At 37.8% G+C, this 72,089-nt stretch overlaps 1 protein-coding gene and 1 pseudogene across 1 annotated transcript; both read right to left on the reverse strand.

Annotated features, from left to right (window-relative positions):
• Positions 1-3,376: 3,376 nt before the first annotated feature.
• LOC140502294 (C-reactive protein-like) lies at positions 3,377-53,318 on the reverse strand. The gene is made up of 3 exons (XM_072606556.1): positions 53,169-53,318; positions 4,405-4,471; positions 3,377-4,257 (listed from the first exon to the last, which is right to left on the reverse strand). The coding sequence occupies exons 1-3, from the start codon at positions 53,316-53,318 to the stop codon at positions 3,650-3,652; spliced, it is 825 nt and encodes a 274-aa protein (XP_072462657.1). The 3' UTR covers positions 3,377-3,649.
• A 12,463-nt stretch (positions 53,319-65,781) lies between these two features.
• Positions 65,782-67,568, reverse strand: LOC140498212 (PR domain zinc finger protein 14 pseudogene; annotated as a pseudogene).
• Positions 67,569-72,089: the final 4,521 nt, after the last annotated feature.

Here is a 72,089-nt window from a genome sequence, read left to right on the forward strand (position 1 = left end):
AATTTCTCTGAAAATTATTACTTTGTTGTGGAGTTTGAGATCTAGTACTAGCAGACCCACTTCATTTCCACTCCTTTCAATTATTACTTTTGAGATTCTTGACACTTTTGTATCCATATGAAATTCCTTATAATTTTTTTTATTCTATAAAATAAACTTCTGGTAGTTTGATATGACATTGAATAAGTAAATTAATTCAATTGATAAAAATTATTTTCATTGTATTGACCCAGCCCCCCCCCCATGAGAAATTAATATTTTCCCCTAACTACCTAGTTCTATAGCTCCTTAAATAGAAGTATATAGTTATATTGATATAGTTCTTGTCTCTCTCTTGGTAGGTAAACTCTCAAATATTTTATTCATTTGTAGTATATTTAAATGAAAATTTCTATCTCTTCCAACTGTTTTAGAAAAAAGAACAAACTGAAAACTCCTAATTAAATACCAAATTAGAAATACTGAAAAGCAAAGGAACAATTAATAGAATTGAAATTAAGAAAACTATTGAACTAATAAATAAAACTAAGAGTTGATTTTAAGGAAAACCCAATAAAATTGATAAACACTTGGTCAATTTCATTAAAAAAAGAAAGAAGATAACCAAATTACCAACATAAAAAATGAAAGAGGTAAACTCACCTGCAATGAGGAGGAAATTAAAACAACAATTAGAAATTATTTTGCCCAACTGTATGTCCATAAATTTGACATCTAAGTGAAATGGATGAGCATTTAAAAAAATATAAATTGTCCAGACTAACAGAAGTGGAGGTTAAATACTTAAAAATTCATCTCAGGAAAAGAAATTTAAGAAGACATCAAGGAATTCCCTAGGAAAAAATCTCCAGGGACAGATGGATTTGCAAATGAATTCTATCAAACATTTGAAGAAGAGCTAATTCCAATACTACATAGACTATTTGGAAAATTGGTGAAGAAGGCTTTCTACCAAATTCTTTTTATGATACAAATATGGTTATGATACCTAAACCAGGAAGAGCCAAAACAGAGAAAGAAAATTACAGACCAATTTCTGTAATGAATATAGATGGAAAAATTTTAAACAAGATATTTGCAAAAAGATTACAGCAACTTATCACAAGACAAATACAGTATGATCAGGTAGGATTTATACCAGGAATGCAGGGTTGGTTCAATATTAGGAAAACTATCAGCATTATTGATATCAACAGCAAAACTAACAAAAACCATATGATTATCTCAATAAATGCAGGTAAAGCTTTTAACAAAACACAACACCCATTCCTATTGAAAACACTTGAAAGCAAAGGAAAAAATGGAACCTTCTTTAAAATAATAAGTAGTATCTACCTAAAAGTAAGCATTATACATAATGGGGAAAAGCTAGATCCATTTCCAATAAGATCTGGGGTGAAACAAGGATGTCCATTCTCAACACTGTTATTAAATATGATATTAAATGTGAGCTATAGTAATAAGAGAAGAGAAAGAAATTGGAGGAATTAGAATAGGAAGAGAAGAAACTGTTATCACTCTTTGCAGATGAGATGATATACTTAGAGAATCCTATAGAATCAAGCAAAAAACTGCTTAAAATAATAAACAACTTTGGCAAAATTGCAGATTACAAAATAAACCCACATAAATCATCTCCATTTTTATGTGTTACTAACAAAGCCCAACAGCAAGAGATAGAAAGAGAAATCTCATTTAAAGTTATGGTAGATGCTACAAAATATCTGGGATTCTACCTACCAAACCAAACCTAAGAAATCTATGAACACAATTACAAAACACTTTTTGCACAAATTAAGTCAGATCTAAGTAAGTGGAAAAACATCAGTTGTTCATGGGTAGGATGAGTTAATATAATAAAAATGACAATTCTACCTAAATTAATTTACTCATTCAGTGCCATACCAATCAAACTACCAGAAAATTATTTTCTAAAGTGAGATAAAATAATATCAAAATTCATTTGAAAGAATAAAAGGCCCAGAATATCAAGGCAATTAATGAAAAGAGATTCTAGAGAAGGCGGCCTAGCCATCTCAGACTTGAAATTATCTTCCAAAACAGCAATCATCAAAACCACTTGGTACTGACTAAGTAATAGAGGATTAGATCAGTGGAATAGGTTAGGTACTCAAGACACAGTAGTCAATGAATATAGCAGTCTACTGTTTGATAAACCCAAGGACCCCAGCTTCTGGGATAAAAACTCACTGTTTGACAAAATCTGCTGGGAAAACTGGATAATAGTGGAGTGGAAACTGGGCATAGACCAATACACAAAAACAAAATCCAAATTGGTATGTGATCTAGACATAAAAGTTGATACTATAAACAAATTAGGAGAACAAGGGATAGTGTATTTATCATATTTATGGAGAGTGGAGAAATTTATGACCAAACAAGAGATAGAGAACATTAAGGAGTGTGAAATGGATAATTTTGATTACATTAAAATGATAAGTTTTTGCATAACAAACCCAATGCAACCAAGATTAGGAGGAAGGCAGAAAACTGGGAAAGAATTTTCACAACCAGTGTTTGTGATAAGAGCCTTATTTTTAAAATATATAGAAAACTGAGTCAAATTTATAAGAATACAAGTCATTCTCCAATTGACAAGTGATCAAAGGATAGGAACAGGCAGTTTTCACAGGAAAAAATTAAAGCTATTTATAGTCATATAAAAAAATGCTCTAAATCCCTATTGATTAGAGAGATGCAAATCAAAACAACTCTGAGGTACCACATCACACCTATCAGATTGGCTATCATGAAAAAACAGGAAGATGATAAATGTTGGAGAAGATGTGGGAGAGTTGGAACACTAATTCATCATTGGTGGAGCTGTGAGCTGATCCACCCATTCTGGAGAGCAATTTGGAACTATGCCCAAAGGGCTGTAAAAATGTGCATACCCTTTGAGCCAGCAATATTGCTTCATGTGGTATCCCAAAGAGATCATAAAAATGGGAAAATATTTATAGCACTTCTTTTTTTTTTTTTCCAAGCACAGGCATTTATTGAGCATTGATGTCCCTCAGAAGTAGAACCAGCAATTTAGTAAGATAACAAAAGCAAATTTATAGTGTAAAGATGCTGATTATATGACAGAAATTACTAACATTAAGAAAGTAGGAGGAATTTGTTAAAGTTTTAGGTAATGGAGAGGGATCCCTTCCATGGTTCAATGGTTAAACATCCTGGCCGTGCTGCTTTCTGATTGGGTAGATATTGTGGTCCTGTCTAGTCAAGATGGATAGTTAGGCATTGTGGTTCCATCTTGGGCTAAAGGGATGATGTGATCATGGTTAAGTACAAGGATACACCAGTTCAAATATGTGAACTGGATCTGGGGGCAGTGGCTAGCTAGAGGCAGTGGCTAGCTAGAGGCAGTGGCTATATTGAGTTCAGGGGCCTGTGATGTGGTGAAAGCCAGATTGTTTGGTCAAATCAGGGCATGCCTGTTGCTCAGTGGAGCCCATAAAAAAGTTAAAATATTGAGGCTGGGGGCAGCTTTATTAGGATTCCATCATAAGGAAGTAGTCATGCAAGCAAGAAAATAATAACATCAGGGTCTAAGATGGAATTTAATTTCTTAGCTGAGAAGTAGTCATCAGAAAAGACTACAATCTCAGAGAGTAGCAGTGGCTCACGCCCACAACTGAGGCTTGATGACCACATAGCCCTTTTTCTCAAAGTTCAGGTGCTTCCAATCTAGGACATTAGGACTAACAGTTCCACCAAGGTACACAGTATTAATTTCTTCTGGTAACAATACAAAGTCCCACATGAACACATCTCCAATGTCCCCGACCAGGGACTGAGTCTTTTCAAATCCTGCCCCAAAAGAATCCTGATCTTGCCCAAGGATAATCTTTGCCTTAATCCCCAGAGAGTATCCTTTTTGCAGGGACTTCCTCACCATGGGCTTCCCATTTACCCAGAGTTCAGCAATGCCTGACTGTGACTCCCAGGTGGCACAGAAGTGCATTGGAGCAGGAACAGTCTCAGGGACCTCAAAGAATAACTCTTTATTACCCACTTCAAAGATATATAACCCAACCTTTTTCTTATACAGGAGAAACTCATTAAAAATTGACTCAGTGGCATAGGAGAAAAGACTACAGCTTCTTTGCAGGTCAGTGTAGACTTTCAGGCACACAGTGAAGGCCTTTAGGGACTTCTCCAGGCGTGGTATCAGGGTCACATAGGAATCATCAGATTCAAGTGGGAATACAAAGGCTTTGCCACTCAGGTCTTTAGCATAAATGCTTTGTAGTATCTACTTTGTCTGCTTGTAAATAGGCCTGAAGTTCTTTTGGCTTCCTTCTTGATTCCTGGACCAGTTCAGGTGTCCCTGACTGAGCGCGGACCGCCCTACAGCGACACGTGCCCGGGCCTCACCGTGCACCGGCTTCGCATCCCCGACTTCTGCCCGCCGGCGCCTGAGCAGATCGACCGCTTTGTGAGCCTAGCACTTCTTTTTGTGGTGGCCAAGAACTGGAAATTGAGGGAATGCCCATCATTTGGGGAATGGCTGAACAAGTTGTAGTATATGAATTAAATGTTATACTATTGCACCATGATGAACAGTATGACTTCAGAAAAACCTGGAAAGGCTTACATGAACTGATGCTGAGTGAAATGAGCAGAACCAGGAGAACATTATATACAGTAACAGCCACAGTGTGTGAGGATTGTTTCTCATAGACTAAGCCCTTCACAGCAATGCAAGGACCTAAAACATTGCCAAAGTACTCCTGAGGCAAAATGCCATCCACATCCAGAGAAAGAACTATAAGGACCTAAAACATTGCCAAAGGATTCCTGAGGCAAAATGCCATCCATATCCAGAAAAAGAACTATAGAATTGGCAGGCGGAATGAAGCAGTCTCTTTTCTCGTGTTAGGTTATGTTTTGTTTTGTTTTTCTCATGGTTTCTCCCTTTCATTTTAATTCTTCTGTGCAACATGACTAATGTGAAAATGTTTAATAAGAATGTATGTGTACAACCCATATAAGATTTCATGCCATCTTCGGGGAGAGAAGAGAGAGGGAGGGAGGGAAAACTTAAGACTTATGGAAGTGATTGTTGAAAACTGAAAAAAAAGTAAGTTAATTAAATTTGTGAACATTTATTTTCTAGCCAGCAAATTTGTTGAAATTATTGTATTAAATAATTTTAGTTAATTATTTAGGTTTTTTTAACTATATCATCATACCATCTACAAAAGTGATAATTTTTTTTTCCATTCTTATTCCTTCAATGTCTCTTTTTCTATCATTACTATACCCAGCATTTCTAGTACTATGACAAATAGAAGTGTTGATAATGAACGTCTTTCTTTTTTTAAAATTTATTTATTTAACTTTTAACATTCATTTTCACAAAATTTTGTGTTCCAAATTTTCTCCCCATTTGTCCCCTCCCCCCACCCCAAAACACCGAGCATTCTGATTGCCCCTATCACCAATCTGCCCTCTCTTCTATCATCCCTCCCTTCCCTTGTCCCCATCTTCTCTTTTGTCCTGTAGGGCCAGGTAACTTTCTATACCCCATTACCTGTATTTTTTATTTCCTAGTGGCAAGAATAGCATTTGACAGTTGTTCCTAAAACTGCGAGTTCCAACTTCTCTTCATTCCTCCCTCCCCACCCATTCCCTTTGGGAAGGCAAGCAATTCAGTATAAGCCATATCTGTGTAGTTTTGCAAATGACTTCCATAATAGTCGTGTTGTGTAAGACTAACTATATTTCCCTCCATCCTATCCTGCCCCCCATTACATCTATTCTCTCCTTTGATCTTGTCCCTCCCCAAGAGTGGTGACTTCAGATTGCTCCTTCTTCCCATTGCCCTCCCTTCCATCATCCCCCCCACCCTGCTTATCCCCATCTCCCCCACTTTCCTGTATTGTAAGATAGGTTTTCATACCAAAATGAGTGTGCATTTTATTCCTTCCTTTAGTGGAATATGATGAGAGTAAACTTCATGTTTTTCTCTCACCTCCCCTCTTTTTCTCTCCACTAAAGTCTTTTGCTTGCCTCTTTTATGAGAGATAATTTGCCCCATTACATTTCTCCCTTTCTCCTCCCGATATATTTCTCTCTCATCGCTTAATTTCATTTTTTAAATATATGATCCCATCTTATTCAATTCACTCTGTGCTCTGTGCTCTCTGTGTGTGTGTATGTGTGTGTGTGTGTGTAATCCCATCAACTACCCAGATACTGAAAAGTTTCAAGAGTTACAAATATTGTCTTTCCATGTAGGAATGTAAACAGTTCAACCTTAGTAAGTCCCTTATGATTTCTCTTTGCTGTTTATCTTTTCATGCTTCTCTTCATTCTTGTGTTTCAAAGTCAAATTTGCTTTTCAGCTCTGGTCTTTTCATCAAGAATGCTTGAAAGTCCTCTATTTCATTGAAAGACCATTTTTTCCCCTGAAGTATTATACTCAGTTTTGCTGGGTAGGTGATTCTTGGTTTTAGTCCTAGTTCCTTTGACTTCTGGAATATCATATTCCATGCCCTTCAATCCCTTAATGTGGAAGCTGCTAGATCTTGTGTTATCCTGATTGTATTTCCACAATACTTGAATTGTTTCTTTCTAGCTGCTTGCAATATTTTCTCCTTGATCTGGGAACTCTGGAATTTGGCCACAATGTTCCTAGGAGTTTCTCTTTTTGGATCTCTTTCAGGAGGTGATTTGTGGATTCCTTGAATACTTATTTTGCCCTCTGGTTCTAGAAGCTCAGGGCAGTTTTCCTTTATAATTTCATGAAAGATGATGTCTAGGTTCTTTTTTTGATCATGGCTTTCAGGCAGTCCCATAATTTTTAAATTGTCTCTCCTGGAACTATTTTCCAGGTCAGTTGTTTTTCCAATGAGAAATTTCACATTATCTTCCATTTTTCATTCTTTTGGTTTTGTTTTGTGATTTCTTGGTTTCTCATAAAGTCATTAGCCTCCATCTGTTCCATTCTAATTTTGAAAGAACTATTTTCTTCAGTGAGCTTTTGGACCTCCTTTTCCAATTGGCTAATTCTGCTTTTGAAAGCATTCTTCTCCTCATTGGCTTTTTGAACCTCTTTTGCCAATTGAGTTAGCCTACTTTTCAAGGGTGTTATTTTCTTCAGCATTTTTTTGGGTCTTGTTTAGCAAGGTGTTGACCTGCTTTTCATACTTTTCTTGCATCTCTCTCATTTCTCTTCCCAATTTTTTCTCCACCTCTCTAACTTGATTTTCAAAATCTTTTTGAGCTCTTCCATGGCCTGAGCCCATTGAATATTTATTTTGGGTGTTTGGGATACAGAAGGCTTGATGTTTATGTCTTTCCCTGATGGTAAGCATTCTTCTTCCTCATCCAAAAGGATGGGAGGAGATACCTGTTCACCAAGAAAGTAACCTTCTATGATCTTATTTTTTTCCCCCTTTTCTGGGCATTTTCCCAGCCAGTTACTTGACTTCTGAGTTTCCTTTCCACAGCCATTTGGCCTCCAGATCCACCCAGCTAGTGCTTAGGGGCTGAGATTCAAATGCTGCTTCCCAGCCTCAGGGCTTTCGTGGTGATGGTGGTGGCTGCTATTCAGTATGAGATTAAGTTCAGATGCTCAGGTGGGGGCAGAGCCACCACACGGGGCTCAGTTCCTTCAAGGGGTTTATGCTGAGACCTTCAACAAGGGATCCGAGCTCCTGCCCTTGTCCACTGCTGCCTCTGCTGCTGCCTCCCGAGGGGGCCTGAGTTAAGGAGACACCCCACTTCCCTCTTGCTGAGCCAAAAAGACCCTCTCACTGACCTTTGATGCCTGTGGGTGGAGGGACCTGCACAGTAGATGGAGATTCTGTCCCTGAAGCCTGCTTGGATCTGCTCCTCTCAGTGCTGTGTGGTCAAGGCAGGGCTGGGCTCTGCTCCAGGTCTGGTGAGTGATGGACCTTTTGTGTCAGTTTTTCAGGGCTCTCTGAAACAGAAATCTCCTCCACTCCATTGTTCTGCTGCTCCAGAATTTATTGGGAGTTCTTCTTTACAGGTATTTTATGAGCTGTTGGTTTGGAGCTAGCATATGTGTATCTTTCTACTCTGCCATCTTGGCTCCTCCCCCCACATCTTTCTTTTTTACTTCTGATTTTATTAGAAAGGATTCTAGTTTCATTATACGTGGTGGAGTAATGGCAAGTAAAATAGAATCTTTTGCTGTTTTTGTGTAATCTATATAAGTATAATGCCTCTATTTGAATGTGACTGAAGAGGTTCTTTCTCACCTGTTGTCAGGCCTGGCAAGACTGGAAAGAAGGTTCATGCCTTTTGTTAATGAGGCACTGGTTCTCAAGGAATATGATGCCCTCTGGCTCTAAAGAAGTGTATAAAGACTCTAATGGCAAGTTTTAATTTGAGGCTTAGTTTTTTTAAGAGTGTTTGGCCAGATGAGGACTCTGGGAAGCTGCTAAGGAGCCCCTCATCTTTGAGAACCCAGATGTTGTGCTTCCCTCTCTGGTAACTATGGTCAGATAGTTGGGGTGCAACTGTCCATTAAATTCAGGCAGAGGAAGCCATGTTTATTGATCTTTAATTTCTCTATATTTTCTTTAAAGTTTGGGGTGCGGACTCTCCTGAAATAGGTGAATGATATATGTTCTTGGTTAAAGGACTGATACATGTGTTTGATTAAAGTGATTGTTAACTCCTCAAAAGTTGCCTTTCCTTTTATGAATGCAGATCTAAGAATCTGTGATAGCAGGATTTCCTTTGTATGTTGAGGTGCTTACTGATACAGATGGTAGCTTTGTTTTACATATTTACTATTTATCATTTTTAAGGAAAGACCCATTTACTTTTGTATTGTAGTTCTTAAAAAAACAAACAGAAATCTTTGTTGTAGTTTTTCAAAAGCTTTTTTTTCCCCTCAATTGATTTTTACTACTATTTCATCAGCCCTTTAATTTTTTGTGTGTAGGTTGTGATCTGTAAAGAATGCATATAATATTTCTACTTTTTGGTATCTGTGAGGTTTTTATTCTTAAGATATGATCAGGTTTTATGCAACTGCCATGCATAACCTAGAAATACATATACACATATCATTTCCATCCATTAATTGCTAGGGGTAAATCATCTTTAATTTTTCTCAAAATTCTATTCAGATCTTCGGGTTAAATTCCTCATAATTTCTGAGCCTTAACTTTTTATATTTTTGTATTTTATTTTTATTTATTCTGTTATTTTTCATTTCATAGGATTGTTGTTCACTTTTTAAATTTTTGTTGTTGGCTTTCTATTTTTTCTATATTTCTTTTGCATTCCTTTCTTTCTTTACCTTTTAAATTGTATTTCCCCATGTTTTACATTACACTACATTACATTAATTTAAAACTTATTTCCTCACACTTTCCTCCCCCTGCCTAAATAATTTGTCTACTCTAACCTGTTTTTAAAAAATTTTCTAAATGAATTACCTTTCTTTTGTTAATTTAGTTATCCATTTCTACCCCTTTTTTGCTCTTTATTTCCCCTGACTGGTTAAACAATAAGTTCAAAATTCTCCTCCCTCTTCTTCCCTCTAACTTCTCCTTTATAGCAATTCTTCATTATTGCAGCCTTTACTAAGAAGTTTTACTTTGTTTTATTCTCAGTATTTCTCTTTCTTTCCAGCCTATTTTGATTTTTGTTTTCTGATTCATATATTCTATTCTCTTTTCTCTTTTATAATTTATGATTCTCCTGGGTTAAAATTTTCTGAATTTCCAGTTTTGAGCTTCTTTCCTATTTATGTTATTGCTTCTGTAGTTCTTATGCCATCCTCTGTTTTTTCCTGCTGCATATCACTCTTTGAAATGTCAATTGATGATAGAAGGATTATTATATATGGAAGGAGTTATTCTCTTTCCTCATTTGAGAGGTCTGGCCCTCATCCTTCCTTTATCAACATTAGTCTCCTTTCCATAGGTCATACAATCTTTGCTTCCCTTTGTCTTTGTGTCTGCAATGACTACTCTTCATGCCAGCTATCTCTAGACACTTACATCCCTTCTCATGGGGTGGGATGCCTTCCATGGAGGTATAACACATAGTGAAGATGACTTCTCAATACACAAATGAGTAGTCTCCCATCACAGGCAAATGCTTCTTTCCCATTCTATTCCCCTCCTTTCTGCATCCTCTGTCCCATTATCCAGTAACTCTCCCTCTCATACCCCTCTTTTTGAAAGGCTATAGAAATCACTATCACTTCAGTGTTCAGTCGAGGACTTGAGATGAGTGTATCACTTATTCCCCTTTATCTTCTCACATCAAGTGTTCTAAGGTATCTTCTAGCACTAGTATCTGTATTTCTTTGGTTCTAGGGAATAATAGAAAAACATTGGGAGTATAACTAAATGGCTGCTGCTTTTCAAAGATAGAGGACAGACTAGAATTTCAACTCCTTGTTGGTGTTTCTTTTCTGCTTATTGGCAGTATTTAGTGGAATTAGACACTTATTGTAGTCTCAAATTCTTCAGCATTAGAGTGCTGCTGTTCAGGTGGTTAATAATACCTGTATTTTTGGAATGCCCTTTCCTCTATATAGGAGCTGCGAATAATTGACTTCACTGGAGTCTTGCCTTGTGGTAATATCCCTGCATGGCCATCTATAGAAACTCACTGAAAAACCCAAAGCCTTGTGTCTTTTCCCTGCGCTGGCTATCTTCCAGTTCTGCTGGTGAGACTTTCTCAAGGTAATGCCTTTAGCATTGTCTTGGAGTTTGTGCTTAAAAACACTGCATTGCCTCCTCTCCTCCTCCCCCAGAAAAAAAAAAATCCAATAACAAAACACCCAGCCCTTATTCTAGGAGTTGCACCTAGAAATTATCATGTTGCAGGTCTGTCTGTGTGACTCTGCCACAAGATTCCATGTGCTTTTTGTGTTGTGGTAATGGACTTTCCTCATGGGCATCTGCTTGCCTCTGTATATCTGTGCAGGGCTGAGGAGAAAAGACTTCTGAGTGTGTCAAGTTACCAGAGATAGGACCCATGGTGCTAACTGAATCCATGTTACATAGTAGAAAGTTGCAAGATACTGGGGTGCAAGTTTCCTCTTCTGACTTTTACCACTGGCATAGATCCATGCCCTATATGCTACCTCCTTTCTTATCCTTGAAACAGACAATCCAGAAGAAGATGTTGTAAAAGATTTTATGAGCAAGGGGAGGAGGGCTAAAAAAGGGGAAGGAAATAAACATTTATATAGTATCTACTAATAACTTAATAAAACCCCAAATATCTCATTTTATTCTCAAAACTACCCTGTGAGGTAGGTGCCACTATTGCCCCTATTTTACAGTTGGAGAAACTGAAGCAAACAGAGGTTAAATGACTTGCTACACATACAGCTAGCAAGTGTGTCAGGCTAGCTGCAAACTCAATTCTTTCTGATTCTAGACACAGTGCTCTATCCACAGTGCCACCAGCTGCCTCTAAAAAAATTGTTTTAAAGAATTAAAAATGTATAAAGATATGAAACAGCAGATAACCTGAACTCAGAGGACAGAATCATTTAATTAAAGGGACTAGAGATTTTAGCTTAAGATACTCTTAGTCTGGCCATTAAAACCACCAGTACAAACTTAATGAAATTTTGGCTTTCATCCTACTAGAATATGATTTTAGCTTCATGTGGAGCTGACATCTCTTCTGCAGAGCAGTTGCCTGCTAGTCTGGTCATCAGGCATACTTTCATCCCATTTTCATCCCATTGATGATTGCTGTGCTATTATGGTAAGCTGAAGCCCTGATCTTGGAAAGGTCATAATTCCTGATACTTTAGAGGTACTAATGATAACACATGTTCTCATATTGTTTTAAATTTTGCAAACTGCTTTATATGCATTATGTCATTTGATCCTCACATGGACATGAAGAGGTTATTTCCATTTTGAAGAAAAGGGAATTGAGACCTAAAGAGCTTGACTTAACCAGGATTACAGTGGGCCTTTGTGTTATAGGAGAAAGAATTTTGACTCAGAAATCAGAAGACTTGGTTTCAAATCCTGTCTCTGCCACTTATTATCTATAATCTCAGGCAAGTCATTGAATCTCCTCTTGGCCTTAGTTTCCTCATCTGCAAAATAAGGTGGTTGGATCAGACGACCTCAGAGGTCCTTTCTAGCTATACATTTTTTTGATGGCAGGGGCTATTTCATTTTTGTTTTTGTATGTGTAGAGCTAAGCACAGTGCCTAACACATAGTAAATGCATAATGAGCTGTTTCAGTCATGACCGACACTCGGGGTTTTATTGGCAAAAAATACAGGCGTCATTTCCCATTTCTTTCCCCAACTCATGTTCCAGATGGGAAAACTAGGCAGACAGGGTTAAGTGACTTGCCAAGGCTCATATAGCTTTTGTCTGAGACGAGATTTGAATTTGGTTCTGTCTGACTCCAGGCCTGGCACTCTATCCACTGTGTCATATAGCTTCCCTACTTAATGAGTACTTGATTGAATGATTAAATGAGTGACTTTTTCCTTCAGATCTTGAAATTATCTTTAAAAATCAGCTATTATCATAAATAATAAAAAGAATGGGGTAGAGAGGGAAGATGAGAATTCCAGATAAATGGAATAATTTGAGTCAATGACCAAAAGAAGGAATATGAATAAGAGAGCAAACCAAGAGAATATAAAAGTAGATTTTGTTTTTAAGTAAGGAAAAACTATCAATTAAAGATGACTGCAGATAGTTTGGGAGGGTGGGAGTTCCATATCAGTGGAGGTCTTCAGCTGGAGGCCATTCTTAGGAAAGTTCTAGGCAAGCTTTTCTATATGGTGGATTAGATGTTTTCCTGAAGTCCTTTCTGACACTTAGGTTTTGTGATTCCACAAATCAAGAAAAATTGCAAACTGTGGCAAAAAGAAAACAAGATATGGTAGGAAGAACATTTAATTTGGAGGTCCAGATACCTTAGGTTTCAATCCCAGCTCTGTTGCTTTCTACCCACGGGACCTTGGGAAAATTGCATCACCTCACCATACCTCACTTTTCTTTTTTATAATTAATTTATTTGTTTTGAGTTTTCAACAATGACTTCCATAAATTTTATATTTTCTCTCCCTCCTTCCCCCCTCCTTCCCCAAGACAACATGCATACTTATGTGGCATACTTCACTTTTTTTAGAAAATTGAGACATTGATCTAAATAATTTCTAATGTCCCTTCCAGGCCTAAATCTTAAAATCGTATGATCATCCCTATGGGAATTCAGAGAAAGGAAAGAAAAATATGGACTGGAGTTGTTGGACCTTGAAGAGCATGCAACATTTGTGTCAGGATAAAGGAAGAAAGTAGAGAGATGGATAGACAGAGAGGATGAACTAAAGCTCCAAAGCAGGAATGAGGATGGCTTTGGAGAAATGGCAAGAGGAGCTAGAGAGGAGCTTGGTTTAACTAGAACAGAGGTCCAGGCAGGTCTTTCTTCTGCAGATTTCCCAATGCAAACAATGTAGGATCAAGCAAGCCCAAGCTCTGCTTCCTCTCTAGGACTTTCTCTGTGATACAATAATCACTTGTCATTAGTTATTCCCCTATTTTACAAGGCACCATCAACCACAGAATGACTAATGCATCATAAAATACCAAATGAAAAAATAATTACATGTTCCTGAGTGTGCTCGCTGGTTATCCTTGAAAATATCAAATCATTCCAATGACTTGCTTGATAATGTGACTTTTTTCCTTTAATTTCATGATAATGTTCCAATTTCCTAGTCAGAAAGCTCCCCTACATTCCCACAGTCATGGCAGGGTGAATATTTTAGGCAGTTTTGACAGTATAATTGGGGTTATTAAGAGAATATTTGTTTCCTATCAGTTTAATAATAATACCTTGAACTTAAAATATAGGTTTCTTAGGAAAGCTCAAAGTGTTTCATCAGAAAGTATTATTCTTTCCAATGAGGGGGTCTAAGACACTGATGTTAATAACTAGAGGATTCAAAGTTAATACTGGATGACCAATTCTTGGGAGTGTTGTAAAAAGTGCAACTGCTTTAGGGGAGGGGAGGACTAAAGGACCTCTGAGAGTCTTGTCAGTTCAGAGATTATATGATTCTAACTTAGCCAAGGTAGGATGGTTTGATAGTAGTGGAGCCAATCGATCAGCCAATCATTTAACAATCATATATTAAGCATTTACCACATGCCAAGCACGTAGTATTTAAGCATTTCCTAAGTACCAAGAATACAAAGAAAAAGTGAAAACAGCTTTTTCCTCCTAGAAGTTTTCATTCTAAGTGGAGACTATCTATCTATCTATCTATCTATCTATCTATCTATCTATCTATCTATCTATCTATCTATCTATCTATCTGTCTATCTATCTAGATATACACATATTCATACATAGATATTTACATAGATATGTGCATATATACATGTACGTACATGTGCACACATATATTACATATGATTATATATGTATATATCTGTATATTTAAACATAAGATATATTTCAGACTAGATGGAAGGTCACCTTAGAAGGGAAGGTACTAGCAGCTGGGAGGAATGAGAAAGAGGCAATTACAAAAGATAAAATAGATCATTTCAATTACATGAAATTGACAAGCTTTTGTATGAATATAATTAATTCAACTAGGATTAGAAAGTAAATGTTTGCCTGGGTGGGGAGGAATTTTTAATCAAATATCTCTAATAAGGTACTAAGATATACAGCAAATTAACATAGTTTTAAAACAAACATGGAAGGGTGTTCTCTATAGTACGTTATATCCCACTCCTGGGTAATCCAGGCTTTCTAATGAGCTATGGAGATCAGGGCCAAGGACAGGGGAAGGGTTTACTCAGCCTTTATAGTAAATTATAAAGTGGCTTGGGAGCAAGAATATAATCTGGTGCCTAGAAACCAAATATGCAGCCAGCAACAAAATCAGAGAAGCTCAAAGCCAGAAGCAGGAGAAATGGGTTAGATGTTCCTTCTAGGTCTGGGAATCCATGCTAAGACACCTTCCAGCTCTGACTTAAAGCCTTATACATTTCTTTTTAATAACTTAATACCAAGTCTGTACAAAATATGACCAACCAACCTGTTTGAGGAAAGATGGGCAGAAGAAGAGTCCTCTGTGTAATAGTGCCTTGTCCTGTCATTAAGTGGTGGTGGGTCTGTCCAAGGCTAATGATGAGCTGCACAAGTTGGGGTCAAGGACAAGACAATGTGTTCACAAGTTTTACAGTGCTATCAGGTCCAAATATGCAACCAATAGCAAATTCTAAGAATCTCAAAGGTGATGCATTACCAGAGATTCATGCTAAGGGATCCAAAGGAGAGGAAATGGACTATATGTACTCTTCAGTTCCTTCTAGTTCTAATATTGTACTTTTTAAAACTTTCTTCTAGCTTTGAAATTCTGTATTCTGAGTTCCTTTCCATCTAAGCTCATCATTCTAACATTTGACTTTCTATTCTCTGTTTCCTTATATCTGTGACATTTTATATTCTAAGCTTCCTTCCAACTTGAACATCATCATTCGAACATTTAATTTTCTATGTGCTGTTTCCTTCCAGCTCTGACATTTTATATCCTACAGTTCCTTCCAGCTCTAACATTCTATGTTCCTAGTTCTAATATTTTGTGTTTTAAGTTTTCTTACAGCTGTTACATTCTCTGGTCTAAAGTCCCTTCTATCTCTTTTACTCTGTGGTTCAAGGTGTCTTCTTGCAATGATAATCTAGGAGTTTAGGATAACTCCGGGGTGTGCAAGAGACAGTTCATATTGACTGAGAGTTGATTATAAGATTTTTAGCATGAGCTTATTTACACCTCTGAAATCATCAAACACTACAAAGGAGAGGTTTACTGTTTTGTTGATTTTCTAGGCTTAGAAAAGGGATAAAAACATGTTTATAACACAGGTTAGGCTTAAAAATTGTGTTCTGGGTACATGCCCCCCCAAAAGAAACCTGTGGTAAAACATTTGCCAACATACTCCTGACCAGATAACCTTTGCAATTCTATAAATGTTACAATGATCCTGGGTTCTACTGATGGATATATGGACATAATATAAGCAAGAAGAGAATTCTGTGACTTATATAAATGCATCAACTCTCAATGGGCAAATTTGCTTACTGTTCCACTAGATAAGCTGTATTGACCACTTGAATAAATAACCCATAACTTCTTTCATTAATTAGGCTGTCCTGTTCCTTTAGATGTTGCTTGTTTCCTCTACCCCCATAATCATTTCCCACAATGAATTTGACTCCTTCATCATGCCAGACTTTCATTGCTCATGGTTTATTTCCTTTAGATTAGTTTTCTAAAGTAAATTCAATGCTAAAAAAAAGAGAGAGGGTGATAGAGACAAGGGAAGGAATCTTTTCTCTAAGTGTTACCAAAATTTCTATTTCAGTCAATCATCTGGTCAGTCAATAATCATTTGCTAGATGCAGCGGATGACCTTTGACTTCTTCGATGTCTAACCAGTCTTTAACTGCTTCACAGAGCCTGCTTCAACTGCCTTTGTGGCCACTGGAACAAACTGCTCTCATCCACCTATTTCACCAGAGGAAGTCTTTACATACTTGGGTAGAGATCCCTCTAACCCACTAGTGGGTTTGAGGCCCCTTTGCTACCCTCCAACTGGTTTAACCTGTCTACTGAAAAGGTTTACTGGGTGTAGCCATTGTGCATGCTGCAGCTTCTTGAAGTCACAGGATAGAGTTATATGGTTCAAGTGGACACCAAAGGTGGAAAACCACCCTGAAAAAGTCTTGGCAGCCCTCACACCAGAGATACTAGTCTTCCCTGAACACACCATATACCTTGAGCTATCACTAGTCATCTTGATTCTGTCTGTGAAAACTGTGATGACTAGAAGAGAAAATGAGACCAGTGAGTTCATGCAACCGTGCTTCACTTAAATCCAATTTACACATGAATCAAAAGACATCAAAATTCCCCTCCCCCAAATCATTTACTAAGTGCCTATGATGTGCCAGGTACTGTAGTAAGCTCTGAGGGTATAAGAAAGGCAAAAGACAATCGCAGCTTTCAAGGAGCTCACAGTCTAATGGGGAATATGACATACAAACAACTATATACAAGAAAATTGGAGATAATTAACAGAGAGGAGGTAGCCGAATTAAAGGGAATTGAGAAGAGTTCCTGTAGAAAGTAGGTTTTTATGATGAGCAGGCATATTTCAGAAGAAACCTGGAAATGTTTATGTGAACTGATGCTGAGTAAAGTGATCGGGATCAGTAGAACATGGTTCACAGTAACAGCAACATTGTGTGATGATCAGCTATGACTGACTTAACTCTTCCCAGTAATACAATAATCCAAGATAATTCCAAAAGAAAATGCTTTCCACATCCAGAGAAAACTATGGAGTCTGGATGCAGATTGAAGCAGGCTATTTTCACTTTTTTTGTTTTTCTTGTTTTTTTCCTCTTGTTCTGTTTCTTCTTTCGCAATGTTTAAAATGTCTAACATGATTGCACATGTATAAACTATTTCAGATTGCTATGGAGAGGAGGGATGGAAGAGAGGAAGAAAAGAGAGGGAGAAAATTTGGAAATCAGAATCTTATAGAAAATGAATGTTGAAAACTATCTTTACACATAATTGAAAAAAATACTGTTTACTAAATACAGGAAAAGAAAAGATTTTAGCTGAGACTTGAAGGAAACCAGGGAAGCCAGGAAGCAGAGATGAAGGAAAGAATTCCAGGCATGGATATAGATTAGATCTGTGAGTAAAATCCCAAATAAGACAACTAGTGGTGCATTCTGCTGAGACTGCAGTCAGAAAAACCTGAGTTCAAATCCGAAGTCAGATGCTTCCTAGTTGTATCACCCGGAGCATCACTTTCCTCATCTATAAAATGGGGAAAATAGTAGCACTTACCTTTAGGGTTATTGTGAGGATTAAATGATGCAATATTTTTAAATGTCTTTGGCAAAATACCAGTCACATATGTGCTATATAAATATTAACTATTGTTATGATATAATACAATAATGATATTTATATAGCATTTTAAGATTTGGCAAAATATTTTCCCCTCAAACCCTCTGTGAAGTCATCTGCACAGATGTTATTTTCCCCATGAAGGTAGTAGTTTACTCTGTGGCAGTCAATGAGATTTCTGATGGAGAGAGTGTAGTCAGAGAAGAAAAGCAGGTCAATAGTCATTGCATCTAAATATCAAGAAGAGCCAAAGAAGACAGAGATTTAAAAAATCATTGGGAGCAGAGGCAGCAACCAGGAAAATGCTGGATATCTTGAAGCCTGGGTAAGCAAGAAGGAATGGTCAACAGTATAAGGATATTTAAAAAGACTTTGAATTTGGCAATTAGGAGGTGATTTTTGAGTTAGTTTTAGTAGAGGCATGGAAGTAGAAGGCAGATTGTAAAGGCAATAAGAGTGAAAGATATTGACAAAGTGGATTAATCAAGGATAAACAACTTTTTTAAGAGGTTTAAGCAGAGAAGAGAAAGGGTTAAAGTTAACACAAATTCAGCTTTAGAAGAAGGGAGAGATCATAGATTTAGGCCTGGAAGGGAAATTAGAAGTCATTACGTCCAACTCCTTTATTTTATGATTAAGGAAACTGAAACTCAGAGTGGTTAAGAGATTTACCCAGATTCACATAATTTGCAAATATCTGAGGTGGGATTTGAATCCAGGTCTTCCTGACTTCAGCATTCATCTAATAAAGCATACTGCCTCTCAGAGAGTGATGGTTACAATTGTATCTGAATGAGGTAGAAGACAAGATTTGTCAGAAAGAGAAAAAGAAAGAGTGAGAGACAGAGATAGAGAGAGACAGAGAGAGAGACAGAGAGAGAGAAAGAGAGACAGAGAGAGACAGATAGAGTGAGCATGAAATGCTGGAAAGAAAGAGTGTTAGTCTTGGAAAAAAGAGAGACATAAGTTCAAATTCTACTTCTAGACTGTTGGAGAATCACACCTTCGAAACCTCCGTTTTTCCACCTTTTAAATAGGGATTATAACACCGGTAGTATTAACTCTAGAGGGTTGTTGTGAGAATAAAACAAAATAACATACTTAAAGCATAAATGCCAGTTTATGGTTATTAATAGTAAAGGGAAGAATTTAGATGATGTTTAAAGTTTGGGGAAACCTGGAATTCTTTGCAAATAAATGGAAAAGAGCTATTGGACACAGAATATATGTGTGTGTATGTATCCATATAACTATATGTCTATATGATTGCAGTAATAAGATTTTGTAGAAGTCCTGAGGGAATAGACTCAGAGATGCTTGTAGGCAGATTAGTCTTTTTAAGATGCATTTTCATTTATTTTGTTAAATATTTCTTAATTGCATGTAAAATTTAACACTTTTTTTAAAAATTGAGTTTCAAATTCACTCCCTTCCTCCCACCCCTCGCTTTGAAAAGGCAAGCAATATATTAATTTTACATGTGAAATCATGCAAAACATATTCCCATGTTATCTATGTTGCAAAAGAAAACACACACACACACAAACAAGAAGAATAAACAAAGTTTAAAGAAAGTACGTTTCAGTCTGCACTAAGAATTCATCAGTTCTTTTTCTAGAAGTAGATAGCATTTTTCATCAAGGGTCCTTTGGAAGTGTCTTGGATCATCATACAGAGTAGCTGAGTCTTCCACAGTTCATCATCATTACAATTGTTGCTATGCATGATGTTTTCCTGCTTCTGCTTGCTTCATTGTGTATCAGTTCACAGAAGACTTCCTAGTTTTTTCTGAAGCCATTCTGCTCATCATTTCTTACAGCACAATGACATCCTATCACAATCATATATTGTAACTTGTTCAGTCATTCCCCAACTGGAGGGCATGTGGCAGATTATGTTTGTGCTTCATTTTCAAAGAGGACCATGACATCAGGGAAATGGTGACATGACTTACAGTTGACTTTGATTTGAATGAGGGGGGATTGCACAAGGTTACCAGCCTTACTTTCCCTTCCAGAGCCATCTGAATCCAGTGGCCAGATATTCATCAGGATGACTGGAGATGGCCCAGGATACAATGGGAGACCCTGACCCTTTTAGGCTAAGGGCTTTTGAGGTTCTCATTTTCAACAAAGTAATGCCCATTCAGTGAAGGGGCTTCTTTAAGAAGTGAGTCCAGGGGTCACCCCTTTAGTTAGGAAAAAAAACAAACACATCAAGCTGAGAAGGGAAGATCAGGGTTCCATAGAGAAACAGTTACCATTAACATCCACTTTATGCCAGAAGGGCCCAAAATATTGGAGCTTCAGAGTGAGATGGCTTCAAGGTTTTAGTCTTAAGGGGAATAGGGATATCTCTTCAGTGACTAGAGGGAAGGAAGATGATACTGAGAAGTTGTGGGGGGTGAGTTTATACTTCAGATCCTCCAGTGAATACAAAGGTTAAATCACCACTCTAAATGTGTTCAGCAAAGAACAGATCTGTAGCTCACAAGAATTATCATCCTCATTTTACAGGTGAGAAAACTGAGAATCACAAAGTGATACTGCCTAGTTATATTTCAAGATAATACTTGGTACTTAACATATTTGTTTGTTACTATACTGCAGTCTTCTTATACTACCACTGGCACAGTGCCTGAGGCCTTTAGGCTTACATAGAACAGGTCTAGTCTTAACCACAGCCCTTAAAAATTATTTTGACTCTTTACGTCCTCACTCAGAGTTACTCTGAGGAACCTCCTAATATATGTTGTGTCTATGTCTCCCTAGATGTGAGTAAAAGGATCCTCCAGTTACCATGTAAGTACTCAAAGTAACATTACCCTCTCAGGATACAAGGCAAGCTTCATTCTCTAACACAAAAAGCAATAAATAAGGCAGAAAGCATGAAAACACTCACAATAGTCTGTAAACAATTAATATGATTTTCTTGTTTTTTTGTGTTTCACTTTTCCTCTAGTATCTTTTAGTTCTTTAGTTTCAGATCATTACTCTATTTTTTAGATTTCACTTAACAAAAGGGACTGCTAGTGGGTTAGCCCCATGGCATACTATTAAGTACCTTTTTTATTTTTTATTCAACAGTGACACACATGGGCATTGACTATTAGGACTTTATTCTAAGTGCTTGGTTATCCTCTGGGAGCCAAGCAAACAGAAGATTGCTAACAGGGCAGTCCCATTCTTCTTGGAACCACATTGTCTCAATAAGTCATGCTAATATCAGAAACAAAATTCAATTCTTTTTCTCCCCGGTATCCTGGTTTTTAGTTCCTCGGCCCTGCTCCCTCTAGCATAAGGGTCACATGCATGGTCCCCTTCTCTTACTAAGAGGCACGATGCTCAATGCACTCATTTTATTTTATTTATTAAAAGCCTAAATACATGAATTCTTGAATTTCATTCCCTAGAGAGAAAATCCTAAGATGTGCACTGCTCAGGAACCTTCCTGCCTTTTATAGAAATATTCATCTAGAACTCTCCAGCTTGGGATCATTGAAGAAGCAACCTCTAAGGAGGAGTTCTTGACATTCCTCTAGGAACTATCTCTATTTAGATAATATGGTTTCCGTCTCCATAGCTGTAACATGCTAGAGTTGCCAAGAGTTTCTTTAAGACTGGGGCCTTAATATTTTATTTTCCCCCAGTTACATGTAAAAGCAATTTTTAACGCTTGTTTTTAAAACATTAAATTCCAATAATAAAAAAATGAAAAAAACCATTAAGTTCCAAATTTTTCTCCCTTCCCCCTCCTCCCACTGAGAAGGCAAGCATTTTGATACAGGCTATTATTGTGTAGTCGTGCAAAATGTTTCCATAATAGTCGTGGCGTGAAAGAAAACATAAACAAATAAAAGGAAAAGTCTCAAGAAAAATAAAGAGAGTAAAAAAGAAAAAGTGTGTTTCAATCTGTACCCAGACAACACCAGTTCTTCTCTGGGGATGGATAGCATTTTTCAGCATAAGTCCTTCAGAGTTTTCTTGCTTCATTGTATTGTGGATGATAGCTAAATCATTCACAGTTGATCATCTCATAATGTTGTTGCTTTGTACATAGTATATTTCACTTTGTATCAACTCAGGTAAGTCTTTTCAGGTTTTTCTGAGAGCATCCTGCTCATCATTTCTTACAGCACAGTAGTATTCTGTCACAATCACATACTGCATTTGTTCAGCCATTCCCCAATTGATGGGCATCCACTCAATTTCCAATTCTTTGCCACAAGAAAAGAGTTATTATAAATATTTTTGTACACATAGGTCCATTTATTTTTTAGTATCTCTTTTGGGATACAGACTTAGTAGTGGTATTGCTAGGTTAAAACGTATGCATAGTTTTGTAGCCCTTTGGGCATAGTTTTATATTGATTCACAGAGTGGTTGAATCAGTTCATAACTCCACCAATGGTGCATTAATGTCTCATTTTTTTCACATGCCCTCCGACATTGACCATTTTCCCTTTCTGTCCTCATAGGTATGAGGTAGTACCTCAGAACTGTTTTAATTTGCAATTCTTCAATCAACAGTGAGTTAGAGCATTTTTTCTTATGGTTATAGATAGCTTTGATTACTTCATCTGAAAACTGTTCACATCTTTTGATCATTTATCTTTTGGAGGCACCATGAAGTTTTGATAATTCACTACTTTCCTAGTTATTGCCATTTCCTGGACAAAGAAGCTTCCATTGTTGGGCATTTTGTCATTAGGTTCTCCTTTTAACCACTGCCATATGGTTCAGAGTATATGGTTCCTATGTACTATGATCCAAGACAGCTATAGATGATTCCTGGGTGTCTATATATGGAGGAACTCCACCCAAAGAACCTTGGTCCAAGGCTAACTCCACTGAAATGAAAAAAAAAAGTATTATTGGACAGCAACAGAGGAAGGGAGAAATCTGCTGGCTTCCTTTTGGAGGCCAATAAAAAAGAATAGCTTCTACCACAGACAGTATTTACCCCTACATCTCTCTCATGTATCTATCATGTGATATGGTGCATTATAATTATCTGTGCTTTTATTTTAACATTTTCCTGGATTAGACATTTATAAGACTAGGAATCATGTGTCATTTAAATTTTGAACCTTCCCTGATGCTTAGGATACAATGTGTGTCAAGTAAATATTTATTTGATATTAAACACATCTATTTAATAAATAACCATACACATCTGTAACCTGATTTGAATACTTTGGAGAAATATTAGGTCAACCTTGTAATCAAATTTGTTGAAGTAGGGAATCTCAATTTCAGTACTGAGAAGGTAAAAGGTGGTCATTCTCTGTCTCTGTCTCTTTGTCTCTTTCTGTCTGTCTCTCTGTGTCTCTCTTTGTCTCTCTCTCAGTGTCTCTCTCTGTCTCTCTCTGTGTGTCTCTGTCTCTCTGTATCCCTCTATCTATCTGTCTGTCTGTCTGTCTCTCTCTCTCTGTCTCTGACATCCCCAAAAACCACCTGCCCAATTTCCTGCTAGAGAGAGAAGCACAGAATATTACTCCTAGTACGGATGTGGGGTTGCCATTGTCAGGGAAGAAAGAAAATTCCCAACATATGTTCCTGTTTTATTTTATTTTTTTCACAATTTTTAGTAGGTTCACCTTGGGGAGAACACTTGATGTTCTATGGCTTGCTCAATATTTCAGTTTCTTCTGACAACTGAGGAGTCAGGGCTTGACTCTTAGTGGTAGACTAGTTTTTTTGGGAGGGGGCATGGATGGCATGGGGTGGCGGAGGTCTTGAAAAGACCTCATAGCCCTCTTTGAGTGTCCAAAATTGTCCTATGGCAGCACAATCTACACAAGACCCACTGTGTTGCAATGTTTCTTGGATCCGTACTTGTCTAATGATTATCCTGACTGATCTTGGGCAATCCTCATCACCAGTATTCAAATATCTAACTGAATAAACATGGAATCGATTTGGTGAGCATTCACAGTCCATTTCTGTCTTGGTCCCTCTTTAGTCAGATTTGTGTGACTATCATCTCAGAATGATTTCCTGACTAAGAATCAGGTCCAGGACCCTCATCATTTCACCTCTCAAATCAGCTGGTAGAGATAAAGAAACTGAGAGTCAGATATTTGTTTCTAAGGTTAGATGTCTGAAACCAAGGTCAGCTTATTTCACAGTACAATTTAAGCTTACCAAGGCCAAATGAAAGCCAGAAGGAACCTGTTAAGTATTTGAAATGAAGGTCATTTTCCTGCTTTCTCTGTACTCTGGCCCACACTGGTGAGAGATTGGGTGGGTGAGAGTGCTCTGGGAATATAATACTCCCTTCCTTAATGACACCTTTCTAAACTGCTAAAATGCAACAGGGTGTGAATCACTAATTACAATGCTGCTACACTAAATGCATAAGCAGACAGACCTCCCATGATAAGAGATCACCGCAGTTTTTTGAGGGAAAGCGTCCTTAGCAATTAGTCAAAATATGATCCTAGCCATTCATTAACAGGTGCCAAAAAGATATACTGGGATGTTAACATTGTCTAAAGGTTGATGTGGGCAATGAAGCAAGTGTCAGAGGATCATGAAGAAGAGTCTGTGAAGTAAATGCCCTGGTCCTACCTAAATAAGTGAGTCCCGATGCCTAATATAAGTATAAACCTTCAATAAAGTTATAGTCATGAAACTGACAAATGTGATTGCTCAGGAATTCACATTTGCCTTCATTTGTGCTGCTTGAATTGCTGCATCTGTATTATATTGGGGGTGCAAACAGCAATATTAGGAAGGGGAGAATAGAAGAGTATTTGGAGAAGTCTGTAGAGGGATGGAACTTGAATTGCACCATGAAGGATGAATAGTGCAAGAATAAGTGAATGGAGTGAAAAGGTGAGAAAACATAATAACTACAGAGGTGCGAATGGAAAGAAAGGTTTTATTTAATAGAATATTAGCTCTGCAAGGAGAATTCACAATTATTCAATCACAGAATCACAAGATATTAGAATCTTAGAGTTAGAAAGGACTCCATAGCTTTCAACCCATATTGATGCATGAATCTACAAAATCCCTAACAAATGGTCATCCAGTCTTTGCTTGCAGATATCTGGTAGGAGGGAACTATTCATTAAGTCCTAAGGTAGCTTATTTCTCTTTTGGACAATTCATTCTTAATTTTTTTTCCCTTTCAAGTTTGTCTCTGTAACTTTTACCAATTTTCACTACTTATATATCTGTTTTCCAGAGTCAGTATAAGTCAAATTCCTCTTCTACATGAGAGTCCTTCAAATGCTTTGACATCCTTCATCACCTTTCCTAAGTTTCCTCTTCTCCAGGCTACAGAACCATAGTTCCTTCATTTGACTCTCATTCCCCCTTTATCATCCCAAGGTCTTCCACCATATCTCTTACTTTCTTTGGAGAGTTCTCCAGCTTGACAAAAATGTTCCTACTAAATTCTGGCATTCAGAACTGAATATAATACTCCAAATGTGGTCTGACCAGAAGACAGGACAGTGGGACTCACCTCTCTCTTGTACTGGAGTCTCTGGTAATGAAGCTTATGATTGTCTTACGTTTTGGACTGCCAAAGTACACCATTGACTCATATTGAAACTCTAGCACACCAAAATTCTAGCATCTTTTTCACTTGAATGGCTGCCTAAATACATTGTACATCCTACATCATGAAGCTGATTTTTAAAATCCAAGTATAAGATATATACACACATCAACACCTGTAATACATTTCATCTGGCTAAATTGTCCCAACTCAGATCAAAAGGCATGGGACTTTCAGATAAACCAATAAGGTATAAAACAAGATATAAAGAAGTGAACCTTTATAATGGTGTATATTAATTCACAAAAGTGGGGAGGTGGGTGGGACAACCGAAACACCTAGGAAGACAGGAGAGAACAGGGGGAATAAGAGGTATTTTTGTCAGAGGATATTACCAGGTCTCAGTTCACAGAGGTGTTTCACAAATGAGATTAGTTACCATGGACTTAACTGTGCTGATTTTTAGTCTATGGCAGAAAGAAGGACGGGGATAGGAGAGTCCCTGATGTTCCAGTCCTATTATTTCCACTCTTTATTTCTCATTGATGTGTGAATTGCCTGAGCTCTTCATCTCCTTCATAAAAGGACAACTAATTGAGACAGATGGAGTCCTGACCTTGAAATCAGGAAGACCTGAGTTCAAATCCAGCCTCTCACATTTTCTAGCTGGGTGACCCTAGAGAAATCACTTAACCCTTGCCTGCCTCAGTTTGCTCAACTGTCAAGTGGGGACACTTATAGCATCTATCTCTCAGGGTTGCTGTGAGGATCAAATGAGGTAAAATTTTTGTAAAGTGCTTAGTACAGTTCCTAGCACATAGTAGGTGCTATGCAAATATTACTACTATTATTATTTAGCCTGCTGTAATATTTTTGGACTATCATAAATCTAACTCACTGTTTTAGTTTGTTAATATATTATTCAGCTTTTACTCTGTTAATTGATGTCCTAGCTAGCTCTCCTAGCTTCATGCCTTTGAAAAACTTGGTATATTGTTAAGGTCTGCATCCAAGTTAGTGACTAAAAAAAAATACATTATGTCCAGCACAGGGCTAAGGATGAATCATTAGGGCACTCCATCAGAGACTTCCCTTTACATTGGCAATCCACATTCTTTGTCTTACAGGCAAGGAAACTAAAGCCCAGACTGTACAAAGCTAGTGAGTTGCAGAACTGACATTTGACAAAATTCAATGTAAGAATAGCCTTTATTAAGTTCCTACTATATATGAAACATTGTAGCAAGTGCTGGGGGAGATATAAAGTTTAGCTAAGACACCATTCCTTTCCTCACATTATTTACAGGCTAGTAGGAAAATTAGTAACACACAGCTATACTATACAGTGTATTACTACTGTGCATTACCTGGCAGCTTCAGGAATGAACTGTCAAACAGAAAGCATCACATTGCTAAAAAAAGACTATTAAGTGCTCCTCATAGCTTTATTATTCATCCGGTAGATACTGTTGTCCTTTCTCATCTTTACTTGTCTGGATTCTTCTCTTCCTTCAAGAATCAGTTTAGGTTTCACCATTCTTATGAAAAATTTGATAAGATCTCCCTAATAGACAGTAAGCTCCTTGAATTAAAGGACCAAATTAAAATTTACTGTGCATCAGGCACCGTACTAAGTGCTAGGAATATACGTATAAACAAACCAGTAGTACCTGCTCTTACTAAGCTTACATTCTATTTTAAACATAAAAGAGGGGAGGAGGAAAGTCCAAATGAGGAAGGATAACTGTTCTGGGTCTGTTCTCAAAATGGAGTTTCCAGGAGGAACTAACCAACAGGAGAACGGAGCTAGGAAGGTAGAGGGAGGAGGCAGCTGGGGCAGTATGGTGATGTTACAGAAAGAAAGATGCTACTCTGGCTCCTTTCTCCAAATGGATATTCACCTTTACATCACCAGTGGCATGTGCATAGTAATTGCTTGATAAACTCTTGTTGAATTCTCCCAGGCTCAGCATGTCCTCTCTCTCTCTCCTCAAAGTTCTGTCACTATGTGGTCTGGATCATTTCCTTATCCTTTATACCTCCACAATATCTTGCATTATCCTTTTTTTACATCCATAGTGTTTTTGGACTATCATAAATTTAGTCCACTGTTTTAGTTTTTCAATGGATTATTCAGTCCTTACCGAATTAATGTGTTAATTGATGATAATTAACGTGTCCTTCCTAGTAGTTTGTAACCTCTGTGAAGGCAGGAACTGTGTCATTTTCATTTTTGTATCTTTGGGGTCTTAGCACATGGAAGGCATTTGATGAATATTAGTTCAGTTGAATTGCTTACACCTCTTTGCTTCTCTCTTTCCCTCAGCTGTCATTTATTATTTATATCTATAGTATATAAAATAATGATTCTTCATTTGATTTTCTATGGCATGGCTTGGCAAATAAAATTCTCAAAATAATCAGAATGAATCGTATGACATCCTGAGAAAGTAAAACCTGAAATCTAGTCCTTTAAGGGTCCAATCCTGTATTTCTAAGGTCATACAACTGTTGCTTCTCACAGTTTTAAAGGTCCTCAGAGATCTTTGTGTTGCATCCATTCCTGAAGTAGGAATTCCCATTTTGACTTCTAGCTAATGGATTCAGTCTGAAATCACTGCCTTAGTTCTTCTCTGTCCTGCTCTTGTGGTCCATAGTTCAGAGAATAGGAATCCCAGACATTAGTTGTCACTCTTTATCTACAAACTTTACCCACTCTTGACTCTTAGCAAATTCTTCTACTTGTTCTCTGTGGGCCTAGGAGCTTTCAGTTAGTCAGTAAATAAACATTTACAGAGCACCTACTATGCACCAGTCACTGTGTGAGGCACTGGGGATAGAAATACAAATGAAAGGTCCCTGCCCTCAAGCAGCTTGAAATCTAATGGGAAAAAGACAACAGGCAAAAAGAAGCTAAAAAGGGGAAGGGGAAAGAAGGTACCTAGTATGGGAACATGATGGAGAAGTCCAGGGAAATCCCACAATAGACAACTGGTGAGAAATAGGGAGAAGACTGTGTCAACCTCCTCCTTAAATGGAGATTTTTGGAGCCCATGTCAGTCAGAAAATACAATCAGAAGGACACAGGAATCTGATGAGATGTAAGTGCCAAGGCTGATTCAATATTGCAGGATAATTAGATTTCCCAGTGATGAGTTTTCTGGGGCAGGAAGGCATGGTGGTGAAGGTCAAGGCAGTACAAGAACATTGTAATTGGTGGGACATGGGTCAAGCCCTTGTTTTCCCCCCCTGCATTGCACCCCTTCCAACTTGATTCAAAATAGCCCCTTTCCTTTTGGATATTGCTAAGGCTTATCTGTCTTATTTACAGATTGAAACAAGAAATCAATTACTTGCACTTTTCTGGGGTGCTGGAGTTTCCTCCTGGAAAGTGCTGTTCTGAAAGTGATTGTTCTACCAATATGTGTATCAGGCACTGAACTTATTTGTGAAGATGGCTTTTTCACCCCAGAATGATAAGCAAAATCTCATGTTTCTTCTAATACCTTTCTCATAACAACCTTCTAAGGAAGATAGTATAAATTGTTATTCCCATTTAGTGGATGTAATGATTGAGGCCCAATGAATAGAAGACACCAGAATGCTCATAAGTGTCAGAGCCGAGACTAAAAGTCATTTCTTCTGATTCCTAGTTCAGTGTTTTTTCTCTTACATGGTGCAGGAGGCCTTGTCACTCTGGGGTCATATAGCCAAAGTCACCATAACCACTCCCTTGAACCTGATGTTTTCATGTGCTACATCTCCGAAATTGGTCCCCCATGTGTTGATCTTCTCCTAAAGCATACATCCAGCTATTGTTTCAGAATGTTTGGTTGGATTTTATTTCAGAGTGAGATGTCCTCAGGATTTTACTGTAGCATTAGAAAGTAGGTGATTGTTAGGCAAATTCCTTGTTGAGATCTTAAAATGTAGTGGGAAGGGTGCTGGGCTTGGCAGCAGATCTGATTTCTAATTCTATTGTTTTTGAGTTATACAATTCTGGGCAAATCCCTTTCTTAGTTTCTTCATCTGTAATATAAAACTGTGAGATAGTATCATATCTGCTTCCATTAATATGAGGACCAAATGAGTTTAACAGCAGCAGCAGCAGCAACAACTTACCTTTATGTAGCATTTATGATGTTCCAGGCACTGAATCTTTTTATAATTATTATCTCATTTGATCCACACAACAACCCTGGGAGGAAGGTGCTATTATTATCTTTATTTTACAGATGAGGAAACTCAGGCAAACAAAGACTGAGGGACTTTTCTAAAGTCACGCCTCTAGTAAGAGTCTTGAGGTCAGTGATGTATCTGAAATGCTTTGGAACCATGACAAGTCAGACAAATAGGGGTTTTTCTTTGTGATTATCAACAAAACACTACTTGTTTTTGGAACAAAAACAAGGAGCCACAAAGCTAGAAGTTCCTGTAGAGATTGGTCCATTCAATTCCTCTTTTACAGATGTTAAAATTAAGTTCCAGAAATGGGAAATGACTTACCCAAGCTCAAACAGGTGGAAAAACACAGTGTTGGAAATACAATTCAAGTCTCTTGACCTCTAGTCCAATAATCTTTGTATTTTCCCACACAGCTTTTTATGTTATTCAGTTGTTTCAGTTGTGTCAGACTCTTTGTGACCCCATTGGATTTTTCTTGACAGAGATATCATAGTGAGTAGACATTTCCTTCTCTAGCTCATTTTTCAGATAAGGAAACTGAGGCAAACATGACTAAATGATTTGCCCAGGGTCACACAACTAGAAAGTATCTGTAGCCATATTTGAACTCATAAAGATGAGTCTTTCTCACTCCAGGCTTGGCATTCTATCCACTGTGCCCTCTGGCTGCCCACATTGCTTTTTAACTGGTTTATTATTTTTAAATCAATCATATGGCAAGTTTTCCAGTGCATTTTATATCCAGAGATTGTGAGTCAGCTTGTCTTAATACCAAGATGCCAAGAGAACATTTGCAGAGGATAAGAACGTGATCCATGAGGATAACATAAGAAAAATGCAAGAAAATGTTACATGAAAATGACAGTGGAGGAAACTGAGGCTTAGATGATGTATCAGAAGATTGAAAGCCATATCTCCTGATGCCAGGCAAGTCCACTATTCTTTCTCTTGTCCCTGCTACCTTTAATTACACATGGGCATTTCTTATCTCCTCAAGCAATTAACTCACGAGCATTTATTAAACACTTACTATGTGTCAGGCACTATGAAAAATGAAATGAACAATCTATACTCGCAAGGAGCACATCAGGGGAAGATACCATGTATATAATAAACATGTAAAATGTATATAAGACAAATACAAGGTAGTTTAATTAACAGAAATCTATTCTCTTCAACATCCACCCCATTAAAAGAGAATAAAAATACGTTTATTGTAATAAGCAGGTATAGTCTAGTAAAACAAATTCTCTCATTGGCTCTGTTCCAAAAGCTATGTTTCATTTGGAGCATGGATTGACCATTTCTCTCTAAGAAGCTGAATAGCATGTTTCATCATAAGGCCTCTGGAATCAAGGATGATTATCATATTTATCAGACTTCTTAAGTTTTATCAGTCATTTTTATAGTGTTTTATAAATTGTCCAGGTTCTGTTTATTTCATTCTTCATTAGTTTTTGCAGGTCTTCAATTTTTTTTTGTTATATTGATTCCCCAGCATAAATTGTTCTGCTAGGTCTGCTGACTTCATTCTGCATCAGTTCCTACAAGTTTTTCCAGGTATCTTTAAATCATCTCTTTCTTCATTTCTTACAGCACATTAGTATTCCATTATATTTTTATACTGCAGTTTGTTCAGCCATCCTCTAATCTATTTAGGTTCCTGCTTTATTTTTAACCACCACAAAAAGTGCTGCTATAAATATTTTTGTATGTATGTGTGTATGAGTGTGTGTATGTACACACACATAAATATATATGTAACCTTTCCTTCTCTCTCTGATGTCTTTTAAGCATAGGCATCTGGAGATGATAAATTGCTGGGCCTAGAGTCAGGAAAATCTGAATTCAAATCTGGTCTCAAATTTGTGTGATGCTGGATAAGTCACTTAACTCTGCTTTAGTTTCCTCACTTTTAAAATGAAGGAGCTGGACTAGATGGCTTCCAAGGATCATCCCAGCTGCAAATCTACATATAGTTCATTATGTTCCTTCTAGGTTTCACTCTGTGGTCTTGTCACCATTCTCCTGTCCATTTCAACCTCACATTGTCTTCCTCATACCTTAGATATCTCCATAGTGATTACAGAATGAAGATCACAAGATTGGGGAATGCTAGAGAAATAATATACCCAAATATTGTATGCTTCTTTGTGGACCAGAGGAGGGCTGTGAACTAGAAAATAAAAGTGCTATTCCAATTTGGGACAGATAGAAAGACCAAACTTAAAGAGTAGTGATGAAAGGATTACTGTTAACCTGGAGGAAAGGATTTACTGAAGTGCCCTAAGGAAATATCTTTTGATCTTTTCTTGTTTGACATTTAGATCATTACAGAAAAGCTTGGAAAGCATGGTTATGAAATGTATAGGTGACAGGAAGCTGGAAGGAGAGATAACCTGGGTAATGAAATGATGATGCAAAAAAATTAATAAGCTAGAACGAATGATAGGACAAATTTCATAAGACAATATACATCCAGAATGAACACAAAGTTCTCTACTTGGGCCAAAAACATCAAATGCATGTACAAGACAGATGAAGTGGCACTAAATAGCATTATTCATGTGAAAAACATCTAAAGATTTTAATGGATTTCTAGCAGATGAGTCAGTCTCCTATATCCTTGAAAAAATTGAGGCTGCCTGATGGGAGCTCCCTCAATTCCCCTCCTGAACCACTGAAAAGATCTCAAAACCATCACCTATTTTCTCCATCCCCCCATGTTGAAGAAGCATCATTGTGCCCGTGATCCTATCTGCTACTGCTTCCTCCAGTACCTTGCTCTTGCTTTCTCCTATTCTCTCTCATGCATCTTCAATTTCTGCTTCTTTCACAATCCCTGCCAAAAAATGTATAGCTCTCTTTGATTAAAACATCACCAGTAGCAGTAGTTCCAACAACAATCAAACCTTACCCTTAACTTTCTAGTCCACCTAAATATTAATCAGATTTCTTTGTTCAACTTCACTGCCAAACTTGCAAGGAAAGTTTTTTAAACTTGACACTTTCTTTTCCTAACCATGCTCTCTTTAAAGGCTGTCAATAAGGCTACTGACTCTACCCATTTCTCTACTGAAAATTTTTTCTCAAAGGACACCAGTGACTTCTTAATCCCAAATTCAATAGCATTATAAAAGTTTTTATCATTATTGATTTTTTGGACTTTTTACATAACTGATCACTTCTATGTTCTTGGTAATCTCTCCTTCCTTGCTTTCAGAGACATAACATTCTCTCGGTTCTGTACCTTTCTAATCACTCCTCTCTTTTCCCTTTATGGTTTCTTTGCTCTCTTCCCAAAGTCTTCAAGTGGGTGTTGCACAAATGTCTGTCCTTAGCACTCTTGTTTTCCCTCTACATTTTCCCTCTTGGCTAAACCCTTCACTCTTGAAAGTTTTAACAACCATTTCTATGCAGACAATTACCAGATCTAGATCTATAGCCCTGACCTCTCTAGAAACATATCTCTAGCAATCTGGGTGCCTTTTCTAAGTGTCATAAGAAACACCATGTCCAATATGCCTAAACTCATTTATTATATTTCCCTCCAAATCTGTTCCTCCTTCTAAATTCTCTATTTCTGTCATTGGCATCATGATTCACTGGTTCCCCCATGTTTGGTATGTGGTGTTATCTTTTGACTCATCCTTTTCCCTCACTTTTCATATCCAATCTGTTACCATGTCCTGTTGATTCTACCTCTGCAGTATCTCTTGAATGCATTCCCTCCCCTCTATTCCCACTGCCAATATCTACTAAAGGCCCTTCTAGCTATTTGCCTAACCTAGCTTTGAAACAAGTCCCCTACCTACCTCCATTCTCCTATCCCATTTCCAGTCTACCCTCCATACTGCTCCTGGATTAATCTTTCTTCTTTCTGTCAGCTTTAATTGTAGCATCACTTTACTCAAAAATCATTCTGTCCTTGTAAGCTACAAATCAAACGTTTAGGAACCTCTGCAATCTGTCACCTATTATCCCATTTAAATTTACAACAGCTGTATGCCCTTTGGCTAGAGCATTGGTTTTGGGTTGAGTAAAACCCAAGTTCAGTCCAGTCTCTCAGACAGTTACTAATTGTGTGATCCAGGTCAAGTTACTCAACTGATATCTACCTGAACTGTAAAATGTGTATAATAACATCTACCTCATGGAATTGTTTTGAGTATCAGATGAGATAATATAGTAAAGCATGTAGCATAATGCCTGGCATATAGTGGGTGCTTAATAAATGCTTGCTCTGAACCAGGAGGACTTTGTGCACAGCAACAACCACAGTGTGTGAGAGTTTTTTCTGATAGACTTGGATCTTCATAGCAAAACAATGACATTAAAAAAAAATCCCCAATGGTCTTCTAAGGCAAAATGCCTTCCATACTCAGAGAAAGAACTATGGGATTCAATTGCAGAATGTAGCAGATCATTTGTGTATGTGTGTGTGTGTGTGTGTGTGTGTGTGTATTATGTTTTGGTTTGTTATACAATTTCTCCCATTCATTTTAGTTCTTCTACACAGCATGACTATAATGAAAATGTATTCAATAGGAACATATGTGTAGATCCTATATAGAATTGTATGTTGTCTTGGAGAGTGAGGGGAGTAGTGGGAGGTAGGTAGGGGGAAAGAAATTTAAGTTTTATGGTAGTGATTGTAGAGCATTAAAAATAAAATAAAATGAAAAAAATGCTTGCTCCCTTCTATCATTCCTTTCTACACATTCTATGATTCAAAAAAGTTTGCCTTTTCTCAAGACACATTCTGTGCTTTTCTGAAGTCATGTTTTGCTCACAAGATTTCCCATGTCCGAATTATACTTCCTTTTGTCCCTTTCATCCTGTACAATTTCTATGTATCCTTTAAAGGACCAATCAGATGATATCTTTTCCAGGAAACCTTGACTGATCCCCACCCAATTATGAATGATATTTGCCCCTTCCTCTCACTTTGAACTTATCATGAAATTGCCTACATTGTCATTGCTCAGGTATATCTATTTTTTCTCATTATTAGACTATAGGTGAGTTCAGGGATTATATCTCATCAGGAATGTGTATATTCAGCAGCAGTGATCACAGTACTCAAGTTTGTCAACTTGAGGTGACTTGATTGACTCTCTGGCCAAACAAATCCATTAAAAAAAATCAGTCATTAAAATGATTGTGAAGGAGACCTATTGTGTGTGTGAGTATGTGTGTGTACATGTTTGTGTTTGTATATTCTATATACATAGTTCTTACATTCTGTCTTTCCTTTTAGAGTATGAATTTCTTGAGGGCAGAGACCACAATAGGAAGTTGAGAATTGATTACATACACTATATATGCAAATTCTCTTGAAGATTTTGCAGAAATGAGAAAGTAGATAGGGATTGTTGAACTTTTTTGAAGAGTAGGACTGTGGTTTTTGTTATATTATGTACTCTTAATTTATTGATTACATACTGGTTAAGGACCCAGCTGCAGTGCTTTCTAGGAGTGTGGTTTGTTTGTTTTTGAAGAAAGGAATTCTTTATTATATTGTTTGTTTCTTGGAAGGTATAAATAAGTACATACCATCACTGTAAACAAACCTGAACAGACTAACTAGTAAAGATCAGAAGCAAAAACAAAACAAAAAACTAATCTCATTCAAAATCCTCTGTGCTCTTTGTACTGTGCTGAACAATTTGTTCCATTTTGGGGACTATTTCTTCCATTGGCTTAGATTCTATGTTCTTCATCTGTTTAGATTTCCTCGATTGGTTTGGGGTTGGTGATTCTTAATGTCTTTTTAGTCACCTTTTCCTTGGGGTTAATATTATTCGTGATATTTTCCATTCTTTTAGAAACGTCTTTTTTTGTGATTTCAGATTAAGCTCCTGTTTCCTCAGTAAAGGAGAATAATCATTGGAGTGGGAAGGACCAAACAAAAATAGTAAATAGTGAATTTAAACCTAAGATAAATAAAAGGATAATAAGATAATACTTAGATGCCTTTCAAAAGTTTGAATCAACTGGTCCATATGAATTATATCCCAGGGTAATGAAAGAGTTCATTCGTATCATCACTGGATCATTGTTAGTGATATATGAAAGATTGCAAAGAATGGAAAGGAAACTGCAAAAATGGAGAAGAGAAAACGTTTTGTTTTTTAAAAGACAGGAGGGAACAGAGTTTTGACTCTAATTCTTATCAACATTTTATGCTATATTGTTAAAGAGACAGAGTATGAATAGGTAGAAAAGGAAGCAGTAATCACAGAAAGCCAGTATGGGTTCATCAAAAATAAGACTTGCCAGATTAACCTTATTTCCTTTTGTGATGAGTCTACTAGACTGGTAGATGAGAGGAATGCTGCAGATATTGTTTATCTGGACTTAAGAAAAATAAAATAAATTTTCTGAAGTTATCTCATGCTTTTTTTGCCATGTGGGCAGGATGATAGAAGAATTAGATGTGTTTGGCTTAACTAGACTCAAGGATTCAGTTGTGGGAATTGGAGATAATAGAGGTACAGGCCAAGTCTTGTCTCCACTGTCAATTTAGGAAGAGATATATAGTACAGCATTGGCAGTGGACCATCCATGGTCCTGTCCTGTTTAACATTTTTTCTTTCAGTGATCAGGATGAAGTCATAGATGGTGTGCTCATCAAATTTGTGGATGACCCTATACTGGAAAGGATAGTTAAGACATTTGAATGATAAAATCAGGACCTCAAAAGACCTCAAAAGGTTAATATGATAGATGATTATAAAATGGATAAATGTGATAGGAAGAAATGTGAAGTACTACACTTGGGTTAAAAAACAATCAGTTTCAAAAACACAAAATGGTGGAGATATAACTAGATGGCAGTTCATCTGAAAGAGATCTGCGAATTTTAGTGAACTGAAAGCTCGCTATGACTCAACAGTGGAACAGCAGCCAAAAAGCAAAACAGATTTAGGTTGTATTGAGAGGCACAGTGTTTAAAATGTGGAAGATAATCTCACTGTACTCTGCTATAGTCAGGTCACATCTAGAGGACTGTGTTTAGTTCTGTACACTATACTTAAGGAAATACATCACTAAGCCGAAGAATGTCCAAAAGAGAATGGTCATGATGGTGAGGATCCTTGAGGTGAGGCCACTTGGGGATGATCTGGAGGAACTAAGGATGTTTTGTCTGGAGAAGAGAGGACTTGGTGTGGGAGAGTACCATAACAGCTGCTGTCAAACCTTGGTGCCAAAGAGTAAACGATGAGTCATACGTATAAGTTGGATACAAAGAGAAACTCTCTGACAATTAAGACTGCCCCAAATCAATACCAGTCACCTGGAAATGTAATAGTTTGCCTTCCTGTGGATATTTCCAAGTGAAAGCTAGATGACCATATATTGGGATTGTGGTAGAGACATTTGCTATTCAGATATAATAGATAGATGACCTCTGAGACCCCTTCCTATTCCAAGATTCTGTGTGATTCTGGTGAGAAAAAATGTGGTTAACAATGAAATGGGGGTTGCATTTGTGCTGTTATACTCAGGACTGAGACCAGAGACTGTGTCTGGAAAGGTTCTATGGTTCTGACTAAAGTTTTACTTTGTTGGAGGTACAAGAGAAAGATTTAAGCTGGTATGTTCTGGTCCAGGCCACAGGCTGAGGATGGGACTAGAATCCCAATACGCACAGGTAAAGGATGGTACCTGAATCCAAGGATTCAGGCCCTGGAAGTGAAAGAGTTAGGTGGCAGCATTTCTGAAAAGGAAACTAAACCCAGTATCTGGGTTTATTGATTATGATACAAAATGGACCAGAGGGAACAGAAATGTCAGAAGAATTTGGGTCAAAATGTGGATCCCAAAAAGTTTCAGGGACTTAGTAAAAGCAACTGAGCCTTCAAGAACCAAGAGTCTGGTGTTACATGAACAATGATATTGAGCCAGATCAAGAGAAGTCTAATTTTTTGTACTCACAAGTCTATGGACAAATGTATCATATTGCATGGCCAAGCCTTGCTCTCCAGTATCCCCTAAGTTACCTTTTGCTGGAGAGCTCCTAATGCTTTTCACAGAATCATAAAATGAATGCTAGAAGAAACCTAAGAGATGATTTAGTCCAATTCCTTGATTTTATAGAGTAGGAAAAGGCCCAGGGAACTTAAATGATTTACTTGGACATCAAGGTCATACCGCCTCTCAATAAGTGGCAGAGCAAAGATTTGAATTAAATCATCTGTGCTAAACCCTGGTCTTTACAGTAAAGTCTTTCCCTTTTCCCACTAGACTGTCTTATCTTTTGTAGCAAACGTTCAGTTAACTGCAATCAATCAACAAACGTTTATTAAACTCTTACTCTGTGCTAAATGCTGAGGAAATAAAGATTGCTTCATATATTTGTTTACACATTGTCTCTCCCATTAGACTGTAAGCTCCTTGAGGGTAGAGACTGTCTTTTGCCTTTTTTTTTGTCACCTCAGAGCTTAGCACAGTGTTTGGCATATAGTTGGGGCTTAATAAATGTTATTTATTGATTGAAAAACAGTTCTTGCTTTCAATGAGGTTACACTGTAATCGAGTAGTCAGAGTGTAAACAAAAAGGTACGTAAATATATATATATATATATATATATATATATATATATATATATACATACACACATGGAGAGAGAGAGAGAAAGAGAAAGAGGGAGACGGAGAGGGAGAGGGAGAGGAAGAGGGAGAGGGAGAGGGAGAGGGAGAGAACGAGAGAGAACCAGAAAAAGCAGGTGAGTGAGGCAAGAGGATCAGATAAGTATGTCCTGCTTAGAGAAGATACATTTGGATTTGGAAACCACGAATACTCATTTATGAAACACACTGATGATGAAGTTAGGACAAAAATTCATAAGAACCAGATTAACAAAGGAACATGAAATTTTACAATGAATACATTAGTGACAGAAAAAGGACAGAGATAGAAAGAAGAGTCATACTAGGCATGGGCAGATGGAGACAAGGCTCTAGGACTGTTAATTGGTCTGGGACAACAGAAACAGGTCTTAAGAGATGAATCAAAAATTAAGTCTTAGGAAAAGAGAGAGAGAGAATCAAGTCGGTAAGTCAGAGATAGGCAAAGTAATGGCAGAAGAAGGTCCAGAGGGGTAGGATATCAGTAGGCAGATGGGCAAACAGAAAGCAGAAGGACAAACAGTGGAGGGCATAGCAGGTCAAAGGGGCCAACAGTGAGGGACTGGGAAGTCTGCTGTTAGTGAAGGTAAAGGGCAAAACAAGTAAGGGAATAGGTGGGAGGAAATGACAAGAAAGGAGAGTGACCTCAGGATGGGTACTGCTAATTATTCACTGTCTTCATTCATTCCATAAATATTTATTGGGTTCCTATTTATGCAAGATATGGTACTACGGATACAAAAATGAATAAGACACATCTGCTTTAAAGGAGGTTACAGACTAACTGGGAAGAGATTTGATAAATGTGGAAAAGCTACAATGGAAAGCAGATATTTCCAGGAGTTGCTGGTCCTCTTCTACGGAGTCTCTTTACACTTAGCTAAGCTGGTGCTTGGATCATTGACATATATAAAAATAAGAGCTCATCTTTATATACCACTTAAAGATTTGCAAAATACTTTACGTGTACTATTTTATTTGATCCTGTGTTACAGCCTTTTGAGCTGGTTGTTACTATGATCTCCATTTTACAGATAAGAAAAATGAGATTGAGAATAAATAAGTGCCTTGTTCTGGGTCACATTGCTTAAGATAGAGGTTCCCAAACTTCTTCCATTCACGGAGTCCTTAATTTCTCACTAATATTTTTCATCACCCCTAGATCAAAAGAAACACCTAAAAGTTTCATTTAATTGGATCTAAAAAATTCAATATGCATTAATGTTCTAATAACTTAATGGTCATTTGAAAAGCATTGCATAAGTTGAAAGAAAAAATTTTTTTACATCTTAGTAAATAAGAATTTAGATATAGATATTTTGGGAGGGTTCCAGGTCCAGGGAAGAGATTTCACCTGAAGATCTAGGGCTGAAAGTTGGAGCAGAATGCTAATAAAGATAAATCAAAAGTTGGTGCCCAAGGATTCTGACCTTGAATATATGTGTATACAAAATGTGTATACAGATATGAGTGTATGTATATACATACATATACATATATATGGGTGTATATATATATATATGCATATATATATATATTTGTGCGCATGTAGAGAGGCATTTGTTCACATCTACACAACCATATTATATACAGAGATACATCTATCCCTCTACCTAGTCCGTGACCTGACTTTTCAAACTTAGTGAGGCTTACCACATTTTGTATTGCACTAACATGGTCTCCAAGAACCTAGAGCCACCTCCATGAGTTGGTGGTGCACTAGAGTAGGATTTTAGTGGCATAGACAAAGCATAATATGAATTCAGAAGCAGGAGAGATCACTTCCAGTTAGGGCAGTTAAATAATGTTTCTTTTTCCTTTCATTCATTGTGTTTGTATCCTTTGTGTCTGGCACAATGCCAGGCATATAGTAAGTAATATTTAGCTTAATAAATACTTGTTAACTGATTAACTGATTGATTGATTGATTAAGGAGGAAGACAGTCCTCAATAAGGCTGAGGTCCCATAATTGGACATATGAGGAAGCATCTGGCTATTGTGAGTATTAGGGAAACAGAAAAGGGCAGTATATTAATTAACGAATATTAATATTTGAAGAGACCTTGGAATAAAGAATGTTAGACATAGAAGAACCTTGGAACTTAGAAAATTAGAATATGAAATGTTAAAATATGGAATTGTAGGGTTAGATGAGATCTTACAACAAAGGTAAAACACAGAACATAGAATTTTAAAGGGAGAAGAATTTCATCTAATTCAGTGCCTTTATTTTTCAAAGAAGATGAAAGGTTTGGACTAGATAATCTCCACATTTTTTCTAGCTTTAACAGACTGTGATTTAAATTTAACATTTGCATTGCTAATAGCTCACTTTCAAAGTGTGCTTCAGATGGGGTTTGAACAGTCTTTAACAGTTTTCTGCATTTGACTAGATAGGTGTGCTGTTTTGCAAACTTGGCTGGTTTCCACATGAGCCACTGAACACATGCAGATAATGAAATGTTGAGTAATAAATACACATCTTCTTCCACACCCCCTTCTCTCATTAGAGGGTTAACTCTGTACCTTTTGAGACTATGAGAATGATGTAGGGTGATACACTGCTTAACTGCAAGGGCTTATCTATCAAGGGACCATAGAAAGTTAGAGGTGGAAAGGATTTTAGAGATGAAGTTTAATTTTTCATAGTCCCAACTTTAATACTTGAAGTACTTATGGTTTCATTGTTTTAGGCACTCTCCCACTGGTGCAAAATGCAACCCCTCTTTGCAAAAGAATATAATCTCTCTCTTTCTCTCTCTTCTCTTTGTCTGTCTGTCTCTCTCTTTATGTATGTATGTATGTATGTATGTATGTATGTATGTATGTATGTATATGAGTTGCTAAGACAGAAATAATGGATGACCTCAGTGCTGGTCTTCTGGCGATGAACTTCTCCACATTTAGAATGGTCTTCTGATAAGACATTCACAATTCTTCAAAATCTTAGGGCAGCTAGGTGGTGCAGTGGATAGAGTAAGAATAAGCCTGGAGTCAGGAAAATCTGACTTCAAATCCAGTCTTGGACACTTACTAGCTATGTAACCCAGGGTAAGTCATTTAACTATTTGCCTCAGTTTCCTCATCTATAAAGTGAGCTAGAGAAGGAAATGATAAATCACTTCAGTATCTTTGTCAAGAAAACCTAGAATGGTTTGGAGATGATTGGAAATGACTAAAAAAAATATCAGTCTTTCCACCTAGTTAGAAACTGTCGGAGCTCATGTTCTGTGGGGACATCCTTTGAAAGCCAGGACCTGGTACATAGTAAGTCCTTAATAAATTCTTATTTGCTGGCTTTCTGACCCCGTGGTCACTTCCATGTCACAATGAAATTTTGATGTAGAACTTTCATGGAGTTTATAGATAAAAATGTTTGGGGGTGAAAATTTCATTCTTAAGAGAGAGAACAGGACTGTTAAGTTATTTATAGGTGAAGTTATTGAGTTCCAGATTAATATAGCAGCATTTTGAAGAAAAAATAATATAGCAGCTTCTCCCTAAAGGTTGAAAGTGCAATAATAGATAAAGCAATTTATATTTGCTAAAATGAAACACAGCCAGTTCAGATTCACACAAATACTAGTGAAAAAATGTACTTCTCTTCACACAAATATATTGGATGCATGTTAGAAATTGAATGCTGATCTTGGAAAATCAGAACATCTTTTCCTAGTCAGAATGAGAATAAGCTAGCTATTTAAGAAGTTGCTGAAAGGTCAGATCTATCAAATGACTTGACCTTGGAAAGGGAAACTCTTCCTTATTCAGACCCAACTACTCTCCTCCCCATGTTAGCTCCATCTCCTAATCAGTCCATTAAGTTGCAGGATAGCAGCAACCCTACTAAAGATAGGAACTTCCTCCTCTTTTCCTTCACCTTAGCCATTATTCATTCTAATCAGTATAGATGAGTAAGAAGTCACCAAATAGAGTCCTTCCAGTAAGTTGGAAGATCTACTTGACCATTTACCCTGTTTGGTTGATGTATCCCTAGACACCTGGGCCTTGTCATATGATTCACTGATGTGCCCTGAGGACTCTAGTTCATCCACACACTGATTGATTGTTAGGACTTCTGGGCTTTTCCATTCACTTTTCAGCTGCTCAAACAGATGCATGTGTACCTACACACATCCGCATCCTCCCCTCTGACACACATGCACGTGTGCATGTGTGATCAGCTGTGAATGAATGAATGAACCAATGAATGAATTAAAAAGTTTACTTGGGTTGTGTGTTTCACACATCTTCCCTAAATCACAAATCACAATGCTACTTAGATATCTAGAAGACCATAAATTAAAATCAGGTGCTACTCTACATTGGTAGAGCAGCACCTCATCAGTAATTTCCTATACAAATAGAATTACAGTTTCAGGCAAAAACAATATCTATGTTTTGTATTTCCTTAGAAATGTGCATTCTGTTCCTCCCAATAGAATGGAAGCTCTTTAGGATAAAGAAATATTTTGGTTTTTGTCTTTATAGCCTCATCACTTAACACAGTAGCTGGCACGTATTAAGCCCTTAATAATGCTTGTTGATTTAACTAAGGTATAAATGAGTAATAGAAAATACAGTTTTGTGAATGAGTTTTGAATAAGGGAAGGGGATGAAGTGGGAGATAGGTAATAGTGGTGGTGAGCACATTAAGAAGAACACAAAAGAGTAGAGAACTGTGACAAAGTGGTGAAGAAATATATTTCTTTCTTGAAACTCTAAGGCTGACTTTGCCCTTTAGCGTTGCCTAGGTTAGGGCCAAAATGAAGAAACTTACCTATTTATTGGAATCTATACTAATTATTGAATTACAAAAGTGGTACGCACTTAAGAATTTCTTCCCTCTGAGACTGTACAGAACAATTGGTTTCATAGGCCTCTGAATCACATATGTAGTATTGTATGTTACTGCTATTTATATTTAGTGGCATGCCTGTCTGATTGTGAGCTCCTGATTCACTTGAAGACAGGAACTTTGTTTTTTCCTGATAAGAAAATCAGGCTTTGAACATGGTAAATGATTGATAAATGTTAATTTTTGTTTTATATAATTGAACAGATCTGCATGAGAATAACCAGACTTCTAATGCTTATATCCAACTTATCTTACTGTTTTTCATTGCCCTTCAAAGCCATCACAATAACATTTTCAGAGATTGACCCTTCTTAAATGGTACATTGTTTTGTCCTCCCTTATTCAAATAAGAAATAGTTTCATATTTGTTTTAACAATAGCTATCCCTCAAGGGCCTCTGACACTACAGGTGATTTTGACTGACTTTAATTGGTCCTGTGAACTTGTGGATTATTCTTTTGTCAATGAGAAGATTACTGCATTGATCCTCAAATGGACATGTCTCTATAAGAGAAAGATCAAATTGTGTAATGTGATCAAGTGATTCTGTAGCAGCTGTTTGGATGACCCAGGTAGCCATCCTGATTGGTTCTCAAAATAGAGCCCTCCTCACAAAGGAAAAAGTATTGACTTCATCTAATTTGAATTTAACTTGGTCGTTTTTGTCCTATGAACTGGAAAAGGATAATGTCACCAAATAAACTATATTCACTTGCTATTGTAGTTTTCAGCAGATCAAGTTACAAAGTCAACATATGGAAAACTAGTTATCTTCCTACTCCTAAGTACAAATGTTTTTGGTAAGATTTGAGGTACAGAATTGGATAAACCTGATTATGCGCATTTTTTCTTCTCTAAACTGACTATATTCAGACTTGACCAATTATTTGTCACAGGAGACTGACTTCTGGAGATCAAGACTTTTGAAATCTAAGTAGGACTTATGATGTTGTAGTGAACACTCTAGATTATCTCAGCATCCCAGGTTTTAAGAGTCATAAGGATTCTCAGAGGACACATAATCCAATCTATCCTTGAAAAAAAATTCCCTCTACAACCTCCCCAACAAGTAGTCCCACAAGTTCTATTCAAAGACTTCCAATCATGACCTCCTGAAGCAGTCCATTCTATCAAAGCACGCTTTCTTGACCTTTTGAGGTAACACAGACCCTTTGGCAATCTGGAGAAATCCATAGAACCCATTCTCAGAATAATTATTTTGAAATGCATAAAGTAAAAGGCAGAAGATTACAAAGGAAACCAATTACCTTAAAATATAGTTATCAAAATCTATTTAAAAGTTCACTAACCCTCTGTACTCTCTCCAGGATCTAAGAACGCTTTGTAAGGCATAGCCTAGCTGAATGGATAGCGAATTGTATTTCGTATGAAGAAGGCCTGGGTTGAAGACCTTCCTCAGACATTTGCCAGTTGTAGAATACCCCATATGTCACTTACCCTCCATAGTTCTCAGTTTCCACATCTACAAAATGACAGACTTGGATGATATGGCACCCTAGGTCCCTCCTAGCTCTAGATCTGTGATTCTAAGACCGATTTATGGAAAACTCAACTCGTTAGGAGGTCTTTTCCTTATACTAAGACTTAGTTTGCCTTTTTATGACTTTCACCCATTTGTCCTCATAATGTCAGTCACAATAATCTGATCCATCTGTCAAATGGGAAATCTTCTAATACTATAAAACAGTTAACTCATCCTTGCTATGTCTTCTTTTCACCTACCCAGTTGTGCCTCCAGACCAGCAGTTAGAAGAATGAAATGCTTGAGCAGCATGACATAGTAGAAGAAGCACTGGAGTAAGAGTTGTTTTCTGGTCTGGCATCCTGAACTCAGAGCTTATTCAGGGAGGGCTTACTTTTGAGGGCAGCTTCCCAAATCATTCTTGTTGCCTTTTCTTGCAAAAGGGTCAACCCCAATGCTCACACTGTCTGGGCTTTTTCTCTTTCAGTAGAAGTCTGGGTCTCTGAGCTCTCCAGGATTCCACATTATTCAGGGAATCTCTCCTGGACCCAGAAACTCACTGTCTGGTAACACTCTTATTAGCCCAGGACAGCACCCATAGCTGCAGTGTTTTCTTTGCCCCACACTGCTACACTATTGGTGGCTTCCAGGAGAAGGCAGGATGTATGAAATAATCCATGTAATCCCAGGGTTAGAAATGCTACACTATGGAGGAAAAGAAGTCTGAAGACCCTGTTCTAATACTTATTAAATATGTGCTCTGGGACACACAGCTAATCTTTCCAGCTCTCACCTTCCTCATCCATGTAAGCATCTTATAAAATGCTATAGAATTATAAAAGATGATGATTAGTCCTGGTTCCACCATTAATTTCCTGTGTGAATTTGAGAGAGTTTTCGTGGATTTCAGTTTATCTGTCTCTAATTAGGGATAAGAAATGCTTTGTCTTCCTGGGAGAATGGGGAAGGGGGGGCTACCGTGAAGACTGGATGGACATGGAAGTGCTTTACAAGATTAAAAAAAGCTCTTCAGATTTAGGACATAATTCTCTGTACAGAGACCATGTTGCAGAGTGGATAGAACTCCCCTGAACTGCCCTTAAGTCCCACTCTGCATATATACTGGCTGTGTGGCCTTGGTCATAGCCTTTAACTTCTCTGTGCCATGAACATTTCTCTAAGACTATAAGTTGCAGAGAAGGTGCTGCGCTGCGTTAGTGCAAGGAGTTCCCTTATTTAAGAGTTCTCTATGCCAATGAAATGAGAGGTCCAGTTCCCATTTCTTTGTCTATTTGTCTATTTCTGTCTCTATCTCTGTCTCTATTTTTATCTCTATCTCTTCTCTATCCCAGTGCCTTACCATTGTGGGGTCATTTACTGTTTGAATAATCTTGGCCAAATCACTTTCTGAGTCTCAGTTTCCTTCTTTGAAAACTGAGGGAGTTGAACTCAATGGTTTTTGAGGTCCCATCTAGTTCTGACATTCTCTTATGTTGCTTCTCCACCATGCTCCTCTTGCATAAATAGAAATTACAGTAACTACTCGAAAGGGTTGTTGTGAAGCTCAAATAAGATGTGATTCTGAAAAATGAAAAGCTTTAGTACCAAGTAAAGGACTATTGTAAGCACAGAGAAGCTTACTACATACCTTGGATGGCTGGATATTTCATTGCTGCTACCCAGATCTCTTCTGGATAGGAAGCTTAGCGCTTTCTTACTAAAAGTTTAGTGTTTTCTATAGACTGGAGAAATATTAATTCATACAGTGAGAATGGGCTATCTTACTCTCTGGAAAGCTTGATCTCTGATATTACCATACTTGAAGGGAAAAAGAGTGATCTGAGACATTACTAGAGAAGCAGTTTTCTAAGATAGTTTGGACCTCTAGGCTGCTTCAACATGCATCAACCGCAATGGAGTCTGACCCAGGGAACATAGATTGGACAGAGCCTGAAGATTTCCATTCTTGGAAGAAAGTGTCTAACAAAGCACAATAATTCACATCTGTGGAGAAATACGCCTGGTGAACTGAACAAGCACAGCCAGACTTTCATAGAAATATAGAATCTCAAAGTTGTAGGGAACTTGGAGGTGTCTAGACCAACCAAACCACAACCAGTGGTTATTCAGTTTTTGCTTGATAACTGCCTCTACTAATGGCAAATTCACTGCCCTCCAAAATAGCCCATTCCTCCACTTGGAGATCTCTAGGTTTTTCTTCATCTCCAAGCCCAAATTCTTTGGAGTTTTCTACCTACGTTTGTAGAAAGAATAGCTTTCAAATAATTGAAACCAACTATTATATATACCCCTAAAAGGTAGCATGGTATAGTAGAGGGGCACTGGATTAGAATTAGGCAGATTTGAGTTCAAACTGAAGCTCAAATATTTACTACTGAGAATGAGTCTAATCAAATTATTTAACATCCCTGTGCCACTGTTCCCTCATCTGTAAAATGAGGGATGGGAATTGGTGTCTTTTATAAGGGAAGGGACCATTAGGTCACATTTGATTCTGTGACACTCACAAATCATTCAGGAGTTAACAAAAGGATATATACTTAAATCTAACACAGTAAGGATTTGCAGCAGGAATATAGTGGCACTTAGCTTCTACAGATGTGTCACCAACCCTTCCATCTCCCCCCATCCCTTATCTTTTACAAATACCTGTCTGGTCAGCATGGCAGGGGTGGTGATCTCCATGGTTTTCAGATATTCACCAAGTCAGAGAAATTTCCCATCTCTACTTATCTGGGATGTTTTATACCTTTTGGTGACCATGACCATGTGCCAGGTAAGGCAACGGCCAATTAGGGACAGCTTTGCTGCCTTTTAGGGAAAAGTAATTCCTATGGTGGCAGAAGGGCCAGGGGAACCCTGGTAGATGTGGGTCCTACTTCCCTTCTGATTTTAAATATTTGCTATACCTCTATTTCATTATAAAAAACTGTCTCACACTTTGTCCCACCTAAAAACAATGATTTGTTATCTTGTATAGGGATAGGAATGCTAGATAAATTTCCCATTACAAACAACCAACTGTACCTCCTTCCCTGTTCAGCTATGCTGCTTACTTTCTTTGCTACCAAACAAAGCTGTGATAATGAAAGTATAGACACTGTGGCAGTACAGTGGGAGCTGTCCTAGGAGTTTTGTCAAAAACTTTTAAATCATTCTGCGTGGCCTTTATCCACTGGTATGGGTAGCCCCGTATGCACATGACTCTTCAGGGGCCTGCAAAGATTTGTCTCAATGTACAAAGCTTTCTCTTGCCTGGGGGAACTTTAAGTAAACCTAGTCAGAGAGGGGCTTCTGATATGTTTGCTTGCTGGGAGAACATAGATCTATGTCATTTAAGAAAACATATGCTCTTTTGTATCTGGATGTAGCTAGAACCTTTACAAATCAAGTCACATATTTAATGTATTAGTCCAGTGTTTTGCAACATTTTTCAGTAGTTTTTAACTCAAAATAGATCCCAAGCATTAGGAGTTCTAACAATAGTGAACATCAGCTGAGAAAACATAGAATTATATTTGAATGAGTTCAAGTGAATTTGTATTTTATTATCCTGAGTACCTATATATATATATATATATATATATATACATATATATATGTATATGTATATACACACACACATATATAATAGTAATAATCAAGAAGATATCGTATTTATTAATTTATTCAATCAAATTTATTATACTGACTTGCAATAGATATTTGCTGGAGTTAAGTCAAGATCAAAATGACAGTGCTTCATTTGGACATAGATTTGTGAACCCTTGAGAATAACTCTCTGTGCCTACTAGAAGTTCATGTTGGAAAACTTTGGACTAATAGGACCATAGAATAGAAAAAAGTCATAGAGGTCTCCCAGTGTCATCTCTCTACTGGCCACTAAAATGAATCCTGCATCATCTCTTTTTTTTGTAAAGGAAATTATCCTTTAGAAAAGCAAATTACCTTTTACTTGTGCATTTTGTAGGGAGACAGTGAGATTTTGAGTGGATCAGACTATGGTAAGAGTCAAAGGTTTTGTTACTTTCTTATAATGATAGTAAAGGTAGCAAAATGGGCCAGGAGAATTGGTGGGGAGGGGCAATCACTTAGTCTCCTTTTGCTAAGCTTTATTTACTTACCTTCATTGATATGTCAGCGATGAGTAAGAAACTCATCAAAATGAATCAAAATGGGTTTTGTAGCCCCAGTTTCCACTTACCACCCGTAGATTTTTTTAGGTAGTCCTCAATTTGGGTATTAGGAGTAAAATATTCACATAAGGAGGTAATGGGAGTTACAAAATGTATAACCTTAAATCAGATAGTCTAGAACTAAGACCTTTGAACCAGTACCATATGTAGGCTGTCAACAGATTGGACTTAATCTTAGCCCAAAACATCCTGGATCACTTTTGTAAGTTTCATTTAGCTAAGTAAGGTAAGTTGTTCATTCAAATGAGAGAAAGCTGCTAGACTATCCTTGTCAGGGAGAAGATTGTTAGAAAGTGCACTTTAGCAGATGGGAACCAAGAAACTTGCCAAAGACTTTGATAAGTCCTGAAACATAGATGATGATAGCATAAAGAAGTTTGGCAAACACAAAATCAGCAGAAACGGGATGCCCAGCACACCTAACAGAGATGAGAGGTGTGATGTTCAGCATCTCTCACATGGTAGAAAGCTGTGTGATTATATCATCAGATGATACTGGTAGCCAAGTAACATCAGAAGTACAAGTTACCCTAGCCACACATGTGAATTAGCCATAGGGATTCTTGGTGTGTACCTCTTCATCATGATCCCTGACCACACATGCTCCCTTCTTATATCCCTCCATGCATCTTTCCTAGTCAGATGTATTCTCTGTACTTGTCCCTTCCTCCACTGGTGGCATGATAATGTATGATAGAAAGTACCCAATGTATTCATGAAGGGAATTTTATAATTGCCTTCTAAAATTTACTGTGCTGATTGAATAAATGTCTTTTAAAAAACTAATATGCTTTTTGACTAGCTGATAATACTAAAAATATCAGCGAGGGCTGATGAAGCTATGGTTTTGAGTGACCTCATTAAATCTGGGGTAGCCTTTCTAGGAATCTACATATGAGGAGTGCCCCAGGTACAGTGCAAATTTTTGGGAATCAGTTTGTTTACATTAAAGTACACTTGCAACTTACATGTCTGTTGATGTGGGACCAGATTCAGTGTGCTGGCAGATATTTAACAACCATCTCTCCAAAAAAAAGTACATGCAAAAGATACTTTTAAGTTAAATTTATATTATTAAAATATTACTATCTCAAGTCTAGATAATCAGCAAAGCAATAAATCAAGACTTGATTTTAACATTTGCCTATTTCAAAAGTGTAAAAGGTCTCACTGAAAATTTAATTATTGTCTTTTGGGAGTCCGTAGGAGCAAGATGCAGTGAACCCTTGGATCAGTATTTCCCTAAATGTTTTATCAATACTTTTGTCAGCAGAACTAAATTTACTAAAATTTTTCATCAAACTAATCCTGTGCATTCATATATTTCAGAGATCAAGCAGATTCATGAGTGGCCTCATCTTTATGGCCTTCCTGTTTGGATTTCTGTTGGGTTCACATTCCCAGTTTCAGAGAGCTGCACAATGAGCTCAAGGTAGAGTCTGCTGGAATTGGTCCTCAGAGCCAAGGTGAATTGTGACCTCACAGCACTCTATCACTCAAAGGGCTTATGTCTTATTCAAATTCTATATTTCTTCTATCTTAGAAGAGTGCCCTGAACCTAGAAGATGCTTTAATAAATATTTGTACTAATGAATTCTATTTCATTCCTGAATGACCAGACTGTGTTAATTCCCCTGGAGAGGACATGTAGATAGAAATAACTACAACAATTCATGCATATAGGAGTATGTATTCTGCCTAGGAACTCTATTTTACCAACCTTCACGTACTTTCTCACCTGGTTTACCCATGATTAGTGTAATCAGATATCTGGAGACTCTCTGCATGACTGAAAAAGGTTCCATTTTCATTTGCTCTTTTGAGTATAGAATAATATGCCTAACAGCAAATAGCTCTTGGACCTACACTGTAGCTCTTGTTTAGGGGCAGGATTGCCTGGACCTACCATATAGCTTTGTCTTGGAGACCAGAATACATAGTTGAGAAACTGGTTGGCTAACAGGGTTGATTAGCATATGTATCTTTGTATGTTTTACACATGTGCAATTGATTGTTTATTACCAATAAATTCTATAAAGCTAGATTTAAATAGTAGGCATACTTTTTGTTCAGCTTGCACAGCTTTTATGCAATTGTGCTTTTGAGCTGTCTTTGAGATCTAGCACAGAGCTAATGTATTGCATTGCATTGCATTAATACTCTCCTTCCCTCTCTCAAAAAAAAAATAAAAAAAGAAATTTCCTCCCATCCTACCATAAAACTAGAGTGTCTGCTATTAGCTTCTTCTTTTGGGTTAGTGTATACTGTTTTCAGGAATCCCCTCTATTAAAAAAACAAAACAAAACACTGATTTAGAAGAAAATGCAAACTCCGAACTGGTTAGATTTTCAGATGATTTGAACTTTTGGAAAATAATAAGTTCTAGAGAGGCTAGAGCAACAAGGAAGAATTAGAGTGTTTGGAAGTTAGTGACTTAATAAAGATTAATGTAAGACAATCCACCCTGGGGGGAAATCATAATCAGGGTAAATATAAAATAGGAGCCAGTGTCTTGGAAGATAGTGAGGCAGAAAAGACCTGGGGATAATAATGGATAAGAAGTGATGAGTATTGAATGCAATGCTTACTTAGGGATAAAAAAGTGGCTCTGAAATGTTTAATAAAGATATTTTGATCAGATATGATAACGTATCATCAGATTTGGATTCATAAGGACTTAAAGTCTTGGAGCTGAAAAACTTCACAGATCCTTTGATTCAATAACCCTTCCCAGTGCGGTAATGAATATCTTTAACAATATCCCTGACAGATAACACCAGTGTTTCCTGTGGCCCAGATGGACCTCTGCTCTGTGGTCATATGGTCCCAGATTCATCCTAGGCACAGAGGTGTTGACTACAAAGGTGAGCATCAGGCCTGACACCAAACTAGAGCAAAATTCTGGGAAAAATTTCTAAAACAGCTTGTGGTTGTTGTTAGCTTAGGTCAGGGGTGAGGAACTGTGGCCTCGTAGCCACATGTGCCCTGCTAGGTTCTTGGGTGCTGCCTTTTGACTGAGTCCAAGTTTTATGAAACAAATTCTTTTGTTAAGGGAATTTTTTCTGTGAAGGCTGGATTGAGTCAGAGGGCTGCATTTGTGGAACTAGAGGGCCACACATGGCCTTAAGGCCACAGGTTCCTCATCCTTGACTTAGGTCTTCCTAACCCTAAACCTAGTGCTCTATTCACTGAACTATCTATCTGCCTCTAAAAACAGCTCTTAGATATGTCTAATATCTAGTTTCTCCACTGCCCTGAATCTGAGGCTCTTTCTTGAAAAGGTGTTAAATATACAACGTGGGTGTCAGATATGAAACAACTTCTTTTTTCCTCCACCGCAGAAAATACAAAAGCCATAAAAGACTCATAGGCATACACACAAAGAAATATAGAAAACATAAAACAACTTAAAAGCACATTATGCTCATTATACTCCCCTTGGAAAGTAAAGACAATTTTGTGGGACTGCCGACCAAATATTTCACATTTATTTCAGACCTACACTGCATGAGTAACTCCACAGCTTCTCATCACTTGGGACATGACTTTCTTTTGTCCTTCAGCTACCAGATGATCTGGCATTGGTTATCTCCCCTGAAAAGTGCTGTTCTGTAAAGGAAATCAGATAATACCTGACTTAGGAGCTCTTGAGTTAGTGACTGAAACTGGAAATGTCCATTTTTCAGGATCACTAGTCACTGGCCAGTGTTCAAGGGAGGAAAAAGAAAGTAGAATAAGGAGGACAGGGACTCAGTCTCTTTTAGACAAATATTTATTATTGCCATCATATATTTTTTATACCTACCATGGCTGCCATAATTCCTTCCCTTGTTCCCTTCCCCAAAACACACACACACACACACACACACACACACACACACACACACACACACTTTGTTGTAAGTTTAAGGAAAAGAAAGAAGTGGCAAAGAATTTAAAAATAAAAAGATCACCGGAGGGAAGGCAAACCATTTCCATAGACTTCCAAGACCTAGGCAGCCTTCCCCAGACTCTCAGTCAGCAATTACCTTTGACACCACCCCAAATAGCTAGAAACCAATTAAGAGTTGATGTAATAAGAGTAATCCCAGCAAAACACCTATCATTTCACCTCTACATTTCACAGTTTTCATGACTATAAAATGGGGGTGGAGTAGGGAGGAAGTCTGGATGCAATAGATCTTAAGGGCCCTTCCAGTTTTAAATCTATGATCTTATGTCATTCAGCAAACTAATCAATCCATCAATAAGTAGTTATTAAACACCTACTATATGCAGAGTCACTATGCTAAGGGTATGCAATAAAGAGTTGAAACACCTGTCTCATTTCACGTGGAGTGCCCCAGTCCAGCAGATCACGGGTCTTCTTGATCTCTTTACACTTGTGAAAATGTTCATCCTTGTTGGTATTTTCTCCAAAATGTGCCAACCTGCCTGTGCCTGCCCATCCTATGTAGCTCTTGTTCATATTCACCCATCACATTGAGAAATGGGATACAAATATCCTTAGAAGAATCTTTGTGACTTTCCATTGGTATTGACATGGTTCAGTGGCACAGTGGATCGAAAGCAAGGCTTTGAGTCAGGAAAATCTGAGTTCAAATCTGATCTTATGCTCTTATGAGTTGTGTGACCTTGAGCAAGTTAGTTCATTTCAGTTTTCTTTAGTTTCCTCATTTAAAAAATGGGGTTAGAGGCAGAGCCAAGATGATAAAGTAAATTAAAATAAAGCCTGAGCTCTCCCTCAAATTCCTCCAAATACCTTTAAATGATTACTCTAAACAAATTCTAGAGTAACACAACCCACAAAAAGATGGGGTGAAACGATTTTCCAGACCAAGACAACTTAGAAGGTGGGAAGAAAAGGTATGTTCCACGAGGGTGAGAGGAGAACTCAGACTAGTGCAGGTTGTACCAGCACGTAACAGGACCCCAGCAAACCAGGAGCAGGCGTGAGGGGACTAAAGCAATGGCATCAGTATGGTTTCCACCTCTCAGCCCATAGATGGTACGGGGATTGGATAATGGTTCAGAAAGAAATTTACAGGGGTCCCTTTACTGGTTCCAAGGTCAGGACTCTGCTGCATTGTCTATACTTGGTCTGGGTCTTAGTCCCAGTGTGAGCAGGAACACTGGCAGAACAGAACTTGAAGTCACAGGGGAGTAGGGTCCTAGTCACAGTTGCAGGGTTGAAACGAGTGCTTGTGGTCATTCAAAAAACAGTGCATAGTACAGGAGAGTGGTAAACAAGCCTATCCCTAGACCATACCACCTTAGAAGAGCCAAAACCTTACAGATCCCAATGTTACCTCTGAAAACAGCTACCAAAAACCCTGAAGCTTGGGGCAATGGCCCCTCTATTTGGGAGGCAGAGCCCTACTTTAGCATAGAGTGAAAAGTCAAGAAATAGACTAGAAAATGAGCAAACAACAGAAAGGCATACTGAGCAGAGAAAGTTAATAAAGTTACAAGGAAGATCAAAACACACACTCAGAAGACCACACAGTTAAAATTCCCTCATCCAAAGCCTCAAAGAAAAATATGACTTGGTCTCAGACTATGGAAGAGCTCAAAAAGGATTTTAAAAATCAAGAGAGGTAGAGGAGAAATTGAGAAGAGAAATGAGAGTGATGCAAGAAAATTATGAAAAAGGTCAACAGCTTGATAAAGGAGGCACAAAAAATACTGAAGAAAACACCTTCAAAAATAGAATAGACAACATGGTAAAAAGAAGCACAAAAATCCAATGAAGAGAAGAATGCTTTGAAAAATAGAATTGACCAATTGGAAAAGGAGATTTAAAAAACTCAGTGAAGAAATAAATTCCTTAAAAGTTAGAATTGGGCAAGCAGAAGCTTTATGAGACATCAAGAAACACTCAACCAAAATCAAGAGTGAAAAAATAGAAGACAATGGAAATATCTCACTGGAAAAAAAAGTGACCTGGAAAATAGATCCAGGAGAGATAATTTAAAAATAATTGAACTATCTAAAAATCATGATTGAAAAAAGTGCTTAGACATCATCTCTCAAGAAATTATAAAAAAAAAAAACAACTGCCCAGATATTCTAGAATCTAGATAGTAAAATTGAAAGAATCCACTGATCACCTCCTGAAAGAGATCCCAAAATGAAAATTTCAAGGAATATTATAGCCAAACTCCAGATCTCCCAGATCAAGAATATAGTGTAAGCAGCCATAAAGAAGCAATTCAAATATTACAGAGCCACAGTCAGGATAATACAAGATTTAGCAGCTTCTACATCAAAGGATCAGAGGGCTTACAATATGATATGAGCTAGGATAACAACAAAGAATCACTGATCCAGGAAAACTGACTATATTTGGAGGAGATAATAGTTAGAAGCAAAACACTTTGAGAATGGATAGGGTAAAAAGAGAGAGAGTAGGATAAACAGGAAGAAAATAAGATAGAGGGAAATACATAGCTGGTAATCAGTACTGGGAAAAAAATATTCAGTGAAATAGAGGACTTTCAAGAATTTCTGATGGAAAGACCAGAACTGAATAGAAAATTTGACTTTCAAATACAAGATGCAAAAGAAACATGAAAAGGTAAACAGAAAAGAGAAATCATAAGAGATTTGATAAGGTTAAGCTGTTTATATTCTGACGTGGGAAAAAGATATTTATAACTCCTAAAAGCTTTTTTTCATTATTAAGGCTGTTAGAAGGAATACATATAGAGAAAGCAGAAGTGTGAGTTGAATGTGATTGTATGATTATCGAAAAAAATAAGAAATGAGAAAGAAAAATGCACTAGGAGAAGGGGAAAATGAGAAGAATGAGATAAATTATCTGACATAAAAGAGACCTGAAAGAGATTTTCCAGTGGAGAGGGAAATGGGAGAAATGGGGAGAGGAGCACATGAACCTTATTCTCATTGGAAAGGACTCAAAGAAGAAATAATATACACACTTCGTTGGGTGTAGAAATCTATCTTACCATACAGGAGTAGGAAGGAAAGGGCATAAGAGAAGAGGGAAGAGCTAATAGAAGGGAAGGATATTTGGGGGAGATAAAAGTCAGAAGCAAAACACTTTTGAGAATGGACAGGGTAAAGAGAAAAAGAGAGAGAGAGAAAGAGAGACACAGAGAGAGACAGAGAGAGTAAAAGAGACAGAGAGAGTAAGATTAACAGGGAGAAAAGGGATGGAGGGAAATACATAGTTGGTAATCGGTAATGGGAAAAGATTTTTAGAGAGGCTTCATTTCACAAACATATAGAAAAATGCATCAAATTCATAGAAATGAATCATTCTTGAATTGATAAATGGTTAAAGGATATGAACAGGCAGTTTTCAGACAAAGTAATCAAAGCGATCTGTAGTCATATGAAAAAATATTCTCTAAATCACTATTGATGAGAGAAATAAAAATCAAAACAACTCAGAGCTAGTACCTCACACCTGTCAGATTTGCTACTATGACAAAAAGGGAAACAACAAATAGGGGAGGAGATGTAGGAAAATTAAAACATTTGTGTACTATTGGTGAAGTTGTATGCTGATTCAACTGTTCTGGAGAACAATTTGGAACTATGTTCCAAGGGCTATAAATCCGTGTATACACTTTGACCAAGCAATACAACTACTAGGTCTATATCCCAAAGAGATAAAAAACAAAAAGGAAAAGGATCTATGCGTACAAAAACATTTATAGCAGCTCTTTTAATGGTAGCAAAGAATTGAAAATTGAGGGGATACCTATGGATTGGAGAATGGCTGGAGAAGTTGTGTTGTATATTATTGTGATGGAATACTATTGTGCTTTAAGAAATGATGAGCAGAATGTTTTCAGAAAAATATGGAAAGCTTTCATGAACTGATGCAAAGTGAAATGAGCAGAGTCAGGAGATCACTGTATGTACCCAGTGACAGCAATATTGTATTATGATCTACTATGAAAAACTTAGCAATTCTCAGCATTATAATGATCAAAAACAATTCTGTAGGACTTATACATATATATCCATCTCCAGAGAAAGAACTTATGGAGCCTGAATGCAGATCAAGGATTCTTTTTCTTTATTTTATTTTTCTTGTTTTGATTCTGTGTTTCTTTCACAGAATCACTCACATGGAAATGTGTTTTTCATGACTACACATGTATAACCTATGTCAAATTGATTGCCTTGTCAATGGGGAGAAGGAGAAGGAGGGAGACACTTTGGAATCCAAAATTTGAAAAAAAAAGAATGCTAAAATTGTTCTTACATGTATTTTGGGAAAAATATTAAATAAGATACAAAAAGAAAAATGGAAATTAGATCAGCACCTACCTCCCAGGGTTATTGTGAAGCTCAAAGGAAACACAGAATGACAAAAATTTAGAGTATTCACCCCCAAATGTTCACATGAACTATTTGTGCCCAGTCTCTGGTAGACCATTCCGAGCTTGCGTTGGTCTGATCAGTCACGTTGAAACTTGACTTTAGCATAGTGATGTCATTTTGGTCCTCTTCGAAAATGAAGATCAATGACAGACCAATTGTGAAGATCACATGAGGTCATATTTGTAAAGTGCTTAGCTCACTGTCTGGCATATACTAAGTGCTTAATAAATGCTTTTCCCCTGCCTATGGCAAGTCTGCATGTGGAATATATGGGCTCTTTATTGGTTATTATTCCTTGCTTTCACTATGTGACTGTCTAATTTTCTGTTGCAATCATGCGTTTCTTTGATGATGTCTTTTATACTTCTTCTCTGGTATAATTCCTTGTTTTTAAATGTTACAACTTACTTATCATAACCATGTGCCTCTTTATTGCCTTTTAGGAGATGTGGAATTTTAATTATTAAATTATGAACTTAGCAATATTCAACAAACTTGGACTTTCAATGTACAATTAAAAACAAAAGAATAGATTTAATTATAAAACTGGTCATTTCTATTATGTCCAATTCATTTTTAAAAGTATATATTAAAATTTTTAAAGTATACATTAAATTTTGCACAAAAGCAGCAACTTTCTGTTTCCTCCTCAGAACTTATTTTTGTTTCTTTTGTGTATTTCAAATATTATATTAGCGCTCTTTTACTTCTCTTTTTTTGGACTTTTATTACTAATTCTTCCCCTCCCTGATTAGAGGCCCTCCTTTGCAACAAATAAGTATTTTCAAGAAAAATAAATCATCATTTTGGACATATCTGAAAATGCCCATCTCCTTCTGCACCTCTAGTTCATTACCCCTCTGCCAAAGAGAAATGAGATCTACTTGATCATCTGTCTTCTGAAGTCATCACTGCTCACTGTACTCTAATTCTTCAGAGACCATAGTGTTTCATGACTCGTAGTCATAAAACATGACCAAAAGAATATTGATATTATAAATATGTGCCCTAGTTGCAGGGTGAAGCATAGAGAAATTGAAAGAGCTTTTCAGTTTTCCAAAACAGTCCAGTCCATCCATTGTCCCTCTCGTTATCACTCATTGTTCATTTGGAGTATGTATCTGAAATGGCTATGTCTGCACTCTCTATTTCTATATCATCCAGATCTATAGCTATATCTATCTACTCTTGTACATACATACACACTGATGGTTGAGCTTGATAAGTTTTATTTATCATGTACATAACTTGCTTTGTATATATTTGTTAGCGTGTTATTTTCTCTGTTAGACTGTAAGTTCCTTGAGGGCAGAGGCTGCCTTTTGATTCTTTTTTGTATCCTTGGTGTTTAGCAAAGTGTCTGACACATGTCAGGTGCTTCATAAGTGCTTATTAATCGATAAATTGCCCATCTAATTGCATGTCATAATCTCGACAATAGGTACTCTTCATCCACTTCGTTCTTCCTAAGTATGTAGTACGGCCAAATTTGTGAATTAATATGGATCTCATTTAAGATTCTTTTCATTGTCTTCATGCTTAATGCAATCAGTATGATGTCTTCTGCAAACAGAAGCATCTGGAGAACGTCTCCATTTATAGAGAATCCTCATTCAATTTGACTCTATCCTAGATCTCCTCCATGACTGTGGGGGAAGGGAACAAGCATTTATTTGAAACTCCTACTATGTGACAAACACTTTGCAAATATCTCATTTGGTCCTCACAATAACCAGGTGAAGCATATGCTATTATTATCATCATCTAATGTTACAGTCAAGGAAATTAAAGCAGACAGAGTTTAAGTCATTTGAACAGGGTCACACAGCTAGCAAGTGTCTAAGGTTAGATTTGAATATAAGTTCTTTTGATACCAGACCCAACTCTCCTTCCACTGTGCCACCTAAAAGCCCAACTAGTTGCCTAGTGGTGAACATCTTTGGAGAGTGCACATTTCTTTGTTTTGTTCCAAGGTTATCTCTGCTGATATATCTTTCAGAGATTATTGTATAATTTTGGCACATGCATGGGACATATTTTTTAAAGAGTTTTATGACTTCTAAATGAAAAGAGAAGATCTAGGCTAACTCAATACTTAGGTTATTCATCAAGAAAGATCCTAGGAATTTATCTTTCTAAGAGTTTCCACATCTTTCTTCCATCCCACCTTGGGAAAGGTTCATACCAGGAGAATGAAAGATATTTCCCATTTTTTAGCATTGTGCTCAGTAATTACTCAACAAAGGATCCTTGGTGATATATAGTACTGAGACCTGGTTGTTGGGGCATGAAAAAAGAAACTGGAGACTAGGAGGTCCAGCTAAGTGATAAGAACCCACTGAAGCACTCAGCTGGGGAGGGTTGGAGTCAAAACTAAGATTCACAGAGTATTTAGAACTGGGTTAAAACTTTTCCTAAGAGTTATAAAAGCAAAGGATCTAGGCTGAAAAGAACATTAGAGATCAACTAGCCTAATCCTCTTATTTTATAGATGACAAATGTGAGTGTTGGAAACATACATCACTTGCCCAAGGTCACATAGTCAGTATCTGAACCCAAGTTCTCTGATTACAAATATAGTGTCCTTTCCACAACAGGTTGCATCAATATTTTCATCTAGGTTCAAAATCAATCAGAAGGGTTTGAAACAAGTCATGGACTTCCTTGGGACTTTGTTTCTTCACCTATAAAAGAAATAATTTAAGTTTTGCTCTAAGATCTCTCATATAGCACCTTTTATATATAATTACAAATATACATCTAGAGGGAACATCAGAGGTCATTTAGATCAATTTCTTTATGTTACTGTTGAAGAAACTATGGTTCAGGAAATTTGACCAACTTGCCTAAGGTCACATAAGTAAGAGTCATGAGAAATGAGATATGAATCAAGGTCCCTGGACTCCAGAGTTCCAATGTTCTTTCCATTGTACCACACTGCCTCTGTTTCCAACCAGAATATTTTATGATACTGTGATTCTGAGACATAATATGCCACTGTCTAGAAAACTTAGAGAGAGACCCACTGTAGAAGCAGTTGAACTTCTGTTACTCTCCGCCTTCTGATGAGGCCCCAGAGGTAGAGTTATTCTAGAAGTCAGGTGGGAACTGATCATAACTTTGCATCTGCCTTATAGAGGAGGTTAGGAGGCAGGATAATGAATAATAACAAAAAAGTATAGCAGTTCGTATTTGTATAGTGCTGAATTATGGACAATGTCCTTTCTTCACAATAGCTTATGAAGTAGATAGTTCAAGTATTACTATCTGTGTTTTAAAGATGGGAAAACAGTCCCAGAGAGTTGAGGTAATTTTCTAAAGGTCATACAAGTAGTAAGAGGCAGAGAAATTTAACCTTAGGGTCAATACTCTTTCCACTGTACCATATTGCCCCATGGGGAAACTTAGATAGCACCCATTTCTCAGAAGAAAAGGATTATCTCTGACTTGGAGGGAAGGAGGTCTTTGAAGGATGCCTGAAAGAACTGATGCCTCTTGAGTCATCACTGGTTCTTTTCTCAGTAGTGCTGGGACGCTGAGGATGCCTGAGTCCTGATGGAGAACAGAGTCTCCAAAGAATTAGAGGCTCTGAGGTTCCCCCTGCTCCTAAAGAGGACTTCTTGTTTACTTTTGTATCTCTTCCAGTGTGTAGAACAGTGCTCTGTTCACAAAGTTATGACAGAGTAAGCTATTAATAGAAGTTTTATGAAATTGGGAATCCAAAGTATTTCTAAAGCAAGCTTCCGTGTCAACATAAAAACCAGCCCTCACTTCACCAACAAATAGCCACCGAGCTTTGAGTTCAGAATTAATTTCCTAAGTTAATGACATGGATATACTGCTTCTTAGTTTCTTTTCACCTTAGTGTAGGTTGACAGTTCATTCTCCATTCAATAGTTGATCATGTCAGGATAGAGAATGATTTTTCTATTTTGTTGAATTAGTCAATGAGATTATGACATGGTATCTTTGTTACACAAACTTAAAACAAGTCTTTAGGACTTCTGGGATTTACCTTTTTGTTCCTTTTAAATTAAGTGACCTTTTATATCTAGGTTCTGTATCTATTTATAACTAATAGTGACATTTGGTGTGAGATGTTGGTTCACACCTAATTTCTACCTGATTTATTTTCAATTTTCCCAGTAGTTTTTGTGGAATTGTGAATCATTAGCCCAGTACTTAGGGTTCATTAAACATAATTCTGTGAAGATAATTTGCTTCTGGATCTTATGTAATTTGGAAGACTATCTCCTTGTTTTATATCCTGAAATTCAATCACAGAATTTTAGGATTGGAAGGGATTTGAGAGGCTAGCTTCAGAGTTGGGCTATGTGCACAATCTGTACTTCACTACTCTTATAAGATCCCTAATAATGATCATCCAGGATTAACCTGAAGAATTTTATTATCTTCTGAAAAGCTAATTCCATTTGGCTTAAGCTCTAATTATTGGAAGTTTTAAACTGAGAATGCTATAATAGGATGTGATTTTTAAGGCCATATAGCCAACCACTTTCATTTTCTTAGAGGAAGAAACCTAGGCCCAGGGAGGGAGATGACTTGCCCAAGGTCATACAGGTAGTTAGTGATAGATCTCAGATTTGAATTCAGATCTCCTGAGTACCAAGTGAACTAGATTTCCATTATACCATCCTTAGTGATGAATGTTTTCTCATCCATCCTGTTTCTTCTTGTAGTAGCTAAAGGTGGAACACCAAAATGTTGAAACTTAAATAGAAGTTTAAGAGATTAGTCACCTCTAACCATCAAACTTGTATGACACTTACTTAGCAAGACACTTAGCCAATGTGTGCCTCAATTTCTTCACTTGTAAAATGAGAATGTTGGACTCGTTGGATGCTCAGCCAGATAATCTTTGAAATTCACTGGTGTCTCAACTACCTGAGATAAAGACTTAATAAAAGCTTACAGTACTGATGAAAGATGATTGATTCTAATAGAATTGAATGAAGATGTGCTTTGCTTATACCAAGGAAAATGGGTCCTGGGTATTGAAAACAGAGTTTTACACATGATAAGCACTTAAAAATTTGCTGAATTTAATTGAGTTATCCTGATCAGACATCTGGAATACCACTATTCATTTCTGGGTACCACATTTTAGGAAGGACAGTAATAACTTGGAAGGTGTCCAAAGGAGGGCAACCAAGATAAAGAACTTCAAAATCATTCCATATAGGTTTGGTTGAAAGAATTAGGGCTATTTAGCCTGGAGAAAAGAATTCTCAAGGAGGCTGTCATGGGAAAGAGAGACTCTATTTTTCTTGGAATGGGAGAAATAGGTAGGAGTTACAAAGAGGTAAATTTAGGTTTTGTGCCAGAAACCAATTGGGGATATCCAACACTTCTTCCCATCAGAGGTATCTCAGAGTGGAATAGGCTTGGGAGGCAGTGGAGATCTTCAAACAAAGACATGAGGACCAGCTGTTATATATGTTGTAGAGCTGATTCTTCTGCTGTGATTGGGTCTAGAGAGCTCCATCCTTCACAATTCTGTGATTCTTTGAAGCTACTGGGCCTGACATCCGGACTACTGGCAGGCTGCCTGATCACTAGAGCTTCCTGGTCCAGTGGTACAGGAGGCAGTCACCCAGAAGCTCTGATTTGGGGAGTGCAAAAACCAGCCCATGCACCTCGGTGACCCCATATATCACACCTACTAGCCTATAACGGGGTCAGAAAGTTCCACTCTCAGTCTGTCATTGATGTTAAGATTCTATGCTTTCAAAAGGCCACTTGCTTGGGAAGCAGAACATCTTAATATCAAAGTTAATCATCTGTTTTCACAAGTATTCTAAGTGACATTTATTAATTATGGCAGATAGGTGGTATGAAATATTGGACCTGGAGTCAGAAAGATTTGAGTTTGAATCCTGTTTCAGATACTTGTGTAACTGATTAAATTTCCTCAGTGACAATTTCCTCATTTGTAAAATGGGGATAATATCAGCACCTGTAACACAGGGATTTTGTGAGAAATAAATGAGACAGAATATGTAAAACACTTTGCAAATGATAAAGCACTGTATAAATGTGAGTTGTTAAATACTTAGCAAGTGCAGAGCACTAAATATACAAAGAAGGAACGTGAAATGTTTACCTTCTACATATGACAAGACACACCTGCTCAAGGTAAACGATGACAATGAGAGTTGTTTTCATTGAAGTAATTGATAGAGAGTTGGACCTGGAATCAGGAAGATCTGGATTGAAGTCTGGCTGTTGACACTTACCAACTGTGTGACCTTGGGTAAGTCACTTAACCTCTCTTTGCCCCAGTTTCCTCAACTGTAAAATAGGAACAAATAATAGCACCTACCTTGCAGGCATTTTGTGAAAAGCAAATGAGATATTTGTAAAGCATTTAGCACAGAGCCTAACACATAGTAGGATCCATCCATCCATCCATCCATCCATTTGTCTGTCTGTCCATCTGTCTATCTAAATACATACATATTATTGCATCATAATTTATATATATACCATTTTCTTCAAAAAAAGAAATATTTTAGAAACTTTAAAACACCATATAAATGCTAATTATTATTTGTGTTTTAATTGTCTTTTGTTGCTGTTCTTATCAAGTCTTCCACAAGTGCCTCATTATAGACTAGCACCACACTGGTACAAGCTTTGGCAGATCCTATCAAACTGAAAATGCTTTGAGTAAGGACCTGAGATTGAGTCACACAGGGACCATCCTAACAGAGTGAGGAGAGACCTATCACTAGGGGACACATTAGGACAGGAATGAACAGTGACAAGAGCCCCAGTTGTGGAGTCAGAAGACCTGGATTCATATCCTCCTTCTGACACTTAAGCAATCATGTGACCTATGGTCTCCCTGGACCTCAGTTTCCACAAGTGTAAAATGAAGGGATTGTACTAGATGATCTTTGAAGTTACTTCCAAGTCTAGATTTATGATCTGAAGAAGACCTTTTTTCTCCTGCTATTGCCACAAATGAAGACCATCTACTTAAGGCAAAGAAAAGCTGAAGAAAGGGCTGGAATCTGAGTGGAGGGAGTCCCCTATCACCCCCATAAAATCATTGACTCTTGGAGTATCAAAATGTAAAATTTGGCATTTGAAAAGCACTTTTTTTAACACTAGAAAACAATTTACTGAATTAAGGAAAAGGGTTAGCACCAATGTTGGTGAAGGGAGGAACCGTTCCAATCATGGATCCTCAAAAGTGAAATAAGTTGACATTCATTTTGCTCTTACAAAAAAGTTTTGCAATCCTAAAAGCCCTATAGAAACATGGATTATTTAATATGTACTTGTGCACTTTGGTCATATTTTAACACAGTGCATGTCTTTATAAACATAACCCTATTACATTTCCATTTCTTAAGATCTGGAATCCCAAAGCCAAAATAATTACCATCTTTCTCAGATACAAATGTATAATCTATGTCAACTATACCCTTCATCCAAGTCACAGATAAAATTATCAAAGACAAGAATTAGAAAACACCCATCTGTGTTTTAAGTTACTGTGCAGTCATCCAGTGTGCTGTACTTTTGGAGGGATGCAGACCTGTGAAGTTACTGGTATAGAGAACAACTAGTAAAAAGCATCCCTCTTTCAAGGCAGATCTGCCAGTTTTTCTTTAGTTTAACATGGTAAAAGAGTTTGCTTTAGGCCCCCCAAGGCTAAGTGACTTGTCCAGGGCCAACACTACTCCAAGCTGTCATTCCATTCTTTTTGTTTCAAAGTGCTTTCTTTCAGCTGTAAACTCATTTTCTCTATAGTTCTGTACCAGAAGCTATGCAGTACAGGAGATACTCGCTTATCTGTTCATCAAGAATGAATTCATTTTATATGCAAAGCAGAGCAAAAAGCTTGAGTAAAATCTTAGCCTTCTTTGTTCTGTTAACACATTCCCCCTCAGTTGATGGATGGGCCAATGCTAGGCAAGTAACTTCTTCCAAAGTCATTTGATTTGACTCTCTTAATCCAAATAAGTTACAAATAACCTCATATTTGTGAAAAACACCAAAATACAACTACCTGTGACTACTAAATGAATCTAAATAAAGATGGGGCTTAAGTTTGCTTTGGAATGACAGACATGGATTACAAAACTAGTTGTACTAGTTGATATTTCTCTATTTTAGATATATCCTAAGTGGATTTGCAAATTCTGAGAAGTTTAAACTTCCTTCTAAGATGAACAGGAAAATATAACAGCTGAAGCAAATTCAGTTCTGGGTTCAAAGACAAATATTTTAGAAAAGGCCTCCTTACTTTGCTAATTGCAACATAAACAAAATCTTCAAAAGATGCTTTAACACCTATAGTGCCTTTGTTGATTACAATATAAATAGCTCCCAATGCCTCTGCTAAGCAAATAAGGCATGTGGATCCATCCTAAAAACAAGCAGTTACCTAGTCCAGCCCACCACCCACTGGTGCCACCCATACGACTGCATTTCCAGATGTGCATTGTCCTGTACACAATCATGGAAGAAAATGTGGGAACAGATATAGAAGAGAAACTCAGTTCCTGGGCTAGAAGAGACTGATGCCCTTACTCCAGGGGCTAGAGGACACCATGAAACTTCATATGTCAGGGGAATTTCTCCTGCTCCATGAAAGTTTTTCCACAGATTCCACAGGAGCATCCCCCTCCTTCCTTGTTGTGAGAGCACAGGATATGTCTGTCATGGGAAGCATCGGAGGAAAAGCTTTGCCATAGTATTTGCACTTGAAGGGTTTCTCCCCAGAATGTTGCCGGATATGAGTTCGAAGAAAGCTGGAGGTGGTGAAGGACTTGTTATAGTAGACATACTTGTACAGCCTCTCTCCAGAGTGGACCCTCATGTGCTTATTGAGGCTAGAGGACTGTGAGAAGCTCTTTCCACACATGGAGCACCTCTGGGGTCTGTGTTTCTCATGGACATGTAGGATGTGAATTTGGAGCCATCCCGCTTCTCAAAGCATCGACTGCACAGGTTACAGGGGAATTTACTGTCCCCTTAGTCCACACATCGAGTGTACTTGAGGTGCTTGTCTCTGTAATACTTGTAGGCAAACACTTTACCACACCTTTCACATTTGTGACTTTCTCCAGACTCTTCTGGAGGCTCAAGCTGCTGTTTCCCTTCGTCCACAATGTTCAGATTCACAGGGATACCCAAGAACTGTTGGTAGCAGTCTCCATACCACACCAGCAGCTCCTGGTTGGGAAGGATTTCTTTGCAGCTCTGGTAAAATATTTGGCCTTGACACTGGACTGCTGATAGGTTCTATGCCTCTGGAAAACAGACGCAGTTGACTAAAGACATCCAATTCCTACTGGTTCCTTTTTCATCTATGAAGTGACTCAAATGGCCATCTTCAAAGATCTCCCACATCAGGGAATTGTCACCATAGGTCTTGATCTCACTTGCATTGACCCGTACTTAGAAAGGGACCGAATCTAACCCCCTTGGGAACAAGATTGCTGCAGAATACACCAAACTGAGGGACGTCACCACACATGGTCTTCAGTACACACAGACCTTCAGGTAAAGTCAGGGAGTCTTCATCCAGAGACAGAATCACTGATTCTGATCCTGAGCCGTCCTCCGGTACCCGGAGCCCAGAGATAGAGCAGTGTAATCTACTGGTCTGCTTCGGGGAGTGGACAGCACCATACAAGACTAAGCGCAACTCCTCCTTGGTAAAGTGATACTGCCGCGAGGCCTCCGGCTGTGCGCACTGGGAGGTAGGAGGACCCGCATCTAGAGAGTGACTCTTTCGGGGGGAGTAGGGAAAGAACCGGTTGGGCGTGGGGCCAGGAAGCCACTGGGGAGAAATCTTGGGTGAGGAGATCTTAGTTGGCCAGGGGACCGAGGTGTCCGCCAGCGGAAGGATGAGGCTGAGGCTGTGGCTGCTGCTCTGACAATCTTTGTGACTGCCGCTGCCACCGCCAAAGCCGCTGCTGTCCACAGTGAGCAGATCCTCCTTGGGCAAAGGTGGATGGCCTTCCTCTGGGGACACACTGCCAAAGAAGGGCAAGGATCCTGAAGGCAAGTTATAAAAAGGTTCTCTAGGCAGGGACGCACCGTGGTTCAGGAAAGTGGGCATCCGGTTGAAGCCAAAGTGGGACAGCGCCCTGGAGTTTATCCCTGGTCTTCCCAAAGTCTTGAGTTGATGGAAAAACTCTGGGGAACTGCTCAGGGGAGAGCTATCCAGGGGCGAACTGGTCAGGCTATCCCCATACAGATTGTGGGGCTGGAGAGGAGTGTAGTAGCCAGCCATGTGCGCAGAGTTGCTCCGCAGACTCTCCTCGGGGAGAGTACAGCTTTTCCTGGGGTCGCGTTCACCAGAAAAAGATATGGCCATGCCGAGGGCAAAGGTGCGAGGTTAGGGAGTGAGGAGGGATGAATCTGCAGTCCTTGGGGACCGGCGATTCTTAGGAAATCCAGAGACACCCAGCTGGTGTCTGAGGAGGGATTTGAATACAGTCCTTCTTGGCTTCCAGGCCGGTAGGCTAAGGATAAAACACTTTGCTACTGTCCAGCTCGATGTTCCTTGAACCAGTTCACCACCCGGTTGTATTTTTCTTTTAGAGTGCCCGGGGCAGCCTTTCTGCTGTCTCTTGGGGCACCACTCATTACCCCAGCCTAGCATAGCTGTGGCCAGGAGACTGGACACTCATCTGGGAGGGATGCCCTCTCTCCAGCAGGTTACCCACAGGGCTTCACGACTGTCTAGAACATCCCCAGCCTGGAGTTGATCACATCATGGAATCTAATCTTAGAATCATAGTTGGAAGGGACTTTGCAATGCCATCTAGTCCAACACATACCCCAAAGCAGGAAAACTTTCTGGTGCACAAGTTCTTCACCTTTTCAATGTCATCGACCTCTTGGGCAGTCTGGGGAGAAAAGCACTTTTTTACACCAACACCATGAGGTGAATAGTTTTGCTGACTGCCTCCATTTACAGAAGAGCATTCCCTTCCACCTCCATTTACGCAGGTTGTAAGTGGCTCTCCTGATTTCCCATCCATTTCATTGCACCATGGCTCCCATCACAGCACATGACTTCTCATGGTCCCTTCCTTCCCAGGCAACACATGCAGCTCTACAATTGCTTAAGCAGTACCCCATCCTTAGGATCTTTTCTTTTCTCCTGCCTTTATTCCTATCTCTTTGCCTTGTGTTCCATTTCCTTACAACCCTACCTTCTGTCAATTGTATGGTAAATGCTACTGAGAATTCATAGATTATATTTCCTACTTATATCCTATAATAGAATATACCATTCATTTACTTCCACTTCCTTGTATTTCTTGGAAAGAGTATTTGTTCACTTAACAAGCATTTCTTTAATGCATACTATTCATTGATATAAGAAACTCCTGGTGGAAGGGGTGGATTCACCTAATGTGCCATTAGAAAATTGGGAAATACAAAGGTGATTAAGACAATTTTTGCCTTCAAGAAGCTTATAGTCCAGCAGGAGAGATAAGACTAAGATATAAAAAGTTAAGATAACTTAAGATATGAGAAAAATATAATAGACACATTATATTAAGATATAAGAAAAATAATAAACATATTGAGATATAAGAAAAGATTATGCAAATCATAATATGCAAAAATGCATAGTGGACAACTGGATGGCACAGTGGATAGAACGCCAAGTCAGGAGTAGCAAGCCTCCTTATTGAGATGACCTGAGTTCAAGTTTCACTTCTGTCCGACTCATATTCATTATATGACCCTGGATAAGTCACTTAACTTCCCTTTACACACCCGAGCACTGCTACTGTGAATAATTCATGGGTCTGATTGCATAGCATATTGAACTGTTTATTTATTCAACAGTAAATTAAACATTGTTCAGTGAAGTAAAGCATAACATTCATAGCAACATCCCCAATCAATATCAAGTATCCATGTAAAGTTCACACCATCCACCCCCTAGGTCACAGTAAGAAAAATCTTAATCAATACCAAGTGTCCAAGTAAAGTTCTCTTTCATCTTAACTCCAGGTTGATTTCCAAGTCCCGTGACTCTTCCTCTGTGGGCTGACCACTCCTGACTCTTGCCTGGATTCACACATAGACAGCTGTCCACTCCTGTTCCATATCTCTGCTCAGGGGGACTGCTCCACTCCACACCTTCTGCCTCTGGGAAAATAAAGCTCAACAGGGCAATGACAATACTGATACACACCACTAGCAACCTCATCTCAATTCATCCCTAAAGTCCAGAGGCTCTGTGCTAACAGCTCAGTTCACTTCAACAGTTCTCAAAAGGAGCTTAGCCTCATGGGTGTATTTCTGCCCTATAACCCTATTGTCTTTCAAAGTTTGGAGGCTCCTTCAACAAGTCTCTGCCCTTGTTAAGAGAGGGAGGTCTCCTCTTTCTGTCCAGAGGTCTCCTTCCAGATCTCTTCTTTTCAATGGTGACTCACTTCGCATCTGCTTTCTCAATACCGGTTTTCTCTTTCTATACAGTTCTATTCAGTATCTGATTGGCTAGAACCCACATGCATGTATATGATTTTCTAGAGCCCACATGCACATGTCTGATTGGTTAAAACTCAATCCAGAAAAGTAGCAAAGATCCTACTTTGCTTGCTGTTATAGCTATAGAACAATTGTTAATTGACATTGATAGAAGCCATTTCCCTACTGAGTTTCATACACCCATAAAATCACAGATTAGTGGCCACCTCAAAAAAGTGTTTAGAGAGAACGCAAAGAATGGTTCAATTGAATTCAACAAACACTAATTGGATACCTAAGGTCTGTAAAGTATTGTGTATAAAGTGCTGTCCCTTTAAGTCTCATTTCATTTGGAGCAGCTGAGATATAAAAAGAAGAAAAGCTCATATTTTTGTATAAAGAAAAAGAGTTAAATCAATAGGTAAAAGATGCAAGCTATTACTACTATTATAGATGAACATTTTGATGATTGAAAGGAGTAAGAAAATAACTTAGTTTAATAAAATTGCTAAAGTATGAGTATTAAGAAACATAGCTTTCAGATGATACTGGAGCAGTCTAAGAAAGAAAATGAACTGTGGCATAAAGATACAGGATGATGCCCCCATTTAAATGTTAAAAATTGAGTGGTATAAAGGGTGAAAAGAAAGAATTTTTTTGTTTATTAAAAATTGGATAAATAAAATTCAATGAAACTGTCAAAGACAAAGAACGTGTGTGTGTGTGTGTGTGTGTGTGTGTGAGAGAGAGAGAGAGAGAGAGAGAGAGAGAGAGAGAGAGAGAGAGAGAGAGAGAGAGAGAGAGAGAGAGACTACTTAACATTGGAAACTGTGTGTGAATAAAGTCTAATGTTTTTATAGAAGAAATTAGTTGAGTTGTTACCTTTTGATGATAGTCAGGAACCTCTGATTTAAGCCATTGCAAGGTATAGGATAGGAGAGAGACAGGATAGAAGAAACAGATTGAAGAATGAAGAAAATCTAGAAGATCAAGACCAATGTTTCAAGTTGTTTAAAGGGACTAACAGCAAGAGTAGTCAACTGATGAGAAGGTTTTGACTTCTAGTTCCTAACTGGCTGAGTGAAGAAAATGATTTTCGCAAATTTCTGTTATCATCACCTAGATGTTGAGAGGTGAAACTTTTCAGAAGCACCTTTTGGTCTTTTATATTCTTTTTGGTTTGAGAAGGGATGACAGAAAAGGGTAAGACACATACTGCTGCAGCTTTGCTGTATGAGAAGAACTGGCTGGTCTAGTTTGTTTCATCCATGAAGTCAAACTGAGCTATTTGTTGTAAGATCTCTTATGAGTGGACAGTGTAACTTCCTGGTAAGTGATGATCTGTGTAGCACAGAGATGGTCAGTCTGATGAGTTTTGCAGTTCTCTGGCATAAAGGGATTTATTATGCATACCTCAAGAGGTAACGCTTTCTAATTTGATCAGCTGATGGTGGTAAGGATCAATAGCCAGTCAGTTAGCAGAGAAATTATTTTATACGGTATAATTAATTCTAAATAGACCAATGGCATCAAAGCCTGCAGTTGACTTAATAGCTACTCTAAGAAAATGAGTCTTCCCCTTTCTAGTGTTTCCCTGACGTCTTCCTGAATGTGTATATTCATTCTCCCCGTTAGATATAGAGTACATTGATGAGAGAATATATAAGCCAGTTTTAGGTATGTATTGTAATATATGTACTTACATAAATTACATATATGTTTCTATTACATATGTAATATATGTAAATCATGTACTTGCTTAATATATAAGGACCTATGATAGTGTCATTATTTCTTTGGCATTATTGCTGAGTAAACAGTTATGATTAAAAACGAAAAGTTTCGTTATTATGAGCAGCTATTTTGTGCAAATAATGTCCAGTGCACAGAATGTCTACACTCACTGTAGCATGACACACTGTGTTTCATATGCAAAGATTGATATGACATAGACCCAGCCTTCAAGGAGCTTACAAAGAGAGAGAGAGAGATTTATTTGAATAAAAGTGATACAGATAAGAATGTAATGAGTGCATCAGAAAGGTACAGGAAAAATGCTGAGAAATCTGAGGAAGAGGAAGTGACTTCCAATTGATGGGAGCAGAATGCCAGGAAAGGTTTTCTGGAAAAGGTGGCACTCAAGCTGAGCCTTGAAGAACACATATCATTCCCTGAATTGCTAGTATTGTCTCCTGCCTCAAATAGCCACGTATCTGTGAATAAGTTCTAACTCTTAGAAAAATGCAAGTTTTTTAAATAAATGAATGAATAAAATGAAAAGCACTGATTTAGCACTTTGTACCAGATACAATACTAACAACTGAGGATATTAATACAAAAGCAAAACAGCCTCTGTCCTCGAGGAGTTTGCATTCTAGTAAGGGAAGACCACCTATATGATGGA

The sequence above is a fragment of the Notamacropus eugenii genome, chromosome 4 (genome assembly GCF_028372415.1).
Source record: "Notamacropus eugenii isolate mMacEug1 chromosome 4, mMacEug1.pri_v2, whole genome shotgun sequence".
Lineage (NCBI taxonomy): Eukaryota > Metazoa > Chordata > Mammalia > Diprotodontia > Macropodidae > Notamacropus > Notamacropus eugenii.

Excerpts from the sequence above, each read along its gene's own strand:
- LOC140502294 (XM_072606556.1), bottom strand. The coding sequence starts at position 53,318 with ATGAACAAGAGCTACATAGGATGGGCAGGCACAGGCAGGTTGGCACAT. Across the intron at positions 4,472-53,168 it reads CTCCACGTGAAATGAGACAG|GCTCACAAAGCGGTCGATCT; the intron begins GTGTTTCAACTC and ends AAGAAGTGCTAG. Across the intron at positions 4,258-4,404 it reads GGATGCGAAGCCGGTGCACG|ACCTGAGTGGCAAAGCCTTT; the intron begins GTGAGGCCCGGG and ends TTTATGCTAAAG.